Source organism: Pyrus communis, chromosome 13 (genome assembly GCF_041283825.1).
Source record: "Pyrus communis isolate YQ-2024b chromosome 13, ASM4128382v1, whole genome shotgun sequence".
NCBI lineage: Eukaryota > Viridiplantae > Streptophyta > Magnoliopsida > Rosales > Rosaceae > Pyrus > Pyrus communis.
Genome location: NC_142577.1, coordinates 4,854,635 through 4,926,723, shown reverse-complemented (window position 1 = coordinate 4,926,723; position 72,089 = coordinate 4,854,635). Strand labels below are relative to the sequence as shown.

Genomic DNA, 72,089 nt, shown 5'->3' with positions numbered 1-72,089 from the left:
CTCCTTCTTGCAATAGGACTCGACCGCCCTAACTGAGCAGCTGAGGACCACCAGACAGCCCATAGTACATTTGAAAAAGCTTTGGGCCGAACATAAACCTACGCTCGGCCCAATAATATTATTTTGGGCCCAAACATTGCCCCCTCATTTCTCAGGTTTTCGGCCTAGAACTCCTTAGCCGAATTTCGACCTTAAAGAAGTGAAATCAAACCCTAAAAGGTAACTAAAGGATAATGAAAAGCCTCGAATATCCCATGCATCGAGTGCATTTATGAAGCACGATCGTACGATCTGAATTCTCATGCACGTCTTGATGTGTGTCAATCCTTTAGTTAACCTAGCAATCTTTAATCCTGACCCTCAAAAACGTGCACTAGTCGAAACATCTCTTCAACATTAAATCCATCGCAACACGTAATTGTGCGTCCTCAAACCTCGAAAACCTCTATCCTTTCCCTTGGATTCCTTAAATATCCATAATGATTAGTGATTTCCCAATCGATTCTGCCCTCAATTTTGAAAACCAAAAGTTTAAACTTCCTTCTTATAACGCCTATAAATACCTAAATTCCTTCCATTTGCATTTTATGCTTCCAAAAACCTTGAAAATCTTCTTGCCATTTTTGCTTTCAAAATACCAAAAAACCTAAAGCTCTTAAACCAACAATTCTTCCTTTAAACCTAAACAATTCCAATCTTCATCAATGGTTTCTTTCATCTCACAGCTCTGACGAGTGCAACAAATCCAAGGACTTCATTGACCGGAGCGCTATCAAAACTCTGCGCTTCGAGAGTGATTTGAACACCACTCATCAAATCATGGGGCCACTATTCAAGGACGCAGTACCATTGTACATCACCACGCTTTTCAAGACTTATTGCCTGACACCTTTGATGCAAGGATTTGATTGGTCAAAATGGGACCTAACAAAACCCCAAGGAGTCTGGCCTATGACCAACGCCAACTGGGTAGCCTGGGTCGACCGCATGGAAAAATTCTTCGTTCAAGAATGGAAAGTTTTTGGCATCTATGATGCCGTTAGACTCTCGACCATGGAGCTCGCCATGGATAAAGAACTTCTTATGGTAGCACTAAGCCTCTGGTGCTCAGCCACCAACACCATGATCTTTCCTTTTGGCCTTATCAGCCCTATCATCCTCGACATCTCAGCGATTCTTGGAACTTCTCCCTCTGGCATCCCAATAGATGTCGCCCTTTTTGGGTGCCCGTCGAATCTTGACCTTAAGGCGCTATTCGATGAACGAGCCGTCGAGACGCTGAGTCAAGATGGTCAAGAGCCTTCAAAGAAGAAGTTCAGAAGTTGCACAAGAACTTCTTTAACTACAACACCCTTATCCTCCACTTTGCTGGCCGAGGGGAGACGAGTCTATGGAAGGGAGAACACGAAGCCTTCTTATTTTACTGGTATAACAAGTTTATCTGTTGTACCAAGTCAAACAAATGCTTGATCGAAAATATGTCGGTGGCTGAAGCCCTGGCTAGTGGTCACACCCTGGCGCTTAGCTCAGCGGTTCTCGCCAATCTCCTGCACTGCTTGGCCGAAGCGACCATCAACAAAATCGATCCAAACCAGAATGGTTCTCTCTGGGTCTTCTAACTCTGGCTACAGGTCTACTTTGCCATATTGCGGCCAGAGATCCTCAACTTCCAGTCCACTAAAGCGCTCGGCCTTTTGTTGGCATCTCGACCGGCACCTCCTCACCAGCCGAAGAAGTAATCAAATATTTCTTCGGCCTAGATGTCCTCTATGACGACGAATTTTTAATATGTCGTCGTCAAGAGTACCCCTCTTCGATCAGGCTTCCAACATCAGTATGGAGTGAAAGTGAAGATGCTGATCTTCGTCAAAACTGGGGGTTATTTATGTTAACACGCGACTTTCCCTTTGGCTGCGACATTTACTGAGCGAGCTGGGAGGTCTACCATCCCCACTTTACTGCCCGACAACTTGGCTACCTCCAAGGTTGTCTGGTGCCTCTACTTACTTCCTGATCCCTCCTAAATTGAGGACGCCTCTTTGGTTCTTCAGAGAGGGAGTGCAGAGATACCGAGAAAGAGTTTCAGGAACGGTGTAAAACATTCTGCCTCCGACTAGCTGTTCCTAAATCTTTCAATACTAACACCTTTGGTGATTGGTGGGAAGAGTACACTCAGGACTTTTTTGGGGCTTTAGTCGAAAACGTCGTCAACAAAATTTTCGGCAATCGACCCAAAAAAACTTCTGCCCCTCAATCCAAAGAGACAACCTAAGGTATACGGCTATTTCGACTTTTTATTTATTTATTTATTATTATTATTATTATTATTATATTTATTTATTTAGTTTTACTAATTTTATTTTGCTTTCTCAGACGGTCGAGTGCCGAAATAGGCAGACGTGATCGCTACGGCTGCGGCCAGGAAAAAATCGGTCCCCTCTACGAAAACTATAGCTGCCGTGCAAACCCTGCTGAGCAAACGGCCTTGCCAGTAAACTGAGAAGGCAAGTGAAGGCTCTCGCCCCACAAAATGCATTTAAAAATTAGCAAAGAAAGGAGAACAGGAGATTCACGTTATCTCCAGCCAGACTATGGGAGCAACCGCTCCCAGTGTCTCTCCTCCCGCTCCTGTCATTTAGGCCTCGACGGGGAAGCAGCCAACTCTGACTAACCAAGTGCCCCAAATTCAACCGGTCCTTGGGGTCGTGGTTGAACTAATTACTGCTCCTCTATCCAAAAACCTGTTGCTCCGGGGCCGACCGTTGCGCCTGTCTTGGAGGAGATGACCCCTTCGGTCGGGAGAAACCTCTCCAAAAACCCAAAACAATTAGCGATCATCCTGGAAGAGGTATGATTATGTTGTTGGTAACTCTTTTCCCTCATTACATTCAAAAGTACTAAACAGCTTTTATTTCAGGATGACCAAAGCGATGAGATTCCGCTGGCGAACCGCTTTCGAGCAACCAAACTTCCTTCCACTAATCCTCCCCTTGTGGTTGAGGTGACTAACCAGGTTGATTCTCCTGTAGCCAACCATGGAAAAAGGGCTCATGTTGAGCCTGAAGCGACAGCGGAAACACCTATTCACCTACAGGACCAGGACCTTGGTATCCCCCCCCCCAAGAAGCCAATTTGGCCTTCGTAAGTACCTGTATTCCTTTCCTTTGGTCAATCTTTTGTCTTAGAATTCTAAACCAGGAAAATATTAAATGTTAGGTGCCTACTTTCTCATTTCATCGAAAATTCTATGCGCTGAAGAGTGTTATCTGTATTTCTTGGCCACCTCAATGGCCGTCGAACGTAGATAACCTTCATCGGCCACGTGAATTAAGAAGCTGTCTAACGCACTGGGCTCGGCCATTAAGCTCTCTAGGTTCGAGCAATGAACCATGGGATATGGCTAAAGTGCTGTAGGAGCTCCTGTTTCTCTTAACTTCACAAATTCTCCAAGGCAAGGGCCTCGACTCTGTGGGGGAATGTTTGAATGATCTTGCAGCCGATGGCCAATTAAGCAATGAAGTTGTCACTCAAGCGTCTTCTACTCTGGAACGAACCTGAGAATACTTCGGTATTTTCGAAAGAGCTTTTCAGGCCGAAGGTGACTTGAAAGCTGCAATGGTTATTCAAGAAGCTCTTCGTCCAAAAGTTGAAATATTGAAGGCGAAGAAAGAAACATTGGCCGACCTTGATCGTTAAATTGTCGAACTCCAAAGCCAAAGGTCTACAGTTGCTTCCGAGCTTGCAAAGGATTTTGAGTCGGGCGGCAAATCTTGCTTAACCGAATATGCGGCTAGTGTTAGGCGGGTCGAGCAGCTGAAGATGGATAAGAGGAATCGACAAGCTGAGGTCACAATGGGCGAGGTGAGGTGGTTGGAGTTCAAAGCTGTCATTGAATCTCTCATTCCTTCATCACCCTAGGACTATTTAGTTGTAAACAAATGGACTAACTGTATTTGTATACCCTTTTGTGAACTTATTAATGAAATGAACTTTTATTCCCGCATCTCCCAAGTGACTGGGTAGTATTTCTTTAAAAATTTCCCATTGATTGGTAACTTATGAACTAAACCGGTCCAATCCTTGAGGTGGTATGCCCCCTTACCGAAAACTTTGTGAATGACGAATGGTCCTTCCCAATTCGATGACCATTTTCTGAATCTAGGGTCTTTAATTCCCACTGGTAGCACGATTTTCCATAACAACTCTCATTCGCCGAACATTTTTTGTCTGACACGTCGATTATAAGCTCGCTCAGCAATTTTTTTCTGTGCCACTAATAAGTTATAAGCATCAAACAAAATTTCTCCCAGGTCTTCCAACTCTTGTCTTATGGCTTGACTGTATTCGGCAGTGAACAAACTACTTTGTTCGATCACTCGCAATGAGTTTATACTCAGCTCGACCGGTAACATAGCGTCATGTCCATAGGTTAACGCATATGGAGTTGTTCTGGTGGTTGATCGGAGTGAAGTTTGGTAGGCCCATAATGCTTCATTTAGCTTCAAATGCCACATACCAGGCCTTTCTCTTACCATTTTTTCAAGAATACTGATCAACACCTTATTGCTTGCTTCAGCCTGCCCATTTGCTTGTGGGTAATATGGCGTAGACTACTCGAGTCAAATATTCAGATTCGCCGTGTGTTCCTTAAACCTGTCGGCTGTGAAGATTATGCCATTGTTAATTATGATCGTTTCTAGCATGCTGAATCTGGTCACAGTATTTTCCTCCACAAAATTGAAAACTTCTTTGGTTGTTAATTCGGCGTAAGATTTTGCTTCGACCCACTTAATGAAGTAATCGGTTGCCACTAATATCTACGCGCATTTTGCTGCTTTAGAAGGCGGCGTGATTTTGCCGATTACGTCCATTGCGCATCCTCTGAACGGCCATGGTTTTGTAATTGAGTGGAGTAATTCGGCTGGGACTCTCTGTATAAGTCTATGAATCTAGCACTGTATGCATCCTCGTGCGTATTCGATGCAATCCTTCAATATACTCAGCCAGAAGTAGCCGTGTCGGCGAAGCAACTAATGCATCTTACACCTGGATTGGTAGGCTCCACAAATCCCTTCGTGTACTTCGGCGATTGTTTGGGCAGCCTCCTATAGTTCGAGGCACAATAACAATAAACAATCTTCACCCTTTCGATATAACTGATTTTGGTATGACACGTAGTTTATGGCATAGATTCTCATCCGCTGGTTGTGTTTGTCGCTGAGGTTATCGAGATATCGTATAATCGCCATTTTTCAATCGTCTAGCAACGTCTCGACAGCACATACTTCTACAGGATCTCCTTGTTCTAACAACGATGGTAAAGACATCACTTGTGTACGTATCACGTGACTGTGCTGGAGAATTTGTTGATTAACCAAGGCTGGGTAAGATCGCCGTCCTATAGGTATTGCCCGGCCTAGCTCGTCCCCCAAGAGTTGTGCTCCAGAGGCTATTTAGATGAGTTCGTTTGCATCAGTGTTTCGAACACGTGGAATGTGCTCAAATGTAATTCCCTCAAATGACTTGGCCAAATAGGTGGCAACCATGTGATAGGGCGCCAAAGTACAACTCATACAACGAAAAATACCGTTTAGTTGGTTAATCACCAGTTCAGAATCACTAAGGACGAGGACACGGGCTGCTCTTAAGTCGTGAAGGATGTGAAGGCCGATGATAAGAGCTTCATACTCAGCCTGATTATTTGTACAACTGAAGTCTAACTTAAGAGAGAGATACCAACAGTAGTGGTTGGGAGATTGAATGACGATGCCGACATCAGCCAAGGCTGAGGTGCTAGAACCATCAAAGTGCATTGTCCAGCAGTTCTTTTGTGTTTTGACTAGTCCGATGTTGACTTCATTGCCCCCGAAACCACATGGAGAGGGGTGTTGGGGCCAAAAAATCGGCCAGAGCTTGTCCTTTGACGACTTTTTGGGGCATATATTCAAAACTAAACTCTGATAATGCCATTGTCCATTTCCCAATTCGGCCTTTTACTATAGGCCGAGTAAGCATGTAACGAATAACATCTGTCTGGGCAATGACCTGTGTAACCGATGGGAGCATGTAATGTTGAAGCTTTGACGCGGCGAAAAACAAAGCCAAGCAAAGTTTCTCGATGGGTGAATAATTGATCTCAGGTGGATTCAGATTCTGATTGAGATAAAAGATAGCTTGTTTACACCCGGCATTGTTATCTTGTACGAGGAGGCAACCGATGGACTCATCGGTAGCCGAAATGTATAGCTTAAGAAGCCTACTGCGTCGAGGCGGTACAAGGACCGGTGGCGTTGTGAGGGAGACCTTGAGTTGTATGAAAGTTGCTTGATGTTCTTTTCACCACTCAAACCTATCTGAGTCCTTAAGTTTCAAGAATGTAGAGAACACTTTCATTTTACCCGCCGAATTAGCTATGAAGCAGCGGAGAAAATTTATCTTCCCGAGTAACAATTAAATTTACTTCTTGGTCGTCGGAGGTGGAGCGCTAATGATCGTGCGAGCTTTATTTTCGTCTACTTCGATGCCACAATGATGCACAAGAAAACCTAAGAAGCTACTGACCGATACACTGAAGCACTTGGTCGGGTTCATTTTGAGATTATGCTGGCGCATGCGAAGGAACGCTTGCCAAAGATTATCCAGATGCGTTTGACGGCTCTTCGATTTCACTACCACATGTCGATATATATTTCTATGATTGTACCGATCATATCATGGAATATGGTATTTCATAGCTCACTGGTATATGACACCGACGTTCTTGAGGCCGAATGGCATGGTAACCCATTCATACGTGTCGAGTGCCCTCGGCCAGCATGGCCGTCTATGAAGAATAATGGTTTCATGATTGGTTGCAGCATCAATTAACAAATCTGAGATCGGCATCAGATACTCATCTTTGGGAGTTGCCGGATTCAAATTACGGAAGTCAATACAGATGTGTAGGGCGCCATTTTTCTTTAGCACTGGGATGATGTTAACTAGCCACTCAACGTATCGAGCAATCTGAATAAACCCAACTTTTAAAAGTCAACCGAGTTCGTCTTTTATGCCGAGCTGTACTTTGGTCGAGAATCGGCGAGGGGATGTCGGAAAGGCTTACAACCAGTTTTGATGCGTCATTCATGTTTGACTAGGTTCCGGTCGAGGCCCAGCATCTCATGATAATTCCACGCAAAATAATCTTTAAACACGTTTAGTAATTTACAAAGTTCGATCTTCATGGAGTGAGGTAATAAGGCACTAATAAATAACGGTCGAGGGTCATCAACCGTTCCAACATTTATTTCTTCTAATGGGTCCTTGACTTGGGGCCGATTGTCTTCGAGTTCAGCTAATGCGGCTTGAACTTTGTCTAAGGATAATACTGGGCCGTTATCTCCCTCGACAAAAAATTTGATCAAGTTTATGCCCAAATATGGATGCTTGGAAATAGCATACCAATGAGCCAGTAGACGTTTCATGGTAGATGAAACCAAGGCCTGACACCTTTCTCGTTTGGCGTCAGTCATCGGTGTTGGTAATTAAGTCTGCCAAGCCGAGTCTCGCCGAATCTTGGTGTACAATCTCGGCGCCTACCTTGATGGCTTTCTGGATTGAGATCCGAGTCGGTCGTCCATTCTCATTAAAACCCCGCAAGGTAATGTAGCCGACGTGATCATCATAATAGTAGGCCTGAATCATGTTGGTTTCGAACGGTTGATTATCGGCTGGGTGGACCACAACCGATTTGCCATCCCAAAAGATGAGAACTTGGTATAGTGATAAGAAATGCAGCTCATTTGATGGATTGAGTTACGGCAAAGCAATGCATCATATTTGGTCTTTGAGTTGACTATAAAAAATGCGGTCATGTGGTTGCAACCTGCAACGCTTACCTCTAATGGGAGCACCCCTTTGGTTTGGGATTTGTCGCCGACGAAGCTGCTCAAGGTTATTCCTGACGGTATGAGTTTGTCATTGGAGCGGCGAAGTGTCTTCATGATGGATACATGCATGATGTCGATTGTGGCCCCACAATCGACAAACACCTTAGAAATTGGGTATCCTTCAATATGAGTTGTAACGTACAACGACTTTAGATGTTGGAGATTAACAGAAGAGGAGCGGGGAATAATTCAGCCAGGGTTGCTTTAAGCTTGTTGTCCTTACTCGTTTGCCCATCTTTTTTGGTGGCGATGAAATCGACTTGTGTTGCTTCCTCAGCAACCATGTCCCTATTCCAGAAATTTGGTTGATGTGTGGTTAGTCGAAATTCAACGGGTAAAACATGGACCATGCTGATTTCCATGTTTTCGAGGACCGAAAGACCCATCGGGTCCTGGTTTTCTTCCTCCGGGTGATTGAGGGCAGTATCATGCTTTTTAGCATTGTTGTTATGGTCATCTTCTGCCTCATTGGATGCTTGCTCTTGTGGAATGGCACCTAGGTCTGTTTCATTTTGGTTGTTGTTTTTGAGCATGTTTGATGTTGAAATTTGATTTTGTCCCTGCAATGTTTTAGGGGCTCATTCCTCATAGGCGATCGAAGCGTTCCTTGTATCTAGGTATGCATCTAAACGCGCCACACGATCCCTCTCATTGGCTGTAAGGCCGAAGAGAGATACGGTCGAGAAGACTTCGAAATGATATCGCAAATGCTGAAGGTCTTCAAGGGAAAAAGAAAGCTTGGCAATGTTTATGTTTGTGTATGGGTCGACCTCGAAGCTGAGGACTCGAGCCTCACGTATATGCTAGAACCTAGCTTTTATTGCTGGATCAGTGGTTTTCTGGTTAATCTGTTCAGCATGAGGACAAGTTGGTGCCAGGTCGAGGGCTTCTTCACATGCCTTGGGCAAGCCATACAAGTCATTGGCGGAATGTTTCTTATGAAATTCTCGTATGTACTCCAAAGATTCACCGAGGAATAAAGGGTGTAGATTCTGCCAGACTTTTATTAATGGCTCTTGTGGGGTAATGGGGGAAGCTTGCTTTCGATTTCTTGTTTGAAATGCTCGAGACAAGCTTTCATCTCCCCAGGCCAAATAAGGAGTTTGATGCATTTCTCGGACTCTTTAATGGTGGTTTCAAAGTTGCGATCAACTGCCTATTTTGCTTGAAGTAATTCGGCCATGATGGTTAGGGTTGGTTGGTCATCGCCGCTTCCTGCTGCCTTTTTTGGCTACCACCTGGTAGTGGTAGTAGCTTGTGCTTCCTGTCGTCGAGCCATGCAGTCTATCCACTGGCAGTGACGTTTTTGAGATTTGGATAACGCCGTATACATGCCAGTAGGAGAATTGTAACAATACCAACGTTGGTCGCGTGGCTTACGTGGCTTGAAGGTTTTCTGACTCACCGATGAACTTGAACTGTTGGACTCACGCGAGTAATAATCCTTATTATAAAACGGCGCATCAAAGTCAAGAGGCCGTCTGGCTGAGGTTGGACCATTTGTTCGTACCTGAAGACCACAACTTCTGGCGTTGGCCGGCACCGAGTTCCTTTGGAGGTGTCGTTGTAACCATGGATGGTTGCCATGAAATTGGAGCCTGAGGTGTTTTCTCTTTGGGTTTGGTTAGGACGCCGCGTGTTTTACAACGGCCACACAAAACCATTGGTCCATCAGCTTTTTCGGTACTGGAATTTGATATAGATTTGACTATGGCTGGTCTAGAAAACTCCGTGGGCGGTTCATTTGAAAATAAATCAATCTTGAGTCACGGCTGAGAGTTATTCTTTAGGACATGTTGTACCGAGATGAACTCGGCCTTCCCTTTCCCTTTGTTCTTAGGCAGATGAGCATCCACCATGCCAATTATCATTGAGGGAAAGGGATTAACATCGACAGCCATCTGTTTCTCAAGAAATTTTAGCTTGCCTTTATCAATCCAGCTTTGAATGGCATCACGGAACACGACGCAATTGTTGGTGGTATGCTTGTTTGAGTTATGTACTTGCAATACGTTTTGCCTTTAACTCTTCGGCCTTAGGAATGTTATGTCCTGGCCGAAGTTTTATGATCTTTATCAGTGGGTTTTGGTATCCTTGGAATTAATTTGAGCTAATGCCTTGCAAACATATGGTTTATCTATTACTATCTCAGTTGTGTCCAAACTGGTGTATTGGGAATCCTCGCTTTTGGCCAATGCGTAACTCACCATGGGATTTTTGTATATCGTTCCTCGAGATGGGGACTTCGAGATCTTTTCCTCACGGAGAAAATAATCATATTGCTCAATGTGCTGGGCCAGTTCTTACATATCTCAGATATTTGCCCACAGGAATTTCTTTTTGTATTCCACATCCAGGACGTTTAGAGCTATTCTGACGAATTCAACTTCAGGGAGAGGTAATCAGCATCAATTTCTAGCTAATGATGAGACTGACATTTCCATCCCCTATCGATAGAACTGTTCATGGAATTTTTCGACCAATTCCTCCCAACTCTAGACAGAGTTAGGTGGGAGGTTAATGTACCAAGCGAATGCCGAACCTGTAAGTGAGAAGTTGAATAGTCGTAGTTTATGGAAATTGCTATTAACGTCTCCACATTGCACAGTGAACCGAGCTATATGTTCTAACGAAGACAAGGATGATTCTCCAGCGAAAAGGCTGAAATCTGGGATCTTGAAGCCTTTAGGATATTCAAACTTCTCCATATAAGCCGAGTATGGATGGATGAATTATGGGAACTTTAGCCCTTTTTTTAAGGCTAAATCGATCATCATTTGGACCTTGGTCATATTGACGAATGCTGTTTCCACTTCCTGGTCGGGACCGTCTGATCTACTACTTGATCCTTCTTTTTTTTTCAAGTCAATCGGTTGGAGCCAAGTAGATCTTGTCTCGGCTTGCAGTGGAAAACTCTTAAATGGAAGTTGTCGAGGCTGACCAACGTGCCCATCTTCGAAGGCTTTACTGACTAATAGTTCAAGTAATCTAGTGTGTGTATCACCATTACATCGTATTAATTCGAGCAAATTGTTCATTTTTTGGCCGATCGATTGTTCGGTCTGCCGAGATTGCTCATCAAGTCATCTTCGAAGAAACGACCTAGTCAGGGGATCAGAACCTTCCCCACCATCTTCGTCGCAGTCTTCCACTATTCCTTCGATTAAAATGCTTGCGGTTTTGTTGGAAATTTCTACGTTGCGAGGTTGGCCGCCGAGACAAACTTCCTTTTCTTGGTGTGTCGCACTTGCAGCCTCAAGTGTCAAAGTAATGAGAGGATTTTATGCCTGTGACAAATATTGTCTGGGGCCCTGAACCGGTTGGTCAGTCGTTGACTTTTCCATGATTGTTTTCTTTTTTGCTGACCGTGTCTCAATGGTTATGAACTCCGAAGTTTTAGCACTATGTCCTACTGGGCATGCCAAAATGTTGACCCTAAAAATTACAAAGCCTATGTGGCGCGCAGGCCGAGTAACTAATAAGCTAACTACGTCTTTCGGTTGATGCGGAGAGTGCAAACTCGTTAGTCGAGCTCGGTCGAGGAGTAAAATTTGTTGATGTTGTGTTGAGCGCATTGCTGACTTCTTGATCTTGCGATTGCGGTCGAGGAAGGAACACGTATCGGCCTTTGGCTTCTCGAGCTTGAAGACAAGGCTGCTAGTTCTGCAAAGTTCACAAATCGTCGGCACCGGGTTTGGTCACAGTGATTATATTCGTAAGAGTATTAGCACGTCTAACTGGCTCCAAATTATACGGACACAGGCACTCAAAAGAAATGTATGTCTTGATGGTAAATGTAGTTCGGCCGTCAGAATGCTGAACTCTGAAACTCACTTGTGAGTATCCTATCATAAAATCACTCGGCGTTCAATGTGTCGAATGTAGTAACTTGTAACACCTTACCTCGCCGAGAAGCTAAGATGACTTCTGCCAATAAGGATTTGGAAACCCTTCTCGACCGAGACTTGGATAGATAACCAGTCACCCTCAACGCAGTGCTGTTTATCCAAACTGAAGGTGCTCATCGGTCGGCTGATTCTACGACAACAGTGTTGTTTATCCAAACTGAAGATGTTCACCGGTTGCTTTCACAGTGTTGTTTATCCAAACTGAAGATGTGTTGACAAAAAAAGAAAATAAAAAATCTCAAGATGTTTGATAGGTTTGCGCGGGGTAGTTGTGTGTTGAATTAGAGGGGGCTTTGAATGATGCACTTTGCTCACTATTTATAGCAAAAAATTATCCTTACGATCGAGTTAAAACCATATTCAGATTAGGACTTCTTATTTTGACCCAAACTTATCTCGACCAATCCTACTCTTACTAGGACTTTGAACTCCACCCCCTATTCAGGCCGTATTCGTTTCCGGCCAAGAATCCTCATTGCATTAGGACCCCTTATCATACTAGGACTTCGACCCAAATCACTCATTCTTGCAATAGGACTCGACCACCCTAGCTGAGTAGCTTAGGAGCACCAGACAGCCCATAGTACATTTGAAAAAGCTTTGGGCCAAACATAAACCTATGCTCGGCCCAATAATATTATTGTGGGCCCAAACAGTATATTACAATAAAAAGGGAGAAACGTTTATGGCACGGGTACACCATTATAATAGAATTTCGTGTTAATAAAATAAAAATCGATATAAATTGTCAAAATGATTTTTGTTTTATTTGTGTAGAACACCACATAGTGGTGTACAAGTCTGATTTATAATGTTCTCAATATTTTAAGGTAAAAAAAAAGCACGACCACTCGTGTTAAGTGAATCCTAGCCTTTGAAACAAGAGAACTTTAACAAAAAGTTTCCAGTCCTATTTATTTTAACGAAAAACCATATTTTTACATTAAAATGTCAATCCTGATACTATTCACCTCACCTATTATTTTATCCTTATCGTTAAAACTCATTAGTTTTCTTTGAAACAAAGCAATGTCTAGGGTTTGACGCTTGGGAGTCGCACCATATGCAAAAGCCCTAACTCTGAACCAAAATCCTATCCTCCCCTCTCCTCTCATCTCTTCAATTCTGTTTTAGCTGCCTGCCTCCATCATTCAGTCAATCCTCCTCTCACCCGCCATTAAAGCTCTGCTGCTAAAGCTCCATTTCATTAATTGTGATTTGTTTGCTTCTGTGTAGTTATCACTTATCCTCCAGTTAATTTAAATCTGGGAACCCTAATTTTGGAGCTTTTGTCTTTCCATCACAGCTTTAATGGTCATCTCTGTGCTTAATAAGAGAAAGGGTTCGAAAGCAAACAAGGCTTCCCCCAAAAAGAGGCAAAAGAAAGGGTCTTTCACCCCTAAAACCCCAAGGGAAGCTGAGCTTTCGGACCATTACGACAGCCCGAACGAACATGAGGTAGAGGATCATGTAGAATTTGATGCAGATGAGGAAATTTCTGGTTCGGATTCTAACAGTCTTTTTGGTGATGATCCCCTTGCTGATGATTATGATGATTATCTCCAAGGAAGTGATGATGGAGATATTGGAATTTTTATTGTTTTGTCTATCTATTATTGTATGTTGTGCTTTTAGTTCTTTAATGGTTGAATATCATATATTCTTGTGTTGTTGTAGGGAACGGTTTGAGTTCTGATTTAGGTTCTGATTCGGATGAATTTGATATCGAGAAAAAATCAAGAGTTATTGATGAAGAGAGGGCAAGGGAAGCAAAAGAAGGTGAAGAGGAAATGCAACTAAACATTAAGGAAGAATCCGACAAGTTCAGATTACTAACCCAAAAGGTTTACTGTTGGACCTCATTATGTTTTTGCAAGCAAATTATTGGAATATTAGATCAACAGTTGATGCATTCTATCTTCATGGGTAACTTCACTTGTTTTCTTAATGATATAGGAACTGGAAGAAGAGGCGCATCAGCCTCCTGATCTTTCAAATCTCCAGAGAAGGATAAAAGAGAGTAAGCATGCCTTGGGTTTATGTATTTCTAAATTAAAATTTTTTTTTTATTATTATTATTTTTAAATCTAACCTTAACAATTTATTTAGGCCCAAAATAATACTATTGGGCCGAGCATATGTTTATGTTTGGCCCAAAGCTTTTCTTAACGTATTATGGGCTGTCTAGTGGTCATAAGTTGCTCAGTTAGGGTGGTCGAGTTTTATTGCAAGAATGAGTGATTTGGATAAGAGCAGATGTGTTGAAGTCCTAGTACGATAAGGAGTCTCAATGGAGTGAGGACATTGAGATTTGAGAAGTGAAGGTGGCCGGATAGAGAGTTTGGTTCAAAATCCTAGTAGGAGTAGGATTGGCCGAGCCCTAGTTGGACTAGGATGAAGAATCCTAATCCGAGTATAGTTCTAATTCGGCCAAGATGAGTTTGGTTGCTATAAATAGGAAGGGGTGAGTCATTCGAGGGCCCTCCAATTCAACACACAAATTGCCCTATGCAAACCTCTCAAACATCTTGAGATTTTTTATTTTCTTTTTCTGCCAATATACTTTCAATTTGGATAAATAGCACTATTGCAGAAGAATTAGCCGACCAAAGCACTTTCAGTTTGGATAAACAGCACTGCGTCGAGGCCGATTGGTTACCTATCCAACTCTTGGTCGAGAAGGGTTTTCGAATCCTTATTGGCAAATGTCATCTTATTAGCCTTCTTGGCGAAGTGATGTGTTACAAGTTACTGCATTCGACACATTGAACACCGAGTGGTTTTATGATTGGATACTCACAAGTGAGTTTCAGAGTTCGGCATTCTGACGACCGAACCACATTTACCATCAAAACATACATTTCTTTTGAGTACCTATATCCGTATAGTTTGGAGCCGGTTCGACGTGCTTATACTCTTACGAATATAATCACCATGACCGAACCTAGCACCGTTGATTCGTGAACTTCGTAGAACTAGCAGCTTTGTCTTTAGGCTCGAGAACCCGAAGGCCGAGACTTGTTCCTTCCTTGGTCGCAATTGCAAGATCAAGAAGTTAGTAGCGCGTTTAATGCAACATCAACAAATTTTACTCCTCAACTGAGCTCGGCCGATGAGTTAGCATGCCCCACATCAACCGAAGAACGTAGTTAGCTCATTAGTTACTCGGCCTGCGCGCCACGTAGGCTTTGTTGTTTTTAAGGTCAACATTTTGGCACGCCCCGTGGGACCTAATGCTAAAACTTCGAAGTTTATGACCATTGAGACACGGTCAGTAAAAAAGAAAACAGTCATGGGACAGTCAACGACCGACCAACCAGTTCAGGGCCCTGGATAAGATTTGTCATAGGCACAAAATCCCCTTATTATTGTGACACCTGAAGCTACAAATGCGATGCACCGAGAAAAGGAAGTTTATCTCGACGGCCAGCCTCGCAACGCTGAAATTCCCAATAAAACCACAGGCATTTTAATCGAAGGGATATTGGAAGACTGCGATGAAGATTGTGGAGAAGGCTCTGATCACCCGACTAGGTCGTTTCTTCGAAGACGACTTGATGAGCAGTTTCGGCAGGTCGAGCAGTCAATCGGCCAAAAAACGAACAATTTGCTCGAGGTAATACAAAGTATTGGTGATACACACATTAGATTGCTTGAATTATTAGTCAGTAAAGCCTTCAAAGATGGACACGCCAGTCAGCCTCGACAAGTTCCATTTAAGAGTAATCCACTGCAAGTCGAGACAAGATCTGCGCGGCTCCAACCGATGGACTTGGAAAAAAAAGAAGGATCAAGCAGTAGATCAAACGGATCCGACCAGGGAGTGGAAACAACACCTGTCAATATGATTGAGGTCCAAAAGATGATCGATTTGGCCCTAAAAAAGGGTCCGAAGTTCCCAAAATTCATTCATCCATACTCGGCTTATATGGAGAAGTTTGAATATCGTAAAGGCTTCAAGATCCTAGATTTCAGCCTTTTTGCTGGAGAATTGTCCTTGTCTTCGTTAGAACATGTATCTCGGTTCACTGCGCAATGTGGTGATGTTAATAGCGACTTCCATAAACTGCGACTATTCAACTTCTCGCTAACAGGTTCAACATTTGCTTGGTACATCAACCTCCCGCCTAATTTCGTCCAGAGTTGGGAGAAACTGGTCGAAAAGTTCCATGAACAATTCTATCAGCCGGGGATGGAAATGTCAGTTTCATCACTAGCTAGGATGGCTCAAGCATCAGACGAGCCGCCAATGGAATACTAAACAAGGTTCAAGTTGGCCAGAAATTGGTGCCGGGTACCTCTTCCTGAAGTTGAATTCATCAAAAGCACTCTAAACGGCCTGGATGTGGAATATAAAAAGAAATTTTTGGGGGCAAACTTCCGAGATATGTACAAACTGGCCCAACACGTCGAGCAGTATGATTATTTGCTGCAAGAGGAAAAGATCTTGAAGTCCCCATCCCGGGGAATGATATACAAGAATCCCACGGTTAGTTACGTATCGGTCGAAGACGAGGATTCCCAATACGCCAGTGTGGATGCGGCTGAGATAGTAATGGATAAACCATACGTTTGCAAGGCATTGGCTCAAATTAATTCCAAGGATGCCAAAACCTGCTAGGCCTCTGAAGAGACGATTAAAACATCAAAAGTCTACACTTTTGACATCACCAAGGCCGATGCAATTTTTGACCAGTTGTTGTTGGCAAAGATCATTAAACTTCGGCCAGGACATAACATTCCTAAGGTCGAAGAGTTGAAAGGCAAAACAGATTGCAAGTACCTTAACTCAAACAAGCATACCACCAACAATTGCGTCGTGTTCCATGATGCCATTCAAAGTTAGATTGATAAAGGCAAGCTAAAGTTTCCTAAAAAACAGATGACTGTCGAGGTTAATCCCTTTCCCTCGACGATAATTGGCATGGTGGATGCTCATTTGCCCAAGAGCAAAGGGAAAGGGAAGGCCGAGTTCATCCCAGTACAACATGTCTTAAAGCAGAACTTCCAGCCGCGACTCAAGATTGATTTATTTTCAAATGAATCGCCTACGGAGTTTTCGGGACTGGCCATAGTCGAATCTATGTCAGACTCTAATGCAGAAAAAGCTGATGGACCAATGGTTTTATGTGGTCGTTGTAAAACACGTGTCGAAGAGCTTGGTCCTCAAGTAAGAACGAACGGCTCAACCTCAGCCAGACGGCGTCTTGACTTTGACGTGCCGTTTTATAATGAGGATTATGACTCGGGTAACTCTAGCAGTTCAAGTTCATGGATGATTAAAAAAACCTTCAAGCCACCTGAGCCACACGACCAACGTTGGTATAGTTACAATTCTTCTACTGGCATGTATACGGCATTATCCAAATCTCAGAACTTCGTCGCCAGTGGATAGACTGCATGGCTCGACGACAGACAGTGCAGGCTACTTCGACTACCAAGTGGCAGCCAAAAAAGGCAGCAGGAAGCGGTGATGACCAACAAACCCCGACCATCATGGCGAAATTGCTTCAAGAGAAAAAGGCAGTTGATCGCGACTTTGAAACCACTATTGAAGAGTCCGAGAAACGCATCAAACTTCTTCTTCGACCTGGGGAAATGAAAGCTCGTTTCAAGCATTTTAGAAAAGAAGCTGAAAGCAAGCTTCCTTCATTATCCCTATAAAAGCCATTAAGAAAAGTCCAGCGAAATCTACACCCTCCATTCCTTGGCGAATCCTTAGAGTATATGCGAGAATTTCACAAGAAACACTCTGGCAATGACTTGTACGGCCTGCCCAAAGCATGTCAAGAAGCCCTCGACTTGGCACTAACTTACCCTGATGCTAAACAGATTATCCAGAAAACCAATGATCTAGCAATTAAGGCTAGGTTCCAGCATATACGTAAGGCTCGAGTCATCGACTTCGAGGTCGACCCATACACAGACATAGACATCGTCGATCTTCCTTTTTCCCTTGAAGATCTTCAGCATTTATGATATCATTTCGAAGTCTTCTCGGTCGTATCTTTCTTCAGCCTTACGGCCGATGAGAAGGATTGTGTGGCGCGTTTAGATGCGTACCTAGACACAAGGAACGCCCGAATCGCTTATGAAGAACGAGCCCGTAAAGCACTGCAGGGACAAAATCAAACCTCAGCAACAAGCATGCTCGAAAACGACAGCCAAAATGAAACAGGTCCAAGTGCTATACCACAAGAGTAAGCATCCAATGAGGTAAAAGATTACCGTGACGAGAATGCTTAAAAGCATGATACTACACTCGATCACCTGGAGGAAGACGACCAGGACCCGATGGGTCATTCAGTCCTCGAAAGCATGGAAATCAGCATGGTCTATATTTTACCTGCTGAATTTCGACCAACCACACACTAGCCAAATTTCTTGGATGGGGATGTGGTTACCGAGGAAGCAACACAAGTCAATTTCATCACCACCACGGAAGATGGGCAAGCGAGTAAGGACGATAAACTTAAAGCAGCCCTGGTCGAATTGTTCCCCCACTCCTCTTTTATTAATCTCCAACATTTGAAGTCGTTGTACGTTACGACTTATATTGAATGATACCCAATTTCTGAGATGTTTTTGATTGTGAGGCTACAGTCAACATTATGCCTGTATCCATCATGAAGGCATTACACCGCTCCAATGACGAACTCATACTGTCAGGAATAACCATGAACAGCTTCGTCGACGACAAGTCCTAAATCAAAGGGGTGCTCCTGTTAAAGGTAAGCGTTGCAAGTCGCAACCACATTTCCGCATTTTCTATAATTGACTCAAAGACCGAATATAATGCATTGCTTGGCTGTGACTGGATCCATTAAATGAGATGCATTCCTTCCTCATTATACCAAGTTCTCATTTTTTGGGACGACAAATCGATTGTGGTATACCCAGCTGATAATCAGCCATTCGAAACCAACATGATTCAAGCTCGTTATTATGACGATCACGTCGGCTACATTACCCTGCAGGGTTTTAATGAGGACAGATGGCTGACTTGGACCTCAGTCCTAAAAGCCATCAACGTAGACGCCGAGACTGTACACCAGGATTCGGTGAGAGTCGACTTGGCAGACTTAATTACCAACACTGATGACTGACGCTAAACGAGAAAGACGCCGGGCCACGGTTTCATCCACCATGGAACGTCTGCTGGCTCATTGGTATGCTATTTCCAAGCATCCATATTCGGGTATAAACTTAATCAAATTTTTGGCCAAGGGAGATAACGGCCCAGTATTATCGTTAGATAAAGTTTAGGCTGCACCGGCCGAACTCGAAGACAGTCAGCCCTAAGTCAAGGACCCATTAGAAGAAATAAATGTTGGAATGGTCGATGACCCTCGACCGTTATTTATTAGTGCGTTGTTACCCCACTCCATGAAGATCGAGCTTTGTAAATTACTAAACAAGTTTAAAGATTATTTTGCTTGCAGTTATCATAAGATGTTGGGCCTCGATTGGACCTCGTTGAACATGAATTACACATCAAAGCTGGTTGTAAGGATTTCTGACAGCCACCTCGCCGATTCTTGACCGAAGTACAACTTAGCATAAAAGACGAACTAGTTCGACTTTTAAAAGTCGGGTTTATTCGGACCACTCAATAGGTTAAGTGCTTGGCTAATATCATCCCGGTGCTAAAGAAAAATGACGCCCTACACATTTGTATCGATTTCCATAATTTGAATCTGTCAACTCCTAAAGATAAATACCCAATGTTGTTCTCAGATTTGTTAATTGATGCTGCAACCAATCATGAAATGTTATCCTTCATGGATGGCCATACTGGCTACAACCAAATTTTTATAGCCGAAGCCGATGTTCACAAAATCGGTTTTTGTTGCCCAGGGGCACTGGGCAAGTACGAATAGGTCGTCATGCCATTCGACCTTAAGAATACTGGTGCCACATACCAACGAGCTATGAATACCATATTCCATGATTTGATCGGTACGGTCATAGAAGTATATATCGACAATGTGGTAATGAAATCGAAGAGCCACCAAATGCATCTGGATGATCTTCGGTAAGCGTTCCTTCACATACGCTAGCATAATCTCAAAATGAACCCAGCTAAGTGCGCCTTTGGTGTATTAGCCGGTAACTTCTTGGGTTTTCTTGTGCACCATTGTGGCATCGAAGTGGATGAAAATAAAGCTCGCGCGATCATTAGCGCTCCACCTCGGACGACCAAGAAGTAACTCCAGTCTTTACTTGAGAAGATAAATTTTCTTCGCCGTTTCATAGGTAATTCGGTGGATAAAATGAAAATGTTCTCTACACTTTTGAAACTTAAAGACTAAGATAGGTTGGAGTGGTGAGAAGAACATCAGGTGGCTTTCACGCAACTTAAGGTCTCCTTTACAACTCCACCGGTCCTCATACCGCCTTGTCACGGTAGGCCTCTTAAGTTATACATTTCGACGGCTGACGAGTACATCGGTTGCCTTCTCACAAAAGACAACGACGTTAGGCATGAAAAAGCTATCTTTTATCTCAACCAAAATCTGAGTTCACCTAAGATCAATTATTCACCCGTCGAGAAACTTTGCTTGGCTTAGTTGTTCGCCACGTCAAAACTTCGACATTACATGCTCCCATCAATTACGCAGGTCATCGCCTAGACGGATGTTATTCGTTACACGCTTACTCGACCTATAGTAAAAGGCCAAATTGGGAAATGGACAATGGCATTATCAGAGTTCAGTTTGCAATATGTGCCCCAAAAAGTCGTCAAAGGACAAGCTCTAGCCGATTTTTTGGCCCAACACCCCTCTCCATATGGTTTCGAGGGCAACGAAGTCGACATCAAACTGGTCGAGACACGAGACAACTACTGGACGATGCACTTTGATGGTTCTAGCACCTCAGCCTCGGCTAGTGTCGGTAAGGTCATTCAATTTCCCGGTCACTACCGTGGGTATTTCTCTCTCAAGATAGACTTCAGTTGTATGAATAAGCAGGCCAAGTATGAAGCTCTTATCATCATCCTCCATGTCCTTCACGACTTAAGAGTAGCCCATGTCTTCGTCCTTGGTGATTCTGAACTTGTGATTAACTAACTAAATGACATTTTTCATTGCATGAGTTGTACTTTGGAACCCTATCACATGGTTGCCACCTATTTGGCCAAGTCGTTTGAGTGAATTACATTTGAGCACATTCTGCGTGTTTGAAACACTGATATGGACGAACTCGCTCAAATAACCTCTAGAGCACAACTCCTGGGGGGCGAGCTAGGCCGGGCAATACCTATAGGACGACAATCTTACCCAGCCTTGGTTAATCAGCAAGTTCTCTAGCACAATCACGTGATACGTACACGAGTGATGTCCTTACCATCATCATCATTGTTAGAACGAGGAGATCCTGTAGAAGTATGTGTTTTCGAGACGTTGCCAGATTATTGGAGAAGGTCAATTATACAATATCTCGATAACTATAGCGATAAACACGACCGGAGGATAAAAGTCCATGCCACAAACTACGTGTCATACCAGAATGAGTTATATCGAAAGGGTGAGGATGGTTTATTGTTATTGTTCCTCGGTCCATATGAGGCTGCCTAAGCAATCGTCGAAGTACACGAAGGGATTTGTGGAGCTCACCAATTCGGGCGTATGATGAGTTGGTTGCTTCGCCGACACGGCTATTTCTAGTCGAGTATATTAAAGGATTGCATCGAATACACACGAGGATGCATACAATGTCAGATTCATGGACCTATACTGAAAGTCCCGGCTGAATTACTCCACTTAGTTACCAAACCATGGCCATTAAGAGAATAGGTAATGGACGTAATCGGCAAAATCATGTCGTATTCTGGAGCAGAAAAACACTCGTGGATACTAGTGGTAACCGATTACTTCACTAAGTGGGTCGAAACAAAATCATATGTCAAATTAATGAACAAAGAAGTTTGCAATTTATTGTGACCAGACTCGGCATGCCAGAAACGATCATAATTGACAATAACACAATCTTTACAGCCAATAGGCTTAAGGAGTATACGACGAATCTAAATATTCGACTTGAGCAGTTTATGCTGTATTACCCACATGCGAATGGGCAGGCCGAAGCAAGTAATAAGGTTTTGATCGGTATTCTTGAAAAAATGGTAAAATAGAGACCCGGTATGTGGCATTTGAAGCTAAATGAAGCATTATGGGCCTATTGAACTTTACTCCGATCAGCCACCGAAACGACCCCATACGCGTTAACCTATGGACACGACGTTATGTTACCAGTCAAGCTGAGTATAAACTCGTTATGAGTGATTGAACAAAGTAGTTTGTTCAGTGCCGAATACAGCCAAGCCATAAGACAAGAGTTGGAAGACTTGGAAGAAATTCAGCTTGACGCTTATAATCTATTAGTGGCACAGAAAAAAATTGTTGAGCGAGCTTATAATCAGCGAGTTAGACAAAAAACCTTCAGCGAATGAGAGTTGGTTTGGCAAACCGTTTTACAAAAGGACGTACAAGAGAAATTACAAAAAATTCCTAAAATCCTGGGGGTCGAAGGAAGAAAGGCTTCAAGAGCGGCTTTTAACTCCAACCACCATACTTCGCTTATTATGATTTCGGCTTGCCTCGCCTTTTTGTTAAGTTGAAGTTGCTGGATCTGCTTTATATCAGCCGCGAAATCCATCAGTCGAGCCTTATTCATCTCAAAATTCTTTTTGAGTTCTGAAGCAACAGCCGAACTTTGCTACTGAAGTTCGGCAATTTGACGTTGAAGCTTGGAAATTTGGTGATCAAAACCGGTCAGCTGTGCTTTCTTTGCTTTTATTGCCTCAACCTCCGACCAGCTAGCCTCATGAGCAATCTTTGCAGCCTTTAGGTCGTCCTCGGCCCAAAGAGCTTGTTCAAAAGTAATAAAGTGCTACTGGGTCCATTCCAGGAGATCGGATAAGTAGACGACATTTTTGGTGCTCAGTAAGCCACCGGCTGCAAAGTCGTTCAGGCACTCTCCTACGGAGTCGAGGCCTTTGCATTGAAGGACTTGTGAGGCAGAGAGGGATAGAATTTCTTGCAACTTGGCAAATGCATTGGATTCAGACACAATCTTCGAAGGCTTGGTCGACGCGGTAGAAAACTCGGTTGCTCCAAAAGTATTCAAGAGTAAAGCGTCAAGCTAGACCTCCCATGAAAGCTGCACATGAAAAGATTTTAAGCAGAAGGAAAATTATAAGGAACATAGCAGAGGGAATTTTTTTTAAACCTGCTGAGAGGAGACTTCGGCCATGTCCCCTGGTTCATTGCTCGAACTTAGAGAGCTCAATGGTAAGCCCAGTGTTTAAGATTGCTTCTCAATTCACGCGGCCGATGGAGGTTATCCACGTTCGATGGGCACTGAGGTGGCCAGGAAATAAAGATAACAACCTTCGGGACATGGAATTGTTGGTGAAATGAATAGTTAGGCATCTGACATTTAATATTTTTCTTGGTTTAGACTTGTTATAGTAAAACTAACAAGAAAAAGAGATCGAACCTTACAAAAGCCGAAATGACTTCTTGTGGAGGAATGCCAAGGTTTTGATCCTGCAAATAGATAGGTGTTTCCGCCGTTGTTTCATGCTCGACCAGAGGCCTTTTCCTATGGTCAGCTACAGAAGGTTCGACATGGTCAGTCACCTCAACCACAGGAGGAGGATGAGTGGTAAGGGGTTTGGTCGGTCGAGGGTGACCCCTTAACAGGGCTTGTCCTAAAATAAGAGTTATTAGTATTCAGAATTTATTCGAAGAAGTTGCCAGCAACATAATCATACCTCTTCCTCCAGAATGACCATTGTTCTTGTTTTTGGATGTAGGATGAGGTTTATCTCGGCTAAGGTTGCCACTTCCTCCAAGACAGGAGCAATGGCCGGCCTTAGTGCTGCAGGTGCTTTGACCACTAGATCATTGGTTGGTTCGACCACAACTTGTCGAGTGGGACGAACCTCAACTGCTTAATTGGCGGAAGGATTTGGTTGCATATCCATCGAAGTTTGAGCAACAGAGGTGCAAAGAGACTCAGAGGTTTCTCCTGTGGTCTGACTGGAGATGACATAGACCTCCCGCTCCCTTTTTTTCACCAACTTCTTGACATGTTTTTTGGGGTGAGGAATATCGTCGATCGTTTCAACTTCTGGGCGAGACTATTTGCTCGGCAAGGTTGGCGAGGCGGTCACAGTTTTCGTTAGCAAAGGGCCAAGTCTTTTCTTGCCCACAACCACGGCTACTGCGTCTGTATGACTACCTAGAAAATCAAATCAGAAGAAAGTTCGAACAAATGGCCAATGTAAAATGATAGACGCAGACAAATACCTTGAGCTGTTTCTTTGGGTGTCGAGGCAGAAGTCTTCCTCGGGCGATCGCCGAATATTTTCTTAATAACGTTTTCGACTGGTGCATCAAAAAAGTCTGGAGTATATACGGCCCACCAGTCAACAAAGGTGGCAGTATTGAGAGTTTTAGGGATGTTCGGCTGAAGCCGAAATTTCTTGCACCTTTCTTGAAATTCTTGCTCGGCCTTCCTGCATTTTCTTTCCAAAGAACCAGAAAGGCGTCATCGGCTCAGGAGAGAACGGAAGGTTAGTAGAGGCAGTGGGCAGCTGTGAAGGTAACCAAGTTGCCACGCGGTGAAGTGGGGTTGGTAGATTTCCCAACTTGCATGCTTGGCATCACAGCTGAAAGGAAGATTGTGAATTAAAAGGAACGACCCCCAGTTCTTTTGAAGGTCAGTGTCTTCGGCTTCACTCCATGCCGATGATGGTAGCTTGATAAAAATGGGGTATTCTTGACGACGGCAGATCAAAAACTCGTCATCAGAAAGGTCTTCTAGGCCGAAAAAGTATTTAAAAACTTTTTTGGCCTAGTGAGGAGGAGCGAGTCTAAAGCCTAATTAAAAACCTAACGCTTCGGTGGGTATAAAGTTGGGGACTTCTGGCATGAGGGTGGCAAAAATAGACTTGCAGCCAGAGTTGAAGAACCTAGAGTGAGCCAGTCTGGTGTGGGTCAATCTTGTTAACCGTCATCTTGACTAGGCAATGTGTAAGTTGGGCAAGGATAGCTAAGCTAAGAGCCAGGACATGACCACTGACTAATGCTTCAGCAACGGGCATGTTCTCGACCAAACATTTATTTGACTTGGTACAACAAATTCATTTGTTGTACCAATAGAAGAGGAAGGCTTCGTGTTCTCCCTTCCTGAGGTTTTCTTCCCGTCGGTCAGCGAAATATTAAATGAAGGTGTTGTAGTTGAAGAAGTTCTTGTGCAACTTCTGAACTTCTTCTTTCAGGGGCTTTTGATTTTTCTTCCTCAGCGATTCGCCAACGTGTTCGTCAAAGAGCATCTTGAGGTCGAGGTTGGATAGGCACCCAGAGAGGGAGACGTCAATCAGGAGACCCAAAGGGAAGGTCCCGAGAATAGCTGAGATGTCGAGAATGGTGGGACCAATAGAGCCGAGCGGAAGGACCATAGTATTGGTGGCCAAGCATCAAGAGCCTAGAGCTGCCATGAGAAGTTCTTTGTCCATGGTGGTCTCGATGGTCGAGAGCTTGATGGCATCATAAATGCCGCGAATCCTCCACTCTTTATTGAAGAACTTCTCCATCCTTTCAACCCACATTACCTAAGCCACGGTAGTTGAAGGCCAAGCTCCTTGGGGTTTAATCAATTCCCACTTTGACCAATCATAACCTTGAAGTAGGGGTTCCAGGCAGTGATCTTTGAGGAGGTTGGTAATGGATGTTGGGACATTGTCTTTAAAGAGTGGTCCCATGATCTGATGGGAAGAGCTCAAGTCACCTTCAAATCGCAGGTTTTTGATGGCACTCCAGTCCATAAAGTCCTGGTACTTGGCACATCTGTCGGAAAGCTTGGACATAAAGGTGTTGTGAGCCATTGTAGAGAACTTGAAAGAATTTCTGGATTCAAAAGAGTTTTTCTAGCTAGAAAGGGAGCTTTGAAGGGTGATCTAAGAGTGAAATGTCTGAGAGTTCTAAGGGTGTAAAAGGAAAAATGAAGGATTTTTAGTATCTATAGGGGTTTTGGAAGAAGGCCAATCATTTGATTTTGAAAAGAAATGGTAAGATTAGTTAGACAGTTTCACAATCATCATGGATATTCGGGAATCCATATGAAGAGACCAAGAAACTCGCAGATCGAGGTTGCATGAGACCGAAAAATTCGTAGTTCAAAGTTATAATGATAGGGTGTGGTGGGGTTTTGGGGTGTGAGAGGATGTTCCAGTGTCAAGGACAAAAATGCCAAGAAGATACCACGTGGCAGGATGTCTGACAAAATCAGATCGTGCGATCGTGCTTCATAAATGCGCTTGATGGATGGAATATTTGAGGCTTTTCATTATCCTTTAGTTACCTTTTAGGGTTTGATTTCACTTCTTCAAGGTCGAAATTCGGCTAAGGAGTTCTAGGCCGATGACCTCAGAAGAAAGGGGGCAATGTTTGGGCCCAAAATAATACTATTGGGCTGAGTGTAGGTTTATATTCGGCCCAAAGCTTTTCCTAACATACTATGGTAGTCATCATAAACCGCTCAGTTAGGGCAGTCGATTCCTATTTCAAGAATGGGTGATTTGGATAAGAGCGGATGTGTCGAAGTCCTAGTACGATAAGGAGTCTCAATGGAGTGAAGACGCTAAGATTTGAGAAGTGAAGGTAGCCGGATAGAGAGTTTGGCTCAAAGTCCTAGTAGGAGTAGGATTGGCCAAGTCCTGGGTCGACTAGGATGAAGAATCCTAATTCGAGTATAGTTCTGATTTAGCCAAGATGAGTTTGGTTGCTATAAATAGGAGGGGGTGCATCATTCGAGGACCCTCTAATTCAACACACAAATTGCCCTGCTCAAACTTCTCAAACATCTTGAGATTTTTTATTTTCTTTTTCCGCCAACACATCTTCAGTTTGGATAAACAGCACTATTGCCGTAGAATCAACCGACTGAGGAGCATCTTCAGTTTGGATAAATAACACTACGTCGAGGCCGACTGGTTACCTATCCAAGTCTCAGTCAAAAAGGGTTTTCGAATCCTTATTGGCAAAGGTCATCTTATTAGCTTTCTCGCGCGAAGTGAGGTGTTACAAGTTACTACATTTAGCACATTGAACGTCGAGTGGTTTTATGATTGGATACTCACAAGTGAGTTTTAAAGTTCGACATTCTGACAGCGAAACCACATTTACCATCAAGACATACATCTCTTTTGAGTACCTGTATCCGTATAATTTGGAGCCGGTTCGAAGTGCTTATACTCTTACGAATATAATCACCATGACCGAACGTGATGTCGACGATTAGTGAACTTTGCAGAACTAGCAGCCTTGTCTTCAGGCTCGAGAACCCGAACGCCGAGACGTGTTCCTTCCTCGATTGCAGTTGCAAGATCAAGAAGTCAGTAGCGCGTTCAACGCAACATCAACAAATTTTACTCCTTGGCCGAGCTCAGCCGATGAGTTGGCACGCCCCACATCAACCGAATGACGTAGTTAGCTCATTAGTTACTCGGCCTGCGCGCCACGTAAGCTTTAGGGTCAACACAATTATATCTAGTTGTTCGAGTGCTCTCAAATTTCAAGGATTTGGGGCAAGATGGGACAGCAAGGAAGGATGTAGAAATTTTCAGGTCGACGGGCCGAGGGCCCACTCCAACAACACCGATACTGTCCCCACTTAACCACCTGCACAATCCTCAGGTGTGGGGTTTTATCACAAAAGGCCTCGATGTTAGTTAGAGAGGGATATTTCTATTTAAAGCACTCTTCTCTTCTCCCTCTGTCCGATGTGGGACTGGGACAGTATCAGTGTTGTTGGAGTGGGCCCTCGGCCCGTCGACCTGAAAATTTCTACATGGTATCAAAGCTAGGAGGCGGGCCCGTACTGCCACGTGATTAGGTGGGTCCCTGTTGGCCCCGCGTGATTGTCCACGTAGGCCAAAGATGCCACGTGTTTGGGTGGGTCCCCATTGGCCCCACGTGATTGAGTGAGTCCCGACATGGCTCCACGTGGTTGCCGATGTGTGGAAATTCACATGTGACCCATAAGTGGGGTCTCAGGTGCAGGGGAGTGTTGGAACCCCCAGTCCCACATCGGACAGAGGGAGAAGAGAAGAGTGCTTTAAATAGAAATACCCCTCTCTAACTAACATCGAGACCTTTTGTGATAAAACCCCACACCTGAGGATTGTGTAGGTGGTTAAGTGGGGACAGTATCGGTGTTGTTGGAGTGGGCCCTCGGCCCGTCGACCTGAAAATTTCTATGTGGAAAATATGGAAGAGAATGCTTTTTCTCATTATGTTTCTCTACAAGATAACAAGGATATATATACATGATACAAGTGTGTAGGTAGGACAAGGTAGGACGGCTGTAGGACGGCTAGTGTGTAGGTAGGACAAGGTAGGACGGCTATAGGACGGCTAGTGTGTAGGTAGGACAAGGTAGGACGGCTGTAGGACGGCTTGACGGCTGTAGGACGGCTTATTCTTCCAATACTCCCCCTCAAGCTAGATCAAGGAGGTTAATTGATCCAAGCTTGGAGAGCAGACTTTGAAACTGAGGAGAAGCATGAGACTTCGTGAAAATATCAGCAAGTTGATCTTGGCTTCGAGTGAATGTGGTTTGAATTACCTTGGACTGGACTTGTTCCCGAACGTAGTGACAGTCAACTTCAATGTGTTTGGTGCGTTCATGGAACACCAGATTGGAGGCAATATGCATAGCTGCTTGATTGTCACAGAAAAGAGACATAGGTGTGTTGATTGAGAACCCCAAGTCCGAGAGAAGGCCCTTAAGCCAAATGAGTTCACATGCAGTGGAAGCCATGGCTCTATACTCAGCTTCGGCACTTGAGCGAACAATTACATTTTATTTTTTGCTCTTCCATGTCACGAGGTTTCCTCCAACCAACGTGCAGTAGCCAGTAGTGGATTTTCTATCAATAGCATTCCCTGCCCAGTCAGCATCGGTGTAGGCAATGATTTGAGTATGACCATTGTTTTTCATGACGATTCCCCGACCAATGGAGCCTTTGAGGTATCTGAGAATTCTTTTAACAACATTTAAATGAGCTTCAGTGGGTGCATGCATGAATTGGCTTATAAGACTGACGGCGTAAGTTATATCCGGTCTGGTGATGGTGAGATATATAAGCTTACCCACCAATCGTTGGTAGTAACTGATATCACTGAGAGGTTCTCCTGTCAAGTCCAACTTCAATTTGCTATCAAGAGGAGTACGAGTTGGTTTGCAATCCATCATCTTCACTTCTTGAAGTAAGTCAATCACATATTTCCTTTGACTCAAAAAAAGTCCCTTGGGGGAAGTGGCCAGTTCAATCCCAAGGAAGTATTTTAAAACTCCTAAGTCTTTAATGGCAAATTGTTGATGAAGAGAATGTTTAAGAGTGTGAATCTCATCAATGTTATCACCTGTGATGATGATATCATCAACATAGATTAGTACAACTAATTTGCCAACTGATCCTATTCGAACAAACAGGGAGGAATCAGCATGACTTCTCTTGAACCCAAAATTTTCAAGTACTGAGCTCAGTTTGGCATACCAGGCACGAGGAGATTGTTTCAAGCCATAGATTGACTTATGAAGCTTGCAAACCATACCTGAATTATGTGCTTGTGGATGACCCGGGGGTAGTTGCATGTAGACTTCCTCTTCGAGGTCTCCATGTAAAAAAGCATTTTTTACATCCATTTGGTACAATGGCCATTCATGGTTCATTGCAACAGATAACAAAACCCTTATTGTGCTCATCTTAGCCACGGGAGCAAATGTCTCCTTATAGTCCACTCCAAAAGTTTGAGTAAAACTGCGAGCCACCAATCTTGCCTTGTGTCGTTCAATTGAGCCATCAGAATTAAACTTGATTTTATAGACCCACCGACTGCCTACCACCTTCTTGCCTTTGGGAAGTTGAACTACACTCCAGGTTTTATTTTCATTCAAGGCTTTGAGTTCTTCTTCCATGGCTAGCCTTCACACAACTTGACGATTGGCTTCTTGAAAGTTCCTTGGTTCACTTTGAAAAACTGAAAATTTCAGACAGCTTAGGATCCATGGAATTGAGGAGCCATAACATGACCAGCTGGTCTTTGCACAGCCATGCTTCATACTCCGGCGATGCGACGTCAGGTGCTTCAATATTTCCATTGACGAATCCAAGTTTGGATCTTCCTCTAAGGGCAAGAGATATTGATCTAGACCATGGAAGATAGTTAAACTCATTTAACAACACAGAACACAAACGTTGGTTTGGGTTGACTTCAGCTTCTGGAAAACTAGGGCGAGGAGCTGTGAAGCTTTCAGCTTCTGAGCCAAAAAGATTATCTTCTGCCATTATCGAAACGAATGTGCAGAAGAAGAGAAGGGACAACAATGGAGTCAGGCCGGTTAAGGTTCCGGCTCTGATACCATGTGGAAAATATGGAAGAGAATGTTTTTTCTCATTATGTTTCTCTACAAGATAACAAGGATATATATACATGATACAAGTGTGTAGGTAGGACAAGGTAGGACAGCTGTAGGACGGCTAGTGTGTAGGTAGGACAAGGTAGGACGGCTATAGGACGGCTAGTGTGTAGGTAGGACAAGGTAGGACGGCTGTAGGACGGCTTGACGGCTGTAGGACGGCTTATTCTTCCAATAAAGGATTATGTTGAGCAGCTTAAGAGGGATATAATTTCACACTTTGGCAACAATAGCTTTTTGATTGCGGCTTTAGTAGAGGTGATTGATATATCCCATCACATCGTCTTGTTTTGTGTATCAATTCTGCAACGATCTTTTCTTTCTTTGTTCGGTTTCAGGAACTTATTAGTATGTTGTTCTGTTATCTAGATGTTCCCAGTTGTTGAGCTTGTGAACTTGTAAAAGCTTTTGAAAAGCCTCGACCAACATGTCTCCGAACAAATACGCTAAGGGTGACAGAATATTTTAACATTATTTACATTGCGACCTGTCACTTGTTTATATGTTTTCCCTCTCAGTATTTTACGTCATTTTAGATTGCTGTTTTCCATTGTGCCTAGACACGAAGGAGGGATTTGGCAGATGTTTTAATTAACAGAGGAGTAAACCTACAACCCTTAAGCAAGTGGTCGAAAGTAAGGATTATCTCATCTGTGTATTTTTCTGATCTGTCCTTTTCATCTTCCATCTATTATCAAGATCAATAAGGCTGTTCATATTATTGTGATTTCAGGTTGGATTGGTTGTGTATGATTTTCAAGTTCCAATTGGTGCCACCCCTGAATATATGGCTGGTTATTACATGGTAGATGCTTCACGAGTTAGCATTATATTGCGGTGCTTCATTTCAATTGTCATCCTTCAAGTGATTTACTTAGTGTTAATTTGTTTTCTCAGCTGCAAAGTGCAAGCTCCTTTTTGCCTGTCATGGCCCTTGCTCCTCAAGAAAAGGAATGAATTGTTGATATGGCGTAAGTAATTGCCATTCTTATTTTATCTTGCTTATCTACTTTCCTACTTGTGATATATCATTATATTGTCAAATCATAAATTGAACTTTCAGAAAACCTTAAGAAGGTTATATGAACTTTCAGAATACCTTAAGAAGGTTGTATCATCGGATACTATGTGTATGCCACACCTAATACACCCGGCTACATAACAAATGCTATGCTCCATTTTAGAAGGTCTTCCAGCTGCAATTGGAGACTGATGAGCCAAAACTGAATAAACCATATGCTTAAAATTTAGGGTTAAGATGGAATTAAACGTTTTATGAGAACATTGAGTATAAATAATAGAAACCTGGTCTGTTGATGGGTTACCTTCTCTGAATGTAAGTCATGTAACCTCGCTCTCACAGGGTGTGTCTGAGAGAGTGAGAGAATAAATTCTGCTCATGTTTTGAAGTGTTAAATTTCTGTTTTAAATTTCCTTAGGGTTCTGGAATACTCAGCAATTATGTGCTTGGCATCATCTTCATGCGTGCATGCCCTATCATGTAACAAGAACTTATTGATTTACTTGTGTCTTGAACACAATAGTGCAACTGCTACCACTGTTGTATTCTCCTTTGTGATAACACCTTTTGTCCTTTTTCAAGGCTGCACCTGGTGGTAAAACAACTTATATTGCCGCTTTATGAAAAATAATGATATGTGGAGTGATGCGATTGATGAATGGCATGTTACACAGTAAACAGAATGGTGTTAAGCTATTCTACGCATCCTTTTTTATTTTGACTTTCAGCCCGCACAACATTGTGACAACATTTTGTCTTTTATTATTTTCAGTTTCATTCTTTTACTTCACCTTTCTGTTCCATTTTTTTTCGTTGTTCTGATGCAATTCGTTTCAGGAATAATTTTTGCCAATGAAATGAAGGAGCCAAGGCTTAAGTCACTCACTGCGAATTTGCACCGCATGGGGGTGACAAACACAGTCGTTTGTAACTATGATGGCAAAGAGGTTAGATTTTCAGTACGTGCTATAGGACTATTTCTGAGGACTATTGTGTTTTAGTCTATTCTGTCTGATTTTATATCTTTTCTTTTTCTTCAGTTGATTAAATCCTCTATTTCAGCTCCCTAAGGTTCTGGGTGTCAATGCAGTTGATAGAGTTCTATTAGATGCTCCTTGCAGTGGGACAGGGGTAAGTAACTGGGTGAATTTGCAACCATTTACTCGGCTTCCTGGCTGTTTGATGAAATGTAACGAGTTTATTGTTGCAGGTTATATCTAAAGATGAGTCTGTTAAAACTTCTAAAAGCTCTGATGAAATTCGTAAGTGTGCTCACCTGCAGAAGGTAGATTGTTCTTCTTTGATGTATTTTTAGTCTTTTTGAGTTTTATTTGAGTTCTCTTGTTCCGCCTTGTGATTCTAGACCAATATGTTGGTAGAAAATTAACAGTTACTGTACGTGTCTATTACGTTACAAAAGCAATTAACAATCTAATCTCACTTTTTCTATTAAAATGAAGAGTCAACTTTTACTCCCCTTTCCCTAAATATATACGAGAATATGCAGACCTATATATTTCTTTTTTCCTTTTTCAGTTAACAATATTTTCTTCTAGATTACTATATTCATTCATCATTTAGATCGTCTTTAAATTTTGTATTATTTTTTCTGTAGCAACTGATACTTGCCGCAATTGACATGGTGGATTCAAATTCAAAATCCGGGGGATACATTGTGTACTCAACGTGCTCCATTTTGGTTGGTGAGGTTTGTTTATTGCACGGTTTGCACCCTAAGTTGGATTTCTAGTTTTACTTGTTATTTAACATCTCTTGCAGAATGAAGCAGTAATTGACTATGCACTCAAAAAGAGAAATGTTAAACTTGTTTCATGTGGACTTGACTTTGGGGTTAAAGGGTAAAGATAATTCTCCTTTGTGTAGCTCAGTTGTTGATGCAACAGTTTTACATTTCCGCACTAATGATGCTTTCTTTTCTATCAGGTTTGTCCGGTTTAGGGAACAACGGTTTCACCCGTCATTAGAAAGCACGAGGCGATTTTACCCTCATGTTCACAATATGGATGGCTTTTTTGTGGCGAAGGTAAAATTGTGTGTGCGCATGCTTATTTTTTGTCTTCCCTTTTTTTTGGGTTAAATACTAGATGTTATAGCTGCGTACCATGATTATGAGATATGAAAAGTGGACATAAAGACGGCCTTTTTGAATAACTACCTAAAGGAAGAGCTCTATATGACTTAACTCGAAGGTTTCATGTCCAAGTCTGAAAAAACTAAGGTATGCAAGCTTCAAAGGTCCATTTATAGACATAAGCAAGCCTCTAGGAGCTGAAACATTTGTTTTGACATTGAAATCAAATCATTTGGTTTTACTCAAAATGAAGACGACAATTGTGTTTATCAAAAGGTCGTTGGGGATGCAGTAGTATGATAGGAGCATATTTAGGCGACTTACTTAGCTTGTTTTCGTGCATCTATGTTGTTAATTCATAGTTGTTTTAGTAGTTTAAGCCATTTTCGTGTGTTTTTAGGTTCATATGGCTAAGGAAGCAAAAAGATGCATTTTGGAGCATTTTGGAGCAAAATTGGGCTTGGAATGGATAGCATATGATTGGAGCCAAAGTGTTGGACGAATTTGAAGGCCTTGTATTCATTTTGGACATAAAACAAAGGGCCTAGCCCATTCTCTCTTAAACCAACCCCAAGGCCATGCATTTCCTTCCAATTCCAAAGCCCACAATCACTTCAAAAGCCATGCAAAGAACCATCCATTCCATCAAAAACAATCCATCAATTCACATGCAAAACCACCATTAACACACATGCACCCAAACAAAGCCAACCTAGCTAACCCTACATGCATTCTTTATGCAACTCTTCATCATTCCACCATTCATTCTTTATTCCACAAACAAGTCACATGCATTCACACACCAACAAAACAACTCCTTTGCCGTGCATTCCCACTTCCTTTCCAAACATCTCACATGCATTTCCACCTTCCTACTTCATCATTTCACCACATTCTCCCTCTTTAATCTCACATGCATTCATCATAATTCACAACACAAAACAGCCAACACATGCACCAAAACCTTCAATGCCGTGGGTTCCCTTTGAAATTCCAGCATCTTCACATGTCTTTCTAGCTTTCCCTTTCATTTCCACCACTCATTCTTCATCATTTCAGCCACCTACATGTATTAATTATTAAACTCTTCATCATTGCATCCAGAAAATGAGCAAGAAAGCTTCCCAAACACATGCATACACACACTATTTTCAGCACACACATGCATTTCCAACATAAAAATCTGCCTTATGCCGTGCACTTTCAATACATTTCCAGCTTTCCCTTTTATTTCCACATGCAATTCTTCATCATTGCAGCCACAAACACCTTAAACAAATAGCCATATACATCTCCACTCCTCCTATAAATACCCTTGCATTCATTCATTCACATCTCATCTCATTTCATACACAACACACCACAAACACTTCCATCTTCTCCCTAGCCGTGAGTTCCTCTTCATTTTCTGCACCATTCCCTTCCATTTCTCCTCCATCTCATCCATTTCCATAATCCCCCAATCCATTCAACACACCAACAACATCCCTTAGTCCTTGTGCCACAATAAAGAGGAAGATAAGAGGGCCTAAACGTTCATACAATTCACGTTTGAGTTGTTGGAATGTTTACGCGTTTCTTTGATTTCAATGTTTAAATTCAATTCTCTTTGTTTTGTAATATGAGGAATGGAAGAGAAGAGTGCCTAAACGTTCATACAATTCAAGATTGAGTTGTTGGAATGTTTAGGTGTTTCTTTGATTTCAAAGTTATGAGGAACTAAACCCTTTTTGGCTAGGGGTGATTTCAATACCATGATTATTTATGTAATATGAATTGATGAATTCCGGTTATGAACTCTTGATTCGTGAATGCAATTGGCTTAACTATTTGATGATTAACTTATTTGTGTTTGTTGATTGAGGGTCGACACTTAATTAGCATCCACGAATATGTGGCTAAAGTTTAAGAAGGTTTCACATAATCGTTACTAACTTATACTTGAAAGTAGTGAAGGTCGCTTGTCACGATCGCGTTAAGTTTAATTCTTAGCATGAGTAACATGATGTCATAGTTGCAAATGCTTTGTCAATGCTTATGGTTTTCATTATTCTTAATGATCTTCGATTGTATCTCTATTATGATGACATGTAGGGAACTTTTGAGAATATTTTGGGTTGTCGAATGATGCCATCCAATCCAATAATATAAGGAAAATCTGAGGGTTAACTAGTGATGTCACGGTTAATTTGGGGCATTGTCGTTCATAATTCAATGAAGGAATAACTGGAAATTGATTCATATGCATAAATATCATGTGTGGAGAAAGAACCTCTAGCTAATTCACCAACCATCTTATTTCATCAATTACATTCTGTCTAGTTATTAACTTGTTTCGTTATTTCAATTTTCGTCAAACCTCAATCCCCCTTTTGCTTTAATGTTCAATATAGTTAGAAATCAATTTAGTTTGTGTTTTTAAAGCATTTTGATTCTTTTGGTTTGTCTTAGTGTTTTAACGTTTAGTTTCACATTCTTTGAGTCTAGTTTAACGTTTTATACTGTTTTTACGTTTTTGAGTCAGTTTCCAAGAGATTAACAAGCCCTCCTAATCCCCGGTCTAGAACGATCCCTCACTTATCCATTCTACTACAATTGTCAAACGAGGGTTTAATTTGAGTGTCAAGTAATTTTCGCATCAAATTTTGGCGCCGTTGCCGGGGATTAGCAACTTTGCTAGTCCCTTGTCTTTATTTTTATTTTTTTTGTTGTTTTTCGTGCATTCTTATTTCAGATTCTTAGTTTGTTTGTTTTCTTGTTTTTCAGGTACTGTGTATGACTCGTAGCTCTCGGCCTATTATAGAGAACATCTCCGACTTTGACGGTGATTTTGAATGCACTTTGAGGAGAACGAGGAGTCAACAAGAGCCACCACAACCTCCACCACAACCTGGGCTTGAAGAAGACGAAGTAGGTGTAGAAGAAAAGCCCACGGATCAGATTTTTGAAGAAGAACAAGCCATGGCAGCAGATAATAGAACCATCAAGGAGCTTTCGGCCTCGGGTTTGGATAATGCATTGCCTCTTTGTATCCAATACCCCACGGCTGCAGAGGGGAAGACTGAGGTGTTTGAACTCAAATCCAGTTTGTTACACCATATTCCGAAGTTCCATGGCTTGTCTATGGAAGACCCCAACAAACACTTGAAGGAGTTCGAGGTGGTTTGTTCGAGCATGACCCCCGTCACTGTGGATGGGAGTATAATGATGATGAAGGCCTTTCCATTTTCACTTATGGACAAGGCCAAAGATTGGCTCTACGAACTAGCCCCGGGAACTGTGACTTTGTGGGAGAGTATGAAGCGTGCTTTCTTGGAGAAATTCTTCCCTACTTCGAGAGTGATTCTCCTACGGAAGAAAATTAGTGGTATTCAACAGAATCATGGTGAGACATTCCCGGCTTATTATGAGCGCTTCAAGGGCCTTGTAGCTTCATGTCCTCAACATCAAATGAAGGAGGAATTTCTCCTTCAATATTTCTATGAGGGCCTCCTTCCTATCGAACGTCAAATGCTTGATGCATCAGCGGGATGAGCATTGGTAGACAAAACACCAAGGGATGCCAAGATTCTCATAGCCAATCGAGCGCTCAACGCTCAACAATATGAAGGAGTGGGCCAAAGGGAAGCCCCACGGCAACAAAGTGTAAATGAGGTTAGTGCTATTTCTGAAATTCAATCACAACTTGCTAATCTTACTTCTCTTGTTTCTCAGGTTGTGATTGGTCCAAAAGCACAAGAACACCAAGTTTGTGGCGTGTGCTCAATTCAAGGGCATCCATTCGACAAGTGCCCTCAACTAATCGAGAATGGTGGGTGGGAATCTGCCAATGCAATTGGTTTCCAAGGACAAAATCAAAACAACCCATACTCGAACACTTACAATGCCGGATGGAGGGACCATCCAAACTTCAAATGGAGGGAGCCACAACAAGCTACCCAACAAGGAAGATTTAGGCCAAACCCCCCTGGTTTTTATTCCAAGCCGTATGCACCCCAACAACCCCAACAACCTTCGGCATCATCTCATTCAGGTACGTCCTTGGAAAGTAATCAAGCTATGCAATTACTAACCTCTATTTCGCAGGGGTTGCAAAATCAAAACAACCGGATAGAAAATAACGAGAAGGAGATGATGGATATGAAGAAACAAATAGGGCAGATTTCTGAGTTCCTTGGACAGATTAGAGAGCAAGGAAAGCTTCCTAGCTCAACCACAGTCAATCCAAAGGGAGGATTCGAATCCGCCAAGGCCATCACCCTAAGGGGTGGAAAAGAAGTTGGGACCGAGCCAAACAATCCCAAATCTGCCCAGAAAGTAGATGAAGAGACGACACAAACTGAGGAAGTGTCTAGCTCACCCACGGAAAGAGTGAAAAACCCAATGCCGCAGGCCCCCAATCACCCTAACTCGGCCAAATCAGGTAATTTAAATTCAAATTCATGTACTTCACATCCTAATCTGCCCAATGTACCTTTTCCTCGTAGGTTCATGCAAGAAAAAAAGGAAGAAAGCGAGAAGGACATTCTTGAAACGTTCCGGAAGGTGCAAGTGAACATACCGCTTCTCGATGCAATCAAACAGGTTCCAAAGTATGCTAAATTCCTCAAGGACCTATGCAATACAAAGAGAAGAAGGGCAAACAAAGAGGTAGTGAAGGGAGAATGTGTCCGCCGTTTTGCAACGTAAACTGCCTACCAAGTGCAAAGACCCCGATAGTTTCACGATTCCTTGTGTGATTGGACATAATCGTTTTGAACATGCCATGCTTGATTTAGGTGCATCCATAAATGTCATGCCTTATTCTATTTATGCATCTATGAATTTGGGTGAATTAAAACAAGATGGTGTAATTATACAACTGGCCGATCGTTCTAACGCGTATCCAAAAGGAGTTTTGGAAGATGTGCTTGTGCAGGTGAACCATTTAATTTTTCCGGCTGATTTCTACGTCCTAGACATGGAGGATTCAGCCCATTCTACATCTTTGCCGATTCTCCTTGGTAGGCCATTCATGAAGACGGCCCGAACGAAGATTGATGTATACAAAGGCACCTTGACAATGGAATTCGATGGGGAAGTGATTGATTTTAATATTTCTGAAACTATGAGATATCCCGTTGATGACCATTCTTGTTTTTCCATTGATGTTATCGATTCTTTGGCGCAGGTATACCTTGAAGAATTGAACGAGGACGCCCTGGAAACAACCATCACTAAGGCCATAGAGTGCAAAAATGACAGATTTGGGCCAATGCAAGGTCACGGCAAGGAGGAGGAATTCTTTGCCATGGGTTCTAGTGAAGAAATAATTGAGGTTGTGGCAGCCCTTGAGTCATTGCCACAACAATATGGTAAGGTTCCACTCTCACCTTCAAATTCAGTTTCCACTAAGATGCTACCTTCCGTTGTTCAGGCACCATCACTTGAACTTAAGCCGTTGCCGGACCATTTGAAGTATGTGTTTTTGGGAGAAGGCGAAACATTGCCCGTCATCATTTCATCGAGTCTCACGGCAATGGAGGAGGAGAAGCTTGTGAGGGTGCTGCGAGAACACAAAACGGCCATAGGGTGGACTTTGGCCGACATTAAAGGAATAAGCCCTACCACATGCATGCACCGTATACTTCTTGAGGAGGGGACTAAGCCATCCCGAGAGGCTCAACGCCGTCTCAACCCTCCGATGATGGAAGTGGTGAAGAAGGAAATAATCAAGCTTTTGGATTGCGGAGTGATCTACCCTATCTCCGATTGCCGTTGGGTCTCTCCAGTTCAAGTCGTTCCCAAGAAGTCCGGAGTAACTGTTATCAAGAATGATGAGAATGAGCTCGTGCCTACACGCATTCAGACTAGATGGCGAGTATGTATCGATTACCGGAAGCTAAATGCCATGACTAGGAAAGATCACTTTCCTTTGCCATTCATCGACCAGATGCTCGAAAGGTTAGCCGGTCATGCTTTTTACTGTTTTCTTGATGGATACTCTGGATATAACCAAATTGTGATAGCCCCGGATGATCAAGAGAAGACCACATTCATATGTCCCTTTGGAACATTTGCTTATCGTCGCATGCCATTTGGCTTATGCAACGCACCGGCCACTTTCCAAAGGTGTATGGTAAGTATATTTTCCGATTTTGTTGAAAAGATCATTGAGGTTTTCATGGATGATTTCAGTGTGTTTGGGAGTTCATTTGATAATTGCTTGGATAATCTGACCTTAATTTTAAAACGATGTGTTGAAACTAACCTTGTCTTGAATTGGGAGAAATGTCACTTTATGGTGAAACAAGGTATAGTTTTAGGACATATTGTTTCAGAAAAAGGAATTGAAGTAGATAAATCGAAAATAGACCTTATACGTCACTTACCCTCTCCTACTTCGGTTAGAGAGGTACGTTCGTTTCTTGGCCATGCAGGGTTCTATAGGCGTTTTATCAAGGACTTCTCCAAGATGTCCAACCCTCTTTGCCGATTGCTTCAAAAAGATGTGCCATTCAAGTTTGATGAAGAGTGTAATTCGGCATTTAACCAACTCAAGGAGAAGCTAGTCTCGGCCCCCATTATTGTACCTCCAGATTGGAGCCTTCCGTTCGAGCTCATGTGCGATGCATCCGACTATGCATTAGGAGCTGTTCTAGGACAAAGAAGAGACAAGCGGCCGCATGTCATTTACTATGCCTCTCGGACTCTCGATGATGCCCAATTGAATTACTCCACGACGGAAAAAGAACTTCTAGCTGTGGTTTTTGCTTTAGATAAATTCCGTTCATATTTAATTGGTACTAAAGTAATCGTTTATTCTGATCATGCAGCTTTGAGGTACTTGCTCACGAAAAAGGAAGCAAAGCCGAGGCTTATCCGTTGGATTCTTCTTCTTCAAGAATTTGATATTGAAATCCGAGATAAGAAAGGAAGCGAGAATGTAGTGGCTGACCATTTAAGCCGAATGATCCACGAGGAGCATGAACATGCCGTACCTATCCCTGAAACTTTTCCCGATGAGCAGCTGCTATCCATTGAGGTAAGTGAACCATGGTATGCAGATTTAGTGAATTACTTGGTGGTTAAACAATTTCCAAATGAACTAAACAAGCACCAACGTGATAAGCTTAAAAATGATGCACGTTTCTATGTTTGGGATGACCCTTATTTGTGGAAGTATTGCTCAGATCAAATTGTACGTAGATGTGTGCATGATTCTGAATTTCACTCAATTCTAAGCTTTTGTCACACATATGCATGTGGTGGTCATTTTGGCACACAGCGCACTGCCCTCAAGGTTCTAGAATGTGGTTTTTATTGGCCGACTATATTTAGGGATGCTAGAACCTTTTGTATGTCTTGTGATCGTTGCCAATGAATGGGTAACATAGGTACCAAGGACCAAATGCCACAAACCCCTGTCTTTAATGTTGAAATTTTTGATGTTTGGGGCATTGATTTCATGGGCCTTTTCCCTCCATCTTATGGTTTCACTTATATCTTGCTAACCGTTGATTATGTTTCTAAATGGGTGGAAGCAAAAGCCACCCGTACTAACGATTCTAAGGTGGTTGCAGATTTCGTGAAAACTAACATTTTTGCTAGGTTTGGAATGCCGAGAGTAATCATAAGTGATGGAGGGTCTCACTTTTGCAATCGGACCATTGAGGCGTTGCTAAGAAAGTACCATGTCAACCATAAGGTCTCCACACCTTACCATCCTCAAACAAATGGCCAAGCCGAGGTGTCTAACCGAGAAATCAAACAAATTTTGGAGAAGACCGTTGGACCAACAAGGAGGGATTGGAGCTTACGTTTAGATGATGCACTGTGGGCATATCGTACGGCGTACAAAACACCCATTGGGATGTCACCTTTTCGGCTCGTCTATGGTAAGCCATGTCATTTGCTCGTAGAGTTAGAGCACAAGGCACATTGGGCCGTGAAGACTTTCAACATAGACATAGATGCAGCGGGAGTTCATAGGAAGCTCCAATTGAATGAACTTGAGGAGATTCGGAATGAAGCCTATGAGAATGCCCGGATGTACAAAGCCAAGACCAAGGCATTCCATGATAAAATGATTCGAACCAAGACCTTCACAGTTGGGCAGAAAGTGTTACTTTTCAACTCTCGCCTACGTTTGTTTCCTGGTAAGTTGCGTTCTAAATGGATTGGCCCGTTTGTTGTTACTAACGTTTTACCTTATGGTGCAGTCCACATAAAAAGCTTAAGGAATGGCGTAGAATTCAAGGTGAACGGGCATCGGTTGAAGCCATATTACGAGCATGGTGTGGGGCAAGTGGTGGAAGACATTCCTTTCCATTCCGTGGGCTCAAATGAAGATTGAAGAGAGTACTCGTCCGGCTGCAAGACGTAAAAGAAAGCGCTACTTGGGAGGCAACCCAATACAGTAAATAAAACTTTTGTTTGTTCATTGATTTTTTTCGATAAATTACAATTGTGTCTAAACATGGCAGAAAGATGGAGCCTTTACAAAGGTTGTGTACATGAGGCCCCACTACGTGGCAACACTCTTGGAGCAGGAGGCATCGGAGCATGAGGCATAGGAGCGGGAGGCACCGAAGATAGATCATTCAAGGCCCCAAACCTTGGTGGAACGCTGGATGACCCAGGAAAGAGGTGCCTCTGGAAGAAAGCTGCAAACCGTTGACAGTCATCAAGCTCATCAAGCTTCCTCTTCATGCATGTTGAATAATTGTTGGCAAGCACGTGCAAACTTCGGTTCTCGTACTTAAGTTGTTTGATCTCCTGTTTAAGACTCTCCACCTCTGCCATCAAGGATTCAACCTGACGGGAGCGAGCAAGAAGGCGTTGGCCCATGTTGGACACAGAGCCAGCGCACTGAACACTCAGAGCCAGGGATTCTTGAACGGCCAACTCATCGGACCGTCCTGAAAGCAGCTGACTGTCTTTGGGAGTGAGGAGGTTCCGAGCCACTATCGTAGCCGTTGTGGGATCCGTCATCACAGAGTCCTCATCTGTAAGAGGGCCATGGGAAGATAAGAAAGACGGGCACCATACCTTACCTTGACGAGACGCGACCGGATCACTGCTTAGACTCAAATCTAAGCAAAGGTTCGATGGGTTGGATGAGCTAGCCATTGTTCACGAAGTTAAAAGAGAAGGGGTGGACGGAGTAGATTTTCAAAGGGCCGGAGACGAGTTTCAAGAATGGAAAATCTTCAGAGTGTGTAAGTTGGCGGTGATCGATAGCTCTATAAAAAGCCAAGGCAACGCATCCACCGATTCAAAAAGCCAGAAGTTCATGCGTAAAGTTCGGCGACGCTTTATCTGCTTTTCAGAAAACGCGTTCAACACGTGGAGGCCATCATCGCAACTACACGTCTTTAGCCGACAAGCGCAAAGTTCGGCGACACTTTATCTGCTTTTCAGAAAACGCGTGCAGCTTTATCGAAGAGGCGTCTTCAAAGATCGAAGAGTCGTCACTATTCCAAAAAGCCGGATTTGCGGGATCAAAATGTTTGTCGACAACGGTAAAAGAACAGTATCACCACTTGCTATTGAATTCCCTATATATGTCGACCTTCATCTTTTATGGCAAGACAGAACTGAAGAAAATGCCCAACTCTTCCTCACCTCTGAGGGCGCACTCCCAGCAAAGCCTTTCGAAATACTCCATTCTTTCTTCTTCCCCAAAGATGATACCAGATGCCTGGAGTACAGATGACCCAGGAGGAAACAGCACCACAAATACATGTGCTGATTCATTCACCGCTTCTTCAAAAGCAAAGGTATCTCATATCATCAAGGGCAAAAGCAAAGGTATCTCATATCATGCTCTTTCCCTGTCTTTTCCTTTGTCCTTGATATTACTTGCATGGCAAAGTGAAAGAAGCAATCAGCCGGCACTTGGAGTCTATCTGGACTCTATTCCCTGGTTGCTTACCTAGCTTTGCTGAGCTATCCTCTAACCCTCTTCAATACGAATTGGAGAGATTGAACAAAGAAACAGATAAGAGGAGGAAGCTCAGACCTTCGGGGGAAACCAAAGGAAGCCTGCTGCCCAGTTCAAGAGTAGCACAAACGAAAATCAACGATGGGAGCAGCGCAGTTCAAGAGTAAGCCTGTGGAATCACAAAGATCCAAGCCTCAATGCAATTACCAAGGAGAAGATGGAATTTACACTCTATAACCAGATTTGCGTCTCTAAACTCTTCCCTTTGTTAATTACATTCTGCCATGTTTAGTATGTTTAGTTGCTTTTTGTGTGTTTACTTATGTTTTGTGTGAATCTATGCTTAAAACATTGAGGACAATGTTTAATTTAAGTGTGGGGGGGGTAACTAAGTATATTTATGCAAATTCGTGGGATTTTATCACCCATAACTTCAAATGTTGTTCCTTGCTGTTTTAAGGCGTTTTTAAGTTGTTTTTAAACTGTTTTAGTGTGTTTTGACTTAAAAATTCGAAAATCACATAAAAATTTGAAAAACATGTTTTGAAAAGCCTAAAAAGAGTGCTTTGAGTCGTTTTTGTGTCGTAGGTCACCTTCCAACACAATGATAAGGATTTGGTTTCTAATTGCATGACTGTTAAAAAGAGTTATAAACATGGAGAAAAGTTTGATTTACTCTTGGTATATGCTTGGTTATGGTTATAATGTATGACTTCACATGCAATCATAAAAGAAAAAATTAGTTATGTAACATGCTTGAAGGAAGGAACTCAAACAAACGCTACAACCCTGAGAGACTTGAGCCTATAACGTTCTTTGGAGAGTATAATCTGTGATTTCTTGTTTTCTAAAGTCGTTGCATGATCTCATTATTCTTTGCTTGGTTACTACTTAGAAGGCGTTTCATCATATAGTTCCAAATGCTAGAACTCATGCCCATTTCATTCAAAGCATGTTATTGATTTGCATAACATATATCAAGATGAAGTTGTTTAGTTGCCACCATAGCCAAATAGCCTCACTTCCCATATTTCGTATATGTTGTAAGTTTTACCCCCGTTGAGCCATGTTAGCCCATGTTCTTTGTTAACCCACTTTATCTTCACCTAACCTAGAATATGACCGTCCTTACCCTTGTTCTTAAAAGATAGTGAGCATGACTTAAATGAATTCCTTTTGAGTTACATTATGCAAGAAAATGAGTGTGGGGGAAGGAATGCTTGTTCTTAAGTATGTTTTGAGTTTCAAAAGAAAAGGAAAAAAAAAAAAAAAAAAAAAAAGAAATAAAAAAGAGCTTGAAAAAAATGAGTGATTGAAGAAAGGGCTCAAAACACCAATTCTGGCCCAAAATTGTCTAAATTCTCCCTTTTGTTCCAAAGTTGAGTTTTCATTCAAAAGTGAATTCTAAGTTGATTCAATTGCCTTGCTCACTATTTCTTTGAGAACCTTTGTTTTCCATATCCCTTCTTTGTTATCCACACGCCCCAAGCCCCATTACAACCCGTGACTTCAATCTTGAGTGTTATGTGTTTCAATTTGTGGAGTTTGAACTTGGTATGAGCATATGGTGTCACTGGTTCTCGCGTCTAAGTAGTAGCATTCCATTCATGAGATCATAATCTAAACATGCTTATTAACTCCAAAAATTGCGTTCTTTGTGATACATATATGTGAGTGTTCGTTTTCATGTTTACATCAATCTTCTCACATATGACTAGATTAGGGTGTGTAGTTAGAAAATCTGAGTGAAAATTGAGTGCATATCTTGTAAGGAATTGAGCAAATTCTCTAAGGCATGTTACTACATTCAAAACATGGTTTTAAATGCTTAATTGTGAACTAGTATGTGGTGACTATGATTAAGAATGTACTTAAGGGTAAAGATGGCTAAATTCTGTGGGAATAATGATTTTTAACTTGTCATGTGCATTGGAAATCCCTGAAACGATTGTTGGAAGGTGTAGGTTGTGTTTTACGTGTTTAGTGTCGTTTTGTTTATTTGTTTTTATTCTGTTTTGCTCGAGGACTAGCAAAAGATAAGTGTGGGGGAGTTTGATAGGAGCATATTTAGGCGACTTACTTAGCTTGTTTTCGTGCATCTATGTTGTTAATTCATAGTTGTTTTAGTAGTTTAAGCCATTTTCGTGTGTTTTTAGGTTCATATGGCTAAGGAAGCAAAAAGATGCATTTTGGAGCATTTTGGAGCAAAATTGGCCTTGGAATGGATAGCATATGGTTGGAGCCAAAGTGTTGGACGAATTTGAAGGCCTTGTATTCATTTTGGACATAAAACAAAGGGCCTAGCCCATTCTCTCTTAAACCAACCCCAAGGCCATGCATTTCCTTCCAATTCCAAAGCCCACAATCACTTCAAAAGCCATGCAAAGAACCATCCATTCCATCAAAAACAATCCATCAATTCACATGCAAAACCACCATTAACACACATGCACCCAAACAAAGCCAACCTAGCTAACCCTACATGCATTCTTTATGCAACTCTTCATCATTCCACCATTCATTCTTTATTCCACAAACAAGTCACATGCATTCACACACCAACAAAACAACTCCTTTGCCGTGCATTCCCACTTCCTTTCCAAACATCTCACATGCATTTCCACCTTCCTACTTCATCATTTCACCACATTCTCCCTCTTTAATCTCACATGCATTCATCATAATTCACAACACAAAACAGCCAACACATGCACCAAAACCTTCAATGCCGTGGGTTCCCTTTGAAATTCCAGCATCTTCACATGTCTTTCTAGCTTTCCCTTTCATTTCCACCACTCATTCTTCATCATTTCAGCCACCTACATGTATTAATTATTAAACTCTGATGCGTGATTTATACGCACACAAATTAAACCCTCTTTTTGACAATTGTAGTATAAGTATAAGTAAGGATCGTTCTTAACCGGGGATTAGGAGGGATTGCAAAATCACTTGGAAACTGACTCAAAAACGTAAAATAAAGTTTAAAACACTAAACTAGACTCAAAGAATGCAAAACTAAACATTTAAAACACTAAAACAAACCAAAAGACTCAAACATCACCCAAAACACTCAAAACTGCCTTAAAATCACTTTCTGGGCAGTTTTGAGCACTTTGGTGAATTTGGACGAATTTGTATAACAAATTGAATCAAAACACTTATAAACACAAACTAAAACACTTTCTAACTAATTTGGACATTAAAGTAAGGGGGGATTGAGTTTTGGACGAAATTAAACTAATTGCACAGATTCTAATTAAAACAGAATGTAAATATGAATGTGATGGATTTGAATGGATGGGATGACTAGCTAAGGGGTTCATCTCCACACATGTTACACTTGCATAATAAAAAGATTTCCAATTGCATTTCAATAAACCATGAATTCTCAACACCCCAAGTTAACCGTGATGCACTAATTAACCTTCAAATCTTCCTAACGTTATTGAATTGGATGATTGCATACAACAACCCAAAACATTCCCCACAAGTCCCCTACATGATTGCATAATAGAGATACAAGCAAGAATCATTACGCTCTATGAAAATTATAAGTGTTGACGAGGCATTCGTTACTATGATTGCATGAAACTTATGCCAAGAATTCGTTTAACGCGATTGTTTATAAGCAACCTCCACTACTTGTGAATATAAGTTCGTAACTATTAGGTGAAACTCACTTATATTCTAGCGTCATATTCATGCATGAAAATTAAGCGTGTACTCTCAATAAACATACATAAATAAGTTATCAATCAAACAGTAAAACAAATTGAATCCACAACTTATGAAACGCAATTAGAAGTAATCAAATCAAAATGCAAGCATAAACATATATTTCGAATCCCCCCCTAGCCAAAGGGGGGTTTAGTTCCTCATACGTACAAAACAAAGAGAATTGAAATTAAACATTGTAATCGAGGAAAAGAAACACCTAAACATTCCAACAACTCAAACTTGAATTGTATGAACGTTTAGGCACTCTTCTCCTCCTCTTCGTTGTAGCACAAGGTCTAAGGATAGTTTGATGGTGTGAATGTGTATGAATGGATGAATTTCTGAATATGGAAGAGTGAATTGTGTATGAATAGGAATGAATCCATTGTGGCTGCAATGGATGCTTATTTATAGGTGAAAAGGGGGGAATATGACAGCTAGGAACTTAGTGGAAATCTGGAATGGTGATGGGAGATGCATGTGGCTGATTTGTGAAGGGAATGCATGTGGATTAAAGTGGAATGACAGCTAGGTTATGATGATGAATGCATGTGCAAAGTTGGTTGAATGATTATGGGTGCATGTGGCTGATTTATATGAAGGGAATGCATGTGGAATGAATGTGTGAATGATGGCAGATTGTGTATGTGAATGATTAGGGTGAGTGTGCATGTGCTTTGACAGCTAGGTTGAATAAATTAAAGGGAGTGCATGTGGCTTGGCTGGAATGATTGGAATGCAATCTGAAATGGGATGTGTTGGTGTGAATTTCTGGTACAAAGGGCCTCCTTTGGTCTTCAATTTCGTCCATTTACTTGGCTTCAAGTATATGCAATCCATTTAACGCCCCAAACTACTCCAAAATGCACCAAAATGCACCCTTTTGCATACTTTGCCCTTAGAACCTGAAAACACACAAAAGAAGCATAAAGGACTAAAATAACTAAAGAAACATAACGTAAATGTACGAGAACAAGCCATTTAAGTCGCATGAATATGCTCCTATCAAACTCTTCATCATTGCATCCAGAAAATGAGCAAGAAAGCTTCCCAAACACATGCATACATACACTATTTTCAGCACACACATGCATTTCCAACATAAAAATCTGCCTTGTGCCGTGCACTTTCAATACATTTCCAGCTTTCCCTTTTATTTCCACATGCAATTCTTCATCATTGCAGCCACAAACACCTTAAACAAATAGCCATATACATCTCCACTCCTCCTATAAATACCCTTGCATTCATTCATTCACATCTCATCTCATTTCATACACAACACACCACAAACACTTCCATCTTCTCCCTAGCCGTGAGTTCCTCTTCATTTTCTGCACCATTCCCTTCCATTTCTCCTCCATCTCATCCATTTCCATAATCCCCCAATCCATTCAACACACCAACAACATCCCTTAGTCCTTGTGCCACAATAAAGAGGAAGATAAGAGGGCCTAAACGTTCATACAATTCACGTTTGAGTTGTTGGAATGTTTACGCGTTTCTTTGATTTCAATGTTTAAATTCAATTCTCTTTGTTTTGTAATATGAGGAATGGAAGAGAAGAGTGCCTAAACGTTCATACAATTCAAGATTGAGTTGTTGGAATGTTTAGGTGTTTCTTTGATTTCAAAGTTATGAGGAACTAAACCCTTTTTGGCTAGGGGTGATTTCAATACCATGATTATTTATGTAATATGAATTGATGAATTCCGGTTATGAACTCTTGATTCGTGAATGCAATTGGCTTAACTATTTGATGATTAACTTATTTGTGTTTGTTGATTGAGGGTCGACACTTAATTAGCATGCATGAATATGTGGCTAAAGTTTAAGAAGGTTTCACATAATCGTTACTAACTTATACTTGAAAGTAGTGAAGGTCGCTTGTCAAGATCGCGTTAAGTTTAATTCTTAGCATGAGTAACATGATGTCATAGTTGCAAATGCTTTGTCAATGCTTATGGTTTTCATTATTCTTAATGATCTTCGATTGTATCTCTATTATGATGACATGTAGGGAACTTTTGAGAATATTTTGGGTTGTCGAATGATGCCATCCAATCCAATAATATAAGGAAAATCTGAGGGTTAACTAGTGATGTCACGGTTAATTTGGGGCATTGTCGTTCATAATTCAATGAAGGAATAACTGGAAATTGATTCATATGCATAAATATCATGTGTGGAGAAAGAACCTCTAGCTAATTCACCAACCATCTTATTTCATCAATTACATTCTGTCTAGTTATTAACTTGTTTCGTTATTTCAATTTTCGTCAAACCTCAATCCCCCTTTTGCTTTAATGTTCAATATAGTTAGAAATCAATTTAGTTTGTGTTTTTAAAGCATTTTGATTCTTTTGGTTTGTCTTAGTGTTTTAACGTTTAGTTTCACATTCTTTGAGTCTAGTTTAATGTTTTATACTATTTTTACGTTTTTGAGTCAGTTTCCAAGAGATTAACAAGCCCTCCTAATCCCCGGTCTAGAACGATCCCTCACTTATCCATTCTACTACAATTGTCAAACGAGGGTTTAATTTGAGTGTCAAGTAATTTTCGCATCATAGTATTCCTAGTGTTATATGTAGATAACATATTACTATTCGGGAATGACACTACAGTACTATCTTTTGTAAAAGTGTGGTTGTCCAAAACCTTCCACATGAAAGATTTGGGAGATGCATCTTATGTGCTTGGGATAAAGCTCTATCGTGATAGATCTAGAAAATTAATTGGATCATCCCAATCTATGTACATAGATAAAGTGCTAAGTAAGTTCCAAATGGAACAGTCTATGAAAGGTTTTCTTCCTATGAGACATGGAATTCACCTTTCTAAATCCATGGAACCTAAGGCTCCTGAAGAAATACGGTAGATGAGTGATATTCCTTATGCATCCACCATAGGAAGTCTCATGTATGCCATGATGCCATGATATGCACAAGGCCTGATATCGCATATGCTGTGAGCATTACTAGTCGATATCAGTCTAACTCAGAATCAGAACATTGGGCAGCTGTCAAAACTGTCCTTAAGTACTTAAGAAGAACTAAGGACATGTTCCTCATTTATGGAAGAGCGACATAGTTACGAGTGGAAGCCTATACAGATGCAGATTTCCAATCTGTCGTCGATGATAGAAGTTCCAACTCCGGATATGTGTTCACTCTGAATGGTGGGGCTGTCAGCTAGAAAAGCAAAAAACAACATTTAATTACTAATTCCACGACGGAGGCTAAATATGCCACTGTAGCTGAAGTCGTGATGCGTTACGAATGTGACACACAAATTAAACCCTATTTGTGACAATTGTAGTAATGATGTAAGTAGGGATCGTTCTAACCGGGGATTAACTAGGGGTGCTAAACACTTTAAACTGACTCAAATAAATAAAACTAACATTTAAAACACTTAACTCACTTTAAAAAAACTCAAACCAAGTTCACAATACTCAAAATAAGCTAAAAACACTCAAAACTGCCTAAAAACACAAACTGGGCAGTTTTGAGCCTAAACACAAACTTGGACAAAAATTGGTTCTAACTTGACTCAAAACTCTTAAAAACACAATCTAAAACATAATTGAACCAATTAGACACTCTAAGACAATTGGGGATTTGGTTTTGGACGAAAATCAAACAAACAAAACAATAATGTAAACTAGGCAGATTTGGACGAATTTGAAAGTGTTTGTGACTCCAAATACTTAAAAACACAAAATAAGACAGATTATAATGACTAAGACTTAACAAAATATGGGGGGATTGTGTTTGGACGAAATTAATTTAAATGGACAGATTGTAATGAAAACAGATTGTAAAACAATTTGTGATGAACCAATGGATGATGGAATAACTAAGGGGTTCTTCTCCACACATGAAATATATGCAACGTAAATCAATTTCCAGTTATCAATTCATTAAGTTATGAACCTCAACACTCCAAGTTAATTAGGTCCGCTTAAATTAACCTTCAGATTTCCCTAGAATCATTGAATTGGATGAATATGCATCGCAACCAAATTATTCCTAACAAGTTCTCTATATGAACAGCATGATAAAGACACAAATTAGAATCATTACGTTCTTTGGAAATCATAAGCATCGACAAAGCATTTGTAACTATGAAAAGCATGATACTCTTGCCAGGAATCTACTTAACATGATCGTGACTAGCGACCTTCACTACTTGCGAATATAAATTCATAACAATTAGGTGAAACAAACTTATATCCTAGCACCAAATTCAAGCATGCAAATTAAGCGTGCACTCTCAATCAACATACAAGAATAAGTTCTAAATCAAACGGTTAAGCAAATTGTATTCATGACTTATGCAACGATAACTGGAAGTAATCAACTTATTTCACATATATAATCATGGTTTCGAATACACCCTTAGCCAAAACGAATTTAGCCAATCATACTCAAAGCAAAACAAAGATTACATGAATTAGACATTGAAATATATGATATAATACACCTAAAATTGTTCAACAACTCAGAATGAAGAGCCAAACAATTGCGTGAAACTGTCTCCTTTCCTTTGCTTGCGGCAGATTGGATGGTGATGGTTTCTGGGCTGTTTTGATGATGTAGAATGGATTTTGGGGGGTGTAGAGGCACGGCAAGGGGTGTAGGTTGAGTGTGGATGAGTGTTAGATGGTTGGAAGGTGGTGGAGAACTCGGCAATGGTGGTGGAAGAAGGTGGAGCGGCTGGTTGTATTTCTGGGCTACAAAATGGTGTTTTTGGGATGTTTGGCTGCGTGTGGAGTGAATGAACGAATTTCTGTGGTGAATGATACTCTAGGTTTCGGCCAAGGGCTGAATATATGTGTTTTGGGAAGTTAATAACATACCTAATTGAGTTATGATTCAGATTTCCTAGTCTAAATAGAAAAGGTAAGTGAATAAAGTCCAAATAAAATCAGAAAAGGGGGATGCACGAATTTAAACAAGTAAGGAATGTCCTTGCCTTGCAAGGAATCAGAAATTAAACCCCTTGCACAGCAAGGAAAGGAAATTTAAGGTAAGTTACGAAATTGGTGCAAAAGAAGGAAGGAAAAGTCAATTCCTTGCAAGAAATCAGAAATTAGGACTTTAGGGAAAGTTTTAGAACTAGGAAAGTGAATTAAACTAGGAAATAAGAAATTGAAATCTGGAAACACAAGGGGAGGTGCGGCATAAAGTTTAGGGAAAGGTAAGGCACAAAACAAGAGGTATTAAAATAAGGGAAAGGTCCTAACATATATGGAAAATAGGGAAGTTTACACAAAGAAAGGGAAACAACCTTCTTTGCACGGCCAGGAAGGGAAAGTTTGCAAAGAACCTTTGTTTGTTGTCCAAGGGTGCTCGGGAGCCATCTTAAGTGCTAAAACTTAGAGCGTTCTTGATTTAGGAAAGTTCAACCAAAATAGGAAACTTTGGCTTAACTTTCCTACTTCAAGTAGGAATCCTTGTGTAATTAGGAATCCTCATGTGACTGGGAAACCTCCTTCAATTTGGAAACCTTCTCATAATTGGAATCCTCGTCGTAGTAGGAATCCTTGCGACATCAACTCTTCAATTTCATCCATTCCTTTTGCTCCAAGCATAAGCTATCCAATTTGTGCCCAAAAGTGCTCCAAAAGGCTCTAAAATGCATCCTTTCGCCAAATACGTCTTATGAACCTGAAAACACACAAAAGAAGCTTAAAGAACTGAAATAACTAAGAACTAATAGAATAAATGCACAAAAACAAGCAAACTAAGTCGCATAAATGTGCTCCTATCAAGTCGGCAAAGAAGCGTTCTAGATGAAGAAGTTCATTACTGAACTTGGAGTGGTTCTAACCATTACATCACCAGTAACTTTGTACTGTGATAATAGTGGGGGTGATAGCTCAAGCCAAGGAACCCAGGGCTCATCAAAAGAACAAGCATTTTGACATACGCTTTAATATGATTAGAAGATATGCTGCCGAGAGGAAAGTCAACATCCTCAAGGTTGCCTCAGCCAATAACGTAGCAGTTCTACTAACGAAGCCAATGTCTCAAATCCAACTTGACCGCCATATAGAAAAGATGGGTATTAGATACATGGGAAGGTGGCTTTGAGTGCAAGTGGGAGATTATTGGAAGTATGCCCACAAAGCCACTCATTTGATGTAATAGCTTTAGGAATACTTATTGTGTTAAACTATTACATGTTTAATGAAGGGCAAAGCTTATTGTTAATCACAATTTATTGTATTATGTGTTTAAAAAATAAGGGAATCCAAGGAATGTATTTAATCTAAGAGAGAAGTGATCTAAGTAAGTTAGATTAACGAAACCTTTCTTTTATGTTCATTCCTAAAACGTTCCTAGCCATAGGATTGCCAATTGGGCATTGACAATCCACTAAGGTTAATATGTGTTATGTTAACTCAAGCGTGAGTATGACTAGTCTCAAGTCATTTAGTGTTGGACACTAAAACAAACACATAGATGCTCAAAAGGTAATTGAGTACACTGTATAATGATAAAAAAGGAGTTCGAACATACATGTCATGTAAGAACTCATCAGTTGCAATATGCAAAGTAGTCCTTTGACCTGAGGCATTATAGATGTCTAATTGTTAGGTCCTTGATCTTTGATCATGTCAAAGGCATTCCATTGAGAGTGTCTATGGCATTGTTGGGGTCAAGGTATCTAGTCATGTAGGCATATGAATGCACAACAAGGGATCTTTAACCTTTCATGGTGGAGGGAGAATACTATGAGATATGATTCGGGAGTCTTTGGCCAAAGCAAACGAATATGACTTAGGATGTTTGTTCCAAATCATATTCAATTGAATCATATAAAGAAGTATCACATTGGATAGTAGACATGAAACAAACTATTATTCAAACAATGTGATTAAGAGTATTGTATTAGAGAAGGACCGTATTGCGTTGTAATTGTAGCTGGATAGGTTCTCTAACCATTTCTACTTAGCTTGAGTAGCCATAACATACTGCTAGGTGTCACTCATGGTTTGTGGAAGCCCTGAGGATTAGCAAACACTAATCTTCATCAAAGGGAGAATTGAAATGTAGTTTCAATTGACAATCGATCGTTAAGAGTAACAATCGCCCACTACCTCGCTAATTGGAACCTAATGGATCGTACACCGAGTAAGGATGAAAGTGAAGAAATAGAAATGAGATGGACAAGCAATTAAATAGTTTAATTGAGAATGGTCAAGATTAATTAATTAGTTAATTAATCTTACGAAATGTTCGTATTGGGCTTTTAAGTTGGTTTTGGGTTTCGGGGCCCAAAAGGGTTTTTGGTCCACAGGGCCCATTGAGTTTAGGTTGTATGACAACTAAAACTAAATGGAAATTAGCCCAATAACTAAGTCAAAAACCGGCCATAGGGTGAGTGGGTGCAAACTTGGCTTAATTGCAAGTTTGCCACTCACATGTGAGGTGATATAAAGGCAACTTTATAGCCATTCTCTCACTAGGGTTTTCTTGCGTCAAAGAAGAGAAACCTTTTCTCTGTTTTTCTCTATAGAGGCCGGCCACTTAGGGGAGGGATAGCTAGCAATAATTCTTCCTCTAGGTCATCCATTTCATCTTCACACCTCATCCTTGGTGTGGAGACTTAGAGACACCAAACCTTTGGTGTTCTTGGAGATCCTTTCCTCATATCCTCAAGGAGCAAAGGAGAATCAAAAGGAAGAAAATCACAAGGAAGATCTAAGGAGCTAGGAGGTGACTTGAAGGCCCACCAGTTGGGTGAATCCTTTGTGTAAACAAGGATGAGCTTCAAGGGTAATGAATCTCGAAATCCTTCATTCTCTTTAATGTTGTTAAAGAGTCTTGTGGTTCATCATTCACTAGGCTTTGAAAGCCATGGGTTTTAGAATTGTTTTTGAATGCATGCCTACATTAAAGTGTTATTAGTTTGCTTATGTGATCAAATGTTCTCACATGGTCGTAGCTATGACAAAATTTTTCCTTCACTTCGGTAAGGGTGCCTCCGCATGACCCCCTTAGTGGGTCCTTGAAGGTATGAAGTTGACTGATACTTGGTAGTTTCAAGATTAGTTAGGTATGGTACAAACATACTTTTCAATTTTTCTTCGTAAAGATACACAAACAAGAGCTTTAAAAACTAGGCATAATTACAAAAGAAACTAACCCAAGGTGTCATCATTACCATGTTATCGTTATTATATCTACTTTGCCACCACTTTTTCCCACTCATCAATGCTTTCCTATCTTTTTATTATGTTATTGGGATATTGTGCATGATGACTGACATGCATAGGAAATACACATGCCATGCATGTAATATGCACAAAAAATACACCATGCACATGACATGCAAAATATATAGACACGACATCTTCATGTCATGTGAACAAATCCAAAAAATAAAAATAATAGTCAAGGATTGGTCTCATAGGTTTGTTTTGTGGTTGGGTTCTCGAGGGTTGTCTGAATTATGACTGATGATGGTTGGTTATTGTGTGTGCATGGTTAGGTTGTAAAGTCTCAACCACCACATCCAGTTGGTTATTGTGCATACACAAACAAGAAGCTTAAAAAATTATGCATAATTAGGAAACTGTGATAATTAATTACAGAATTGTGCATGAATGACTTTGGGTTGCATTAAAGGTGGAGGTGGTGTATTTATTCATGCTTGTCCAAGCACAAACACTTCATCCAATTGTAGAATGATGAAGAAAGGCAGAACTATGAAGAAAGGCAGAACGATGAAGAAATGTACAACAACCCTAACTTTCATACAATCTTTTTCGGACGGCTTCTTCTGGAAATACTCACCGAGGTTGCTTCCTGCTTTTTTTGTTCCTTATATTCAGCAAAAATGGTGTGCAAGAAGTTCAACCAACTCGTCGAACATGACCTCATCTTCAAACACATCAACATTCGAAGCTTTGAAAGGTTCAACCCACTGACTTCACAGATAAGTGATGAAGAAGTGTAGGTGTAGGGAGTGCAACAATCTCGAGGCCTTATTCAACCAAGGGATGTGATGGTACTTCAGATACAAAATTCTTGACTCAGAATTGAGTCTCTGAAGATGGCAATCTCCAAGGGTCATCAAGCATCAACGTATGTCTACGGTGTGATCTTGGCGTGCCACAGGGGAATGAAAAAGTGAAAGGCCTTAAGCTTCTGCATTGTCTCAATCGTCAGCAATTGGTGAGTGTAATGGAGTGTAGAGAAAGAGCTCAGAATTTTTTTTTGTCAATTCGGGTGGACAGGGACGTTAGAGGTAGAATAATAAAACTTCACGATGATAGTGCTGCCGTCAAAGCATTCAGCGACTGTGGAAGTGCACAAGGTCCTTTCGCAGTTTGACGACATTGGGATTGCTAGTGCCATGACAAATTCAGTAGCTTTCGTGTAGATGGCATCAAGAAGTGAACATTTTTTGTGATATGCTAAATAGCTTTAGTAGGGACCAGATTTTTTATGTTCCTTTACTTTTCTTGAAATTTAGTTGTCATGTACTTTTTGTTAGTAAATGGAAAAGGGAGAAGTTTGTGGTAACATTAACAATATCTGCTTTCTTAAATGAAAAATGCACAACACAAAGCATGCTTAAGTCTTCAAAATCCGATGTCATAGGTTCGATTGGTATAGGGTGTGTTTCTGTGTCGTTAATCTCATTAGGTCAAAATTAGACTTAACTACTCGTGTGCATACAGTGTATAATTTTTAGAAAACTGAAAGTAAAGCCAAGAAATATTTGACCCGAGCCTTAGAACATACGAGCTCACAAAATACAGGCAAAGCCAAGAAACTCCCATGCTTTTGAATCAATAGATTCATTGGTTAAAATTATTGAGTTGGTTGAACTAATAGCACAAGACTTTACTACTCAAGCTCCCGACGTCCATAAAACATACGAACCCAGAAATTAATACTCATAAATATTCCACTTTGAAATCAAAACCCATAATCAAACCTTGAAAAAATTATTCCCCAAATATCGTAAAGAAACCCACATTACTCGTAGTGGGCTTTGGCTCATATTGATTCATCCAATCCCATTGTGCCTTGAAACTAAGAATTTCAAAGAAATTGGCAAGAAGGTCATTAGTTTGGAAATGCACTCTTCACATGCGATCTTTATGAGAGCTTTGGTGGATGAATTATTATTCATAACAATTTTTAAAAAACTTGCCTCGGGGCGCGCCTAGGGTGCCTTTGAGGCTGGGCGGTGAGGCTAACACCTCTGTTTTGCTAGAGTGGGCAAAAGGCTTCATCGGAGACGCCTAGGCGGTGGAGGTGCGCCTCAAGGCATCTCAAGCGCCTTGTCTGCCCTTTTTTTTTTTTTTTATAGAAAAAAAAAACCACCCAAACACAAAACAACGCCGTTTGGTAAGGGTTTTCAGTTTCAAAATACAGATTCCACTACCTTCAATCATCCTCCCGAGTCCCTATGGCCTTCTTCACCCTTTTCTCTAGCGCCAGAAATACACAGCCGCGTTATCCCAGTCAATCGTCCTCTCCCAGTTGCCACGCCGTCATCGTCCTACCGCCGTCACCCCAGCACCATCAACAAGCCCACAATCAAATCCCCTATTTTAAATGTTAGGGTTTATGAAATTCTGAAAAAGTTAGGGATTTGATTTTTTTTTTATTTTTTGATTTTTTTTTTTTTTTAACTGGTGTGAAAGCCAGAGTTGGAAAGCAGAAAAACAGAGAGGAGTAGAGGTATAAGGGGAGGAGGCTAAAGGCTCTAGGGGATGGGAGAAGGATACGTAGGGCTGCTGGGTTGAGTTTTATAATGTTAGGTAGAATTGTAGGGCTGGGTTTTACTGACCTGCTTTGTTGCTTGATCCCTTGTTGGATGATCCAACTGATTGGGCTGTATGTGTTGTGTACATAAAAATAATAGAAAAATTAGTCCCATGTTGGTATTGTACTATTGTTGGAAAACTTTAACTGTATCTGTATGTGACAGATACCCTCTTTTTTTTTACTAATTAGGTTGTTTCTTCATGATTCTATGGTGTATCTTTGGTATACTATATGTGGCATGCCTCATGTGAATTTTCCAAACAATTTTTGTTGGCTGTCCATCTTCTCGAAGTGTTCTATTAAGCTTTTTATTGGATTGCTTTATCTCATTCAAAAAATTACTTTTGTAATTGTTCTTGATATATTTCATTAATTGTATGCATAAATTGAGTATGGTTAATTGGTCATCATAGTAATTGTTGCATAAATTAATAGATTGTTGGTTCCTTAGCTATATGCATCGAATGTTTATTGTTTAGGCATTGAAGAATATGGCTTCTTCTTCTAAGAAAGATTTTGGTTGGCAATGGACAAAAGATTTGGATCTTGTCACCAAGCACTTCTATTGTGTTTTTTGTAACCACAAATGCACGGGTTTAATTTCTAGATTCAAACATCACTTGGGTGGTGTAAGTTCGGGAGGAATGATAAGTTGTAAAAAAGTCCCACCCAATGTGAAGGAAGAATGCTTTGCTAATGTTATGGGAACTAAAGAAAAGAGGAAAGCTAGCCATGAGTTGTGTCGTGGTGCTGGAGAAGAAAGTGAAAGTGTCGATATGGGCACAACAAGGACACCATATGTAAGTAGTGGGAGTGGGAGTGTGAATGCCACACATTCACAAAAACCGGTTCTTTTCTACCACCTAGGTCAAGGGGACCACTTGATAGGTATGTTACATCGGAAGCTCGTCAAGCCACATTGAATACACCTTTCAAAAAAGAGGAAAGAAGACAAGCATCCCGAGCACTTCCGCGATGGTTCTACACTAGTACCATTCCATTCAATGCAGCAAACAATGAACATTATGTTAATGCAATGAAATTGGTATACAATTTTGGTCCTGGCTTTAATGCTCCTACAAGCCATGAATATAAAACTTGGATGCTCAAAGAAGAAGTTGAGGATGTACAAACTATGATGAAAGAACATCGAAAGGCTTGGAAGAGATATGGATGCACTATTATGTCGGATGAATGGTCGGATGGCAAAAGTAGGTGTTTAATCAACTTTCTTGTCAATAGCCCGTAAGGTACTTGGTTCTTGAAATCGGTTGATGCAACGACCTCTATTAAGAATGGAGATTTGTTGTATGGCTATTTGGATGATGTTATTCAAGAATTTGGGGAGGAGAATGTGGTTCAAGTTATATACGACAATACTTCGAACTACAAGAATGTCGGGGAAAAACTTATAGAGAGGAAATAGAAGGTATGGTGGACTCCATGTGTGGCTCATTGCATTGATTTGATGCTAGAAGATATTTCTAAGATGGCATGGTTTGATGACACACTCAAATGTGCTAGGTGTATTTGAAAGTATCTATATGGGCATCAATGGGTACTAGCTTTGATGAGAAAGTACACCAACAATTTGGAAATTCTTCGTCCGGCGATCACTGGGTTTGCCACTTCTTTCCTTACACTACAAAGCTTACAAAAGCAAAAGGAAAATCTTGTTGCTTTGTTTGCCTTCCAAGAATGGTTGGAAAGTACCTATTCAAAATCTCGTGAAGCAAAGTTGGCTAAGCATCATGTGTTACATGATCGTGAGTTTTGGGGTTGAGTTTCCTTTTGCATTAAGGGTGTTCTTCCTCTTGTTTGTGTTTTGAGAGAGGTTGATTTGGAGGAGAGACCTCCCATGGGTTTTATATATGAGTTGATGGATGCCGCAAAAGAGAAAATTGCAAGCAATCTTAACAAAGTGGAGAAAAAATATATGCCTATTTGGAGAAAGATAGATCGTAGATGGGACGATCAACTTCATCGATCACTACATACGGCAGGCTATTACTTAAACCCACAATTTCGATATGAGGATAATTTCTTAGATACTGATGAAGTGCGAAATGTGTTGTTTGCTTACATGGATAGGATGCTTGGGAAAGGGAAAGAACGTGAAGAGGCCAATTGTTAATTGGATTTATATAATGATAAGCGTGGTCCATTTGTGGATTCTATGGCTATGCAAACTAGGAAAAAGCGAACACCAAGTAAGATTTAATTAGTCAATTGTTAATATCTTTTTATCATTAACCCTTAAATTACTTACCTTACTAATATTTGTTTTTTAGCGGCTTGGTGGGAGCGCTTTGGGCATAAAACACCCGAGTTAAGGAAGTTTGCTATCTGAATTCTAAGCCTTACTTGTAGTGCGTCGAGATGTGAGAGGAATTGGAGCACATTTTCAATGGTAAGTAGATATATTATTAATTTATTAGTACCTTAAGTGTCATTTTTGCTTAAGACGATTAGACTTGAGTAATAATAGAATTGATTTGTTTGTAGATTCATACAAAAAGAAGGAATAGGCTTGAACACAAAAGGCTTAATGCTTTAGCCTATGTCGAGTATAATTTGGCTTTACAACAGAGAAGTAAGAAAAAGAGGGAGAAGTATGATCCTATTGTTGTGGAAGAAATTGCCTCCGATGATGAATGGATAACGGAGATAGAAGATCCTATTCTTCCCGAAGATCTAACATGGCTTAAGGATGAGTTATTGTATAATGTTGAGGCCGTAAGGAATGTGTCACCCCCGGTTTATGAAGGTGGCCCATACATTCGAGAGCCTAGAGAGTCTTCTCCTCCTCCTCTTTGTGAGCCTACTCCTCCTCCTCATGAGCCTACTCCTCCTCGCGAGCCTACTCAACCTCGGGGTCCTATTACATACAAAAGAAAACGGGGTAATGAAGAATCCTCAAGTCGAAGAAATGTGAAGTATGATTCGGAAGAATCTTTTGATGAATTGATGACATACCCTACAAGGTCATCTAGAGTTGGCAATGAAGAGGATGATGCCTTTCATTTAGAATTAGATGAAGAGGATTTGGATGATTGATTGATATCTTTGTTTGTATTTTGATTTCTATGAAGAGGATGTGGATGAATGATTGTTTTCTTTGTTTGTATTACCTTTTGAATGATGAATTTGGATGATATTACCTTTGAATGATGAATTTAGAAGATATTATCTTTTGAATGACAATGAATTTGAATGAATAATTGAGAATGAATGTTTATTTTACATAGTATTATTTTTATACAATTATATGTATAATATATAAAACATATATATATATATATATATAATTAAATCCTGTGAGGCTTTGCCTCACCCCTCATGCCTCACGCCTAGGCCGGGCTTGGCCTCGGATGCCTCGCCCACGCCTCACGCTTTTAATACATTGTTCATTACACACCAAGCTTTTGGGATTGTGAGTTGGACATTGTAGTCACCCAAAAGTTAGATGTGATCTGAATCTTGGGTCACCAGTTCGAAAAGAAAGGAGAGAGGGGATTGGTGAAAAGATGGGCATCGTTGAGAGAGAAAGGGTTGCCGCTGGTGAGGTGGGTTGTTAAAGGGTGAGTGCATCGTTAGGGTTCTTCGAGAGAGAGGAGAGAGGAATAAATTAGAAAATTGGAAGAAATAACTTATTTATATACGAGGGCAATTAGGTCATTTTCAATTGTAGAAAAAATCCTATTTCTATCCCGAAATTGAGAAAAATGCCTATTTTTATCTATTTTCCTATAATGTATGTACGTGAAACACAAGCGAACCGAAGTGAAATTTGCGTGTCTCCGACAGGCTACGTGGTGGGAGCAACATTTCCGGTTGGAATGGAATGATGTTGTATAATACTCTTATGTTTGTATCGTCACTCACAAGCTTCCGTTTCCTCCTCGTCTCAAAGATCCCTCTCTATCTGCATGCGACTGCTCTCATTCGAATCTCGCTTTCTTCAAAAGCCTGCGTGATTGATCCTCTCTAGCGTTCCACCTCCCAATCCGAAGATCTGCGTCTGTAAGAATAATTCCAACCCCCATATCCTTTTTCCTGAGAAAATTCCCACAAAATTTCCCATATTTTCCCAGAAATTTACCATCTTCAGCTGCTGTGTGCTTTGCTCTGCGATGATTTCTAGGGTTTTCTCGTGTTGAAGCTCTTTTATGTGTTTGCTTAATTTCCTTTTGTAGCTCAATCTTGTGTATTTATTTTGCACCTGTCGCTGTCAGATCTCCATTTCTTAGTGTTTTTTTTATTTATGCAACTTTCAATTTTTTTCGTTGGAGGGAGTCTGTTCGTGTTGTTTCGTATCTCAATTGCCTCTTTTTCTTGTTTGAGAATCTGAATTTGGATGCTTGGTTTAGATTTTGATTTGTTCCGAAGGGAGTTGGCATTTATTGGGATGTTTGGTATCTTAGCTATTTTTAAGGGTAAATTTTAGGGGTTGTGATTCTTACAGATGGACAAGGACAAGTCCCCTGCCCATGGTGGAGGTTTCCCACCCCCATCAGGCAGGTACTCAGGTTTCTTGCCAACCGGAGCTGCTTTCAATGTGAAACCTGAACCATCCTCTTCAGCATCGTTTCCTCCGCTGGCCTCAGGTGCTAGTGCAGACTCTGGTCACTTTAGCCATGATATTAGCCGAATGCCAGATAACCCACCAAGGAAATTGGGTCATAGACGTGCCCATTCGGAAATCTTGACCCTTCCAGATGATATTAGCTTTGATAGTGACCTTGGTGTTGTGGGTGGTGCGGATGGCCCTTCATTTTCGGATGAGACTGAGGAAGACTTGTTCTCTATGTACCTTGATATGGAAAAGTTCAATTCATCATCTGCTACATCATCCTTTCAGTTCGGGGAGCCTTCATCTTCTGCAGCAGCACCTGCTCCAGTAATAGCACCAGTATCAAGATCACCCACCTCATCCGCGGAGAATATTGCCATCGGTTCTAATGAGAGACTCAGAGTTAGGCACCAACATAGCCAGTCAATGGATGGGTCGTCAACCATCAAACCGGAGATGCTGGTCTCCAGTTCAGAAGATATCAATGCAGCTGATTCCAAGAAAGCCGTGTCAGCTGCTAAGCTTGCTGAGCTTGCCCTGATTGATCCAAAACGTGCAAAGAGGTATTAATTCTTGAGTAATCATATATAATGTTACTCTTTAACTAGGAATTCAGCTGTTAGTATTTTTTGGTAGCAAACTTGAGTTGACAATACTTTGAATTGCTATTGCTTTTGCATGTAATTTTAACATGTGTTCAAGCCTAGGTAGTCATTTTTTAAAATCCTACCATTTAAGAATACTTAATTGTTAGTCTCTTAATAAACGTAGTTTATTGTTAAATTTTGTCGATGAGTCTACTTTTCCTTTGTTGATAGCAGTTGTGTTTCATATGCAAGGACACGTGTTTATCCAGACACATGTGGCATGGATTGACGATTATGGTGTTCTAAAATTATTAGCGTTTGTAAATCCAGACAATAGTCTGTGTTTTTTGTTTTGAGTTCATGCAATGTTTTCTTTATGGTTTGCAGTCAAAGTTCTTAGCTTTTTAAGAATCCATTCAAGGTTGGTATTGTAGTGTATCACTGGTGAATAACTTTGTACTTATTGCATAGGAGCTCCAAATAATTTGATGTATGAGGTGTTTGACATTGGTTTACCGCCAGATGTGGTAGACAATGCATTTCCTAGTTTTTTACTAATTGACTTGTACCCTGCTTTTATTTTTTAAATGGTAAGTTGCTTTCAAGTTCTAATGTACCAGGTTTCTATGTTGCTCATTTGATACGTAATAGTCATTTACTCTCCTAATTGGACTACAATAAATTAATTGGGTCCCTTAAGATGCATTGTTGTTAGAATCGGTAATACTTCGATCGAGTTCAATAGAAATATTGTTGTTCAAACCAATTGCTCTAGTGGTTGTGGACCATAGTTCATGTAGCAGTATCATTCAATATATATTACTCTTTTTGAAAATTGTCTGGGATGAAAATTTTATGAATCGTATATTATACTCACGTTACCCAAGAGTAAGATTATCTGATGACTTCATCTCATCATATTGTCTGGTTCATATCTAGAAGTACACCCTTATGATTCTGTCTCTTCAGTCTTCATATAGGCTGATTTTTAAGGCAATGGAGTTGATCTTTCAAGAATCATGTCTAGATAGTATTAGGTGGTAAGGGTGGGCTTGGCTTGATTTGTTTTCCTTTTTTCTGTTAATGCCCCTGTGACATCTTGTTACCCTTGAAGTGGATCTGATTTTCTTTGGTGCTTTCTAGTTTTTACCCATCTTCATTTTCCCTTCTTAAATGAAAATAAAAGAGTTGGTTGCTCCCTTGTTTTGCTTGTTGCTTCAACCATCATGCTTAATATTTTACGTTTGGTTGACATGCATTAGGATCTGGGCAAATAGGCAGTCAGCTGCAAGGTCAAAGGAAAGGAAAATGCGATATATTGCTGAGCTTGAACAGAAAGTCCAGACATTGCAAACAGAAGCAACTTCCTTGTCTGCTCAATTGACTCTCTTGCAGGTAAATTTCATCGGCTTAACCCAGTCCTTTATTAGACCAGGTTCTCTTCATTGGACTGCGTAAATGACTCTTAGCTTATGATTTCCCTTTGTATTCACTGCATTAGTCACATGGCTGTTTTATCTAGCTTACATAATGAGGATATAAGTTGATTATTCTTATGAATTTTTCTTATGAGCAGAGAGATACAAATGGTCTGACTGCTGAGAACAGTGAACTGAAACTGCGCTTGCAAACAATGGAGCAACAGGTTCATTTGCAAGATGGTGAGCCCCTTCTTCCTTTCATGATTAGAATTAATTTTCATGTGTAGTATTTCTTTCCTTATCTTTGTCATCTTTCTTCTTCTTTTTATAGTAATGACTAATGTATAGAAACAAGAAAAGCCACATGTCCTAATTTTATTGAATTGTCTGGTCATTGGCTGAAAGGAAGAATTGAGCATGATATAAGCACACTGACACACTGAAAGGAAGAATTGAGCATGATTTTTACATGTTGTACAAAGTGGACGATCCAGTAAGTAGATGCTAACATACATATACTTGATTTCTGTTGGAGATTAGAATCCAAGATGGCGGTTGACAAGATGCCATAAGTGATTTTGGCAGACATTGTTTCCTCTTGTTAACTCAGAATAGAAATTGGTTGCTAATTCTGATTTTTGTCAATGATGATTTTTTTCTGCATGTACTTTTACCAAATACCTAATTTCTGGTAGTCTACGATATAAGATTCTACAAACGAACTTCGGTTCCTTGACATTTCCTAGTGCATAATGAGTTTATGATTTTGTGGTTTATTCAACTTATCCAGAAGGTACTAAAATTAAGTAGAATGATTCTTTGTTTGTATATTTTCATTTTGGTTTAGTGTTTTTAAATTTATATTGCATGAATTGAGCATCTTTATGATGAATGCTTTGTTTGAGGGGTTTACATGTTTGCTGCTTTTATTACCGAGCTGGAAATGTATAATTGCATTGACCATTTTACTGCTTGTCTATCAAATCTATCAAATTGATTACATTTTTGTTCTTAGCCCCTTTATTTGCTTCTATGTCGTATCCTGTATACAGTCATTGGATCTAGTTTCATGGCTTGTATAAACTGTTCTGGTCCTACCTCCACCACTGATATGGGCAAGAAAGATTGACCTTGAATTTATGCCCGTTTACAATGTTCTAGTAGCCATAAACAACATGCTGGCTAACCTGAAGTGGACCGGCCATCATATTTGAAGTTTCATTAATTGAGCCAATTAGCATTGGATGTAGAAGTTATAGTTCATTCTGATCTTTGCCCATAACGGGAACCAAAAAACAAACAAAACTGTTGCATCTTGTTTGTGGAGGTTTTCTTGCTTTTCCGATTCCATGTAACTTCTGGTTCTTGATCTTTATGTGAATGAAATTGACTTGCCGAAACAATATTGTTGTTTTTTTTTTATTTTTTATTTTTTTGTGTTGTAGCATTGAACGATGCACTGAAAGAAGAAATTCAGCATCTGAAAGTTGTGACTGGCCAAGCTATGCCAAATGGTGGACCTGTGATGAACTACGCTTGTTTTGGCGGGGCGGGCCAGCAGCAATTCTATCCAACCAATCAAGCTATGCACACCCTTCTAACTGCACAGCAGTTTCAACAGCTCCAGATTCATTCTCAGAAGCAGCAGCACCAATTTCATCCGCATCAATTCCATCAACTTCAGCAGCAACAGATGCAGCAGCAGCTTCAGCAACAGCAACAACAAAGTGGGGACTTGAAACTAGGAGGATCCGTGCCTTCGCCAAGCCAGAAAGAGAATACATCAGAGGCCAACCAATCTGTAACAAAGGATTGTTGAGAAATGTTTTCCAGTTAGCATTTGTTTGTAGTCAGTTGTATGCATATCATTTTAGCTGTAGATCGAATTATCATAGTTGTAGCACCTTGTGATTTGTGTTTTGTTCTGGGTATTTACGGTGGATTTAGATTATGAAGATTGTTTACTGAAAATTAGAATGTGTAGTCGTTGATTTATCCTTTATAATCCCATAGCTATTGCCCTCAGTTGAAATAGGAGGCAATCAAGAGTGGTGGATAATGTGATGATCTTGTCATGGCAAAACCACACACAATACCGTGAGTGCTCTAGGGCGCCCGGAAGACATGTTACTAAATGCCGCTATACAATCACAGCCTGTCTTTGCTCAATGGATTACGTTTTCAAATACCGGTATACAATTACAACCCGTCTTTGCTTAATGGACTGCGTTTACGATCCGTAAACCAATTGGATCGGATAACTCCTAACATTTAAATTCAAGGAAGAAATGCAGTTTTGTAAGTGTTGAGTTTAGAAGATGAATTAGTCATAAAACGTACTTATTCCTTTCAAACGCTACAAAATTGCATACACAAGCAATGACTAGCAAAGCAAGTAGTTATTCTCTACATTATTGAGTAGCCAGGAGGCCCAGGACCCCCGCCTCCTTCTGGTGCAGTCCACTTAATGTCTTGCTTCGGGTCGTTCATATTTCATGCCTGTAAGCACACATCAAGGCAAAATCGGTACATTAACGTGCGTAAGGGAAATGAGTGCATTGATCTGCAACTTTGAGCATTGATCGGCAACTTCAGCTCACCCCCTTCATGAGGTACATACCTACATTTTAAAACTTGAGATGAATAAGAGAATCCATTTACAGATGATCAATCAAATACAAGCAATGATAGAATGGGCGTTACTCGTATACATGCGCAGGACAGTATCTTGACTCGATACCAGCATACTCTGGCAAATTTATGAGTTCAGGAATCTTGAGGTCTCTCAACCGAAGGTGAGCTGGTTGATCATGGTCATGATTTGTGTTGCTCCTATTTTAAGCAAATAAAATTAAATACTTCTCTTACTACAAAAGAGGAGAAGAGCAAGCCGGAATATCAGTCTCTATTGCTACTTCTTTGACGGCTAATGAAAAATTTAGAGAGTACAAAAGCATAGAGGCATACTCTAGTTTTTGACAGCTTAAGAAAATATTCGTATTTAAAAACCTGTGCAGGGAGGTTGGAACATCGAAAGATAAAACCCCATCTGGCTTTGGATATTGAATTGGAGAATGAAATTGTGCAACCAGCATATATTTGAATCACTTAGTGCCAAACAGTAGTGTGGTAACTATGCAAGTCTATGTGGTAACTATGCAAATCTATGGTTCGAATAGTTTTCAGAATACCGTCTCACATTTGTTGCTTCATGGTCTGGTTTTCCATGCTTCAGCGTCCAGGGAGCTATTCCTTTCATTATATAGCTGATGGGCAGCAAACATTGGCGATTAAGGTTTGAACGAAAGCTATATTATAAGACAATACTAATCAAAGTAATAAGCAGCAACAGGATCTCACTGTTCTAGAGCACTTAACAGGCCAGGCCAGGAATAAGTCCATACTCAAAGTCCAAAACAGAAAGCAAAGGATTTTTCTACTAACTGGTCAGAAGTTGTGAGCTCTGTACAGTTCTTCCCATATCCATGAATTTCTTAAAGCATCCCAATATTTTCCCATGCTTGAGCCTCCATTAAGTGGACGGAATGTACCTTCTGCAGCTAGCATGCCTGTAGGTAATATAACTAATAAGTTAGACATCTTCATGAACTTAAAAGCAATCCATAGAAGTGAAAGCACTTCTGTAACACATCAAAAGATTCTGAGTTTTCCAATCCATGATACTACCACGTCCCTTCAGCCATGACAAATATGTACTACAAGCTGGACCATTTGGACCACTTGATGTTCCAACAGAAATGATAAACCGTGAATTATGTGACTTAACAAATATAATCTACCAGCATTTGTTGTAACAATTGAAATTTTGAGCATGTATAATTATTTTCACATAATTAGACATAATGAATAGAAACAACTATTTGGTGAAAAGATACCTGATTTCATTGCAGTTAAGAGTTCCTTTTATTTTGTGTACATTTAAAAATCCAGCTGAACATCCAATATCCGCTCCTCCAGGGAAAACTGGATATGCGATAGACTGAAATTTAACTAGCATCATATTTATGTACACATATCATGTAAATATAACTTGAAATGAAATTACTAATTTACCTGAAAACCACCCTCATTCAAGGTGCGAGCACCATATTGAAGAACAGTCCCACTTTCTAGCAGTGTTTTGATTGCAGGATGATGTTTGAATTTCTATCGGGAGAATACTAAACAGTCGTCAATACAATTCTAGTACATATAATCAAACTATTAACTCACCCCCCACACCAACACCCCCCACCACCACCACCCCCCCCCCAAACACCATGGACTGTCCAAAACTAGATGGGGCTAAACAATGGCAAAATCAGCAACAATGGCGATGTACAATGCAACCAACAATCTTATCACCTTCCAATCGTAATTTGAGTTAATTACAGATACGAAAAACATAGTGACCCGAAGCAATCGACATCAATGCACAGTAAGATTTCAATAACTTAGCAAAAAATAAAAAATAAAAAGGAAGAAGGGTATAGGGTTCAAGTAAATTCTTAGCCTTGGGGAAACAGAAACTGGAGGGAAGGTTAATGGAGGAGGATCCGTACCTGTTCTTCCTTCCATTGTGGGCGAAGTTCATTGAGGGCCTGACACACCCCGACCGAAATCAAGGTGTGCTGGCTGTCACGTGAGGGTGATGTAGCCATGTGCACAGTGCGGAAGCATTAATAATAATAGAAATGTGAATAATTAAAACCAAACTACTAGCAGTACAAGCTAAGATAACATGCTAGTGTGAGATTAAGTGTGATAAACACAACCAGAGCATAAGTAGCCTAAGTGCAGTCCAGTAGGACGAATACTAATTATACAACACGCAAAGGTGATCCTACAATGGTGATAATCTATCAAAGCTGCCGTGGGTTCCTTGCAAGCCACCAAAAGCACTCCTAACTAGAACATGGAGGGCGCAAAACAGAAAGTGTGAGTGGATAAAAACAAAGTTTTTCAAAATCATTTCATTCTCAAAAGTTCTAACCCCTCGCCATAAAACCTGTATAATTTCCCAGAAAATAGAATATATACATATATCGAAACCATACTCGAATTAGCAAAATCCACATATATGCCATGTCAAATATCTCAACATAAAATATGTAAGCCAGGTGATATCAATCAATGCTATGTCAGCTGGAGTCACCTAACGTGACTTGTACTGTTAAATCTATAGCTCATCCATCTAGCCAGAGTCACCCAATGTGACCTGTACGACTCAAATCCACATCTCAACAAATATACATGCACACAAGTCGGAACCACCTAAAGTGGTCTGTACGACAGGACTGGGTGTAAATAAATACGCTCAAGTGCTATGATCACGTGAAGACTATGAATAATCGCGGGTCACCTACGAGTCGGTAACACCTAAAGTGGTCTATATGACAGGACTGTGCACCTAACTTGGGTCCAAGGTGAGCATATGGTGCAGGAGGTGAACATCACATGAAGGACTGTGCCCTAACTCTGGGCAGGAGCACTAACACCGAGATACAAGTTTATGAGCTCTCAACACATCCCACATAATCATCAATTCATATAAACAATCTACAACTCACCTAGTACTTACCTGAGTGTCCACCACGTCAAATCAAAATAGGCACATATCATACAAATTCATAGTCTAAGCATAAATCAATAGGCATGGCATTTCAAACATAATTTCATTTAATTCGATTTTCTGTGAAAAATCTCAAGTATATAGGTATATACGGAAAACCAAAAGCCCACTCACTGGTATGTGGAAGGATCGTAGCCCCCAAGCCTCGATTGACTGCACTCATCCTGAGGATAGGTCTCACCTATATGCGAAACAACTATACAAACATCAATTTAATGCACATAAACGAAACTAGGTAATAACTTCTCATACAATGCTCAAATGAGGTGTTTGAATATACCAACATGATCTACTCAACACTACGAACATCCCCATATTTTTAGAAAAAATTTTTGATCACCCACGCGCCGGGCAAGGCACGGCCAGACGTGCCCCTACGCACGACCACATGCCTGGCACGCCTAACAGTAACCGTTAACGCCGTTAGGAATATTCCATCCAAAAGTGGAATATACCGTTAAATATACCTGACGTCTTTAGTAATGCCGTTAGTTTCGTCTTCTCTGGTGATCCTCGCCAGAGCCGCCACGGGCCGCCGTCTGCGTCGACGGAAACTGGAAAAACTTCAAACCTTAATATCTTCTTCATTGCTTAACCAAAATCCATGAAATTTGTACCAAAAGGAAGCTTACAACGAGTAGAACGAAACCTTACCACTTTTAGGACTTAAATCCAACGGAATCTCATCAGAAAAACCCACGATAATCCGGCCACCACTACAACTCGTCGAAACTAAGCTTGCCGACGTCCAAAACACTCCAACTTTCTTGCCCGATCTTCGTGAAGATGTTCTAAAGCTCCCTAGAAGCTTATAAACTTCGAAAAAATTCATGATCACAGTTGCATGAACAGTACCCAAATTGGAGCTCGCGAGAAACAAGGGTTTTCGAAGGTTTCATGTCCAACCAAAGGTATAGATCAATTCCTAGGCTTGCAAGGAGTTCAAAAACACCAAGAACAATCTCGATCTGGAACTGGAAGGGTTGGTTTGTGGTTTGTCCATACGGTTGTACGGAAATGGAAGAAAATCCGAGAGAGAGAGAGAGGGTCAACGGGAAAGTGTATGGGTGTGTGTGTGTGTGTTGTCCTTGTTGGCAACAAAACAATTAACCACAAACTAGGACAAATTTAGCTCCAATTGGGTCCAAACCAAGGAACAAACTATACAAATCCACAACGCCAACTAACATCCAAGGGTAATTTTATCTTTTTACACCTGCGATAAAATGTTTCGGGATGGTCTATCACAACCTGGGGTTCAAAAACACTACCAGAAATAATGTGAGCACCTATAAGAAAAATCAGAAATATGACAGAAGGATCAAACATAGGCTTGCCATTCGTGTTGTGTTTCTCGTGTTCGTATCGTTTTTGTGTCATACGTGATAGTTTAACTGGGTCGTGTCGTGTAATATTCGTTAAAGTAAACGGGTAATATGACCCTACCCATTACCCGTTAAGAAAAATATATTTTAAATCAATAAAAATGAAAATGAAAAACCATACTTTGACCCAAAAAAATGTAAAACAAAATACTAAATTAATATATATATACACACACTAAATTTTAGAGTTGACCCCTTCATGAAAGTTGTAAAACTTTTCATTACGAGTGATTACATTTTTCACGCTTCTACAATAATTATTATTAATTTTGCACTCAAATAAAAAACATTGTTTATGAGATTTGGAGGGTTTTAAAAATCTAAATGACTATGTAACCGTCATCTAAGTGTTGAGGTTGCAATTATGAACGTTTATTATGCTTTCACATCTTTTAGACTTATACATTAATGATTATGAATTTTGTTTATTTTGAACTCCCTTAAAAATACTATTCATGAGAGTTTGTATGGTTTTAAAAATTCAAGTGTTTGCATATTTTTTTTTCATATTTTTTCGCACAAGTAAATTAATTATTATAATTTTTTTAATGTGTTTGGTATTTTTAGATTACTTGATATTTTTATTTTTAATGTATTTTATGATTT

General features: G+C 40.7%; 1 protein-coding gene, 1 long non-coding RNA gene and 2 pseudogenes across 2 annotated transcripts; 3 read left to right on the top strand and 1 right to left on the bottom strand.

Moving 5' to 3' along the window:
• The first annotated feature begins 13,147 nt into the window (after positions 1-13,147).
• LOC137737359 (26S rRNA (cytosine-C(5))-methyltransferase NOP2B-like) lies at positions 13,148-56,485 on the top strand (annotated as a pseudogene).
• Positions 56,486-59,338: 2,853 nt separating this feature from the next.
• LOC137737358 (uncharacterized) lies at positions 59,339-60,942 on the top strand (annotated as a pseudogene).
• Positions 60,943-61,645: 703 nt separating this feature from the next.
• On the top strand, positions 61,646-66,437 carry LOC137736957 (putative transcription factor PosF21). The gene is made up of 5 exons (XM_068476284.2): positions 61,646-61,908; positions 62,351-63,021; positions 64,308-64,440; positions 64,622-64,706; positions 65,912-66,437. Exons 2-5 carry the CDS (start codon positions 62,351-62,353, stop codon positions 66,283-66,285), a joined length of 1,263 nt encoding a protein of 420 aa, XP_068332385.2. The 5' UTR covers positions 61,646-61,908; the 3' UTR covers positions 66,286-66,437.
• Positions 66,438-67,172: 735 nt separating this feature from the next.
• On the bottom strand, positions 67,173-68,458 carry LOC148691640 (uncharacterized). Its single transcript, XR_015954812.1, has 4 exons — positions 68,363-68,458; positions 67,827-68,035; positions 67,666-67,732; positions 67,173-67,298 (listed from the first exon to the last, which is right to left on the bottom strand). It is a non-coding gene; the product is annotated as an uncharacterized LOC148691640 (long non-coding RNA).
• Between the last annotated feature and the right edge of the window lie 3,631 nt (positions 68,459-72,089).

Excerpts from the sequence above, each read along its gene's own strand:
- LOC137736957 (XM_068476284.2), top strand. The coding sequence starts at position 62,351 with ATGGACAAGGACAAGTCCCCTGCCCATGGTGGAGGTTTCCCACCCCCA. Across the intron at positions 63,022-64,307 it reads GATCCAAAACGTGCAAAGAG|GATCTGGGCAAATAGGCAGT; the intron begins GTATTAATTCTT and ends GACATGCATTAG. Across the intron at positions 64,441-64,621 it reads CTCAATTGACTCTCTTGCAG|AGAGATACAAATGGTCTGAC; the intron begins GTAAATTTCATC and ends TCTTATGAGCAG.